Raw genomic sequence first — 72,089 nt, forward strand, 5'->3', positions numbered from 1 at the left:
TTCAATTAAAATATTTTGCTACGTGTATAATGCATGCAACCTGCTACTCAAATGAACGTTTTAGTGCATTCCAAACGTATATACTACCGCTTCAATATGAACTAAATTTGAATTCATTTCTCTATTTGAATAAGATCTACAATAATGATTGTTGTGAAGTCAAACCATTTGAATTCGTTTCTCTATTTTAATAAGATCTACATCATCATTATTGTCAAGTTAAACCATCATTCGTGTATTATCTTCACAGCACACGACATGATTACTCGAGTTAGATATGAACTATGTGTACTATATGAACTCGAACTCGATTTTTTGAATCCACTTTATGTTGTTTTCAAATCACAGTACATTTCAAGCTCTAGCTAGATCTTCATAATCTAAATCATGTCTCATATGTATAATGTGTTTATCACATAATGTATGGTGGCCCGCCCCCTACGCCTACAAGTATTTAGATGTGAGTTGCAAACACCACACATTACCACAAATTCAAATAAAATGTGAGATTGTTCGATATATAGTATTGTTTAGATTGTTCGATATTTAGTTGTAAGCTGCAAACGCCACACATTATCACAAATTCAAATAAAATGTGAGATTGTTCAATGTATAGTATGGTTTAGATTGTTCGACATTTAGCTATGAGTTGCAAACGCCATGCATTATCACATTATGGTATAACATGTGCAAAACCACAGCACGCGTATCACCGCTATATTCATGCATGCATATGTTTATAACACTATGATCTCCTATTCAAATATATGAATCCACTTTCATATCAAATTATGATCTTTGTTAGTCTCTTACACCCACACAATCCTCTAACCTTTGTAGCTAGCACTAACTTTCTCTTGTGCAGGCACACGCCCTCCTCGCCCTCCCCCTCCCTCAGCATTCCATCCATCGCGCACATTCATTTTTTTTCTTTAGGTCGTTCTCCCACAGTCTCCACAGCTCCTTTCCGACACACACGGATCGATAAACATCTCCAGCGATGTCTACCTACAACATACACACGCACCTTCCATCTCCTCCTTTCTGTGTCCATGCCTCGTGTCTCTCATACGGTCCCACACACGTGTAAACTCTCGCCCCTCTTTTTATTGATCTCACAACCACACACTCCCCCCCTATCTAGCTAGTAGCTCGGCCTCTCGCACCACCTCCTAGCTCCATTCTCTCTGTCTATCCATCTCGTTGGGCCTTATTTGCCTCTAACAAATGGATGTACACCGACCGATCTCCCGCTATACATATAGCTAGCTAGGTCCTTATAACTCGTTTTCCCCCACGCGTCGACCGATCTACCTCATTAGTTATGTCTCTCCCTTCCTCCGACAAACAACAATTGATCTACCGATCTAGTTAGGTTTGCTTACCAAACACACGGTTCCCCTTCATCATCCATGCATGCGTCCCGACAGATCTATCACGCACATGCACACAGAGAAACACATCGCCACTCTTATTGATAATATTGCAGTTCTACCCTCTGTTTGTCTAGTAGGCATCTCCCACCATATTCGAGAAGCAACTCCATTACCCATCCAGCACTCTACCCCTCTCCCTCTCTCTCTCTCTCTCTGTCCCAACCTATTTCCCGTCCTTCAGTTATGTATGGATGTCGACCGCTCTCCCTCAAGACATAGCTGGGTCTCTCCTTCTCAACACATATACGAGTCGTTCTATCTCTCTAGTTAGGCCTCTGCCTCCCCCCCCCCCACACACACCGATACATCGAGTGCTCCAGTCATGTCTCCCTGCCACACACAAACTTGCCCTGTGCCCTCTGACGTTCCAATAGGCCAGTCGCCCTATATCTTTGACTTGCACACACACAATTTTGATGGCTCTCTTCATCGATCTCGGACCCACCCACTTGATCCTCTCTTCGACTCTATCGATATCTATGACCCCTCCCTCTCTTCTCGTGGATCGCCCCTCTATATATGTTATGGATAGGCCTCTATTTCACACACATTGCATGCAAAATTTTGTTTGAGATGTCATCGACACATATTCCCACAGATACATTCACGATATCACCCCCCCCCCAAACAAAAAAGACTCACGAACGCACACGCCATCTGTCTAGGTTTGTATCTCTCTCACACACACCCACGTAGGTGGGGGCATGCACGAAGAGAAGAGGTGCACGCACGACGCACGTACTCCCGTCTCTTTCCCAACCACACCCGTGCGGGTACATGGTGGAGCTCATTTCTGTACGAAAAGGCAGCCCACGTGGTAATTTGTCACGTGTACTGGTTGTCCACTTGATGGAGGATCGTCTACCACAGGTGGACAAACAAATTGCGACTTGACGCGTTATGTTAAAAAAAGAGGCAAACCATGTGGGGCCTACCTTAGAGGCAAGGTTCTATACACTCGAGATGCTCTGTACGTATTACTTTTGATGTGTCCCGTCAACTCACAGAACGAGGAGAAGCTTGCTTACTACGCCGTCTCCCCCGCCCACGGGCGCGATGGCTCGCAGGACGAGGTGAAGCTTGCTTACTACTACTCGTTGTATATTGGTTTATTGGTCCCCATTGTATATTGTGTCAAATTTTGATTATAGATTGAACTAACAAAACGTTCGTGCATGTTACCAAAAATTATATCATTGAAAACTATGTTGAAATACGAATCCAATGATATAATTTTTGTTGACATGCATTAACATTTTGTTAGCTAAATATTTGGTAGAAAATTGGCACGAACTACAAAGGTGACCTATAAACTAGGACGGAGGTAGTAGTACTACGCCTTACGCCCGCTCCCTCGCCCACGCGCGCGGTGGCTCGCGGGATGAGGAGAAAATTTTACTACTCCCTCCGTTTACTCCTCGTCCCTACCTTGGTTAGAGAGATTATCATATTGTTTGGAATATATGTCCTTTAGTACATTTCAATATGAACTACTAGTACATACTCCAAACACTGATGTATATAGACGTATTTTAGAGTGTAGATTCACTCATTTTGCTCCGTATGTAGTCCATATTAAAACGGACGTAATAGTACGCACTCTCCCTCGCCCCTCGACCCTCGCCCACATGGTGGACGTGCAGTAATTCATTCGGTCTCATATAGCCAGAACGATATATACTGCAGTACTATTATTGCTCGACTTCCCGAAGAGGCGAAGAGCCAATCGCAAGGTTAATATTTTGGAGATGCCAAGCGCAAGGTTTATAGGAGAACGAGTAGTAGGTGTCGCGTCATTTATAAATAAAGTTTTTTTCTTAAGTGGCACGTACGCAATATAAATAGGTTTATATGGAGAGAAAAGGAAACCGCTCCACTGTATACATAGGTAGGACGAGCCTACACGGTTGCTTGCTGGGGTTGCTCTCTTCACACTCTCTCGCACAAAACCACTGTGGCCACATCTCTAACATCCCGGCGGATCACGTCCGCCGGGGGAAGGGGTGGATGCATAGTGTAGATGCGGTCGCCGTCGCCGACGGCGAAAACCCACTCTCGGCACATCCTGATCAGGGTCCCCGCCGTTCTCTCTCACAAAGCCGGTGAGGTTGCCTTTGTCCCTTGCTCACTGCCGCGACGTGGGCAGTTGCCGCCTCCCGCCGCCCTCGTCTAGGTTGAGCTACGTCCCGACATCCCTCAGGTACAACTCCCTTTACAGTCGGCTTGCACCACTGCTCCAGCTGCCCACATCACTCCATGTGGATATTTCTCTACTTCTTTGCCCCGCACATACCTCTACTGGCTTCTACGTATTGTATTTGTGATGAGTTTATGTCTCATCAACTAGTCCCAGTAATCTTATTCTAATCACGCTTCTTCAATTTCTTTGCCACAGGGATGCTCATCTCGATTTTGGTGAAACTGCACAAAATGATCTGATGGTCAAAGGGTTGCAAACTTCATTCCTTCGGAAGCTCCAACGTTGCCAGCAAATTGCCTGGTTAGGGTTTACGGTTCAAGGGCTAGGGACTGCATGGATCGTTTTTTTCTTTAGTTGTCTCTGTTCCAAAATAAGTGTCAACTTTAGTAGTAGTACAACTTTGTACTAAAGTTTGCATAAAGTTGAGACACTTATTTTGGAACGGAGGGAGTACATATTGGCTATGATCTGTCAATCATTGAGATGCAATAGCATGCATGTTAGTCTCCTTTGTATTTGATGAAATGTTGCAACGGGCAACGTTGGACGCAATATACATGAAACAAAAGCTGGAAGCTTCATAGCATTGTACAAATTTATCTCGCTGATAAATTACAGTACGTACTATACTAGTGGTACTATGTAAAGAGTTAGGTGTCGCACGGTGTCCAGGGAATATGGTGATAATGTGAGGTGGGCCATGTAACCACTGAGCCTGCGTGTTTTCACTGCTCTCGCACTCCTCCGCTGAAGAATGGAGAAAATTGTAATCTAGTAGTACCTCCTTTCGCCGAAAGCGTGGGACATCCAGCAGTCCTACCACCTCAGTAATAATGACCAATGAGCCATCAAATCACATAGACCCAGTAGTAAGTTGGACAAATGAAGCAACCATCACTCTTGAATCCGCTCTCTTCAACGCAGGCGCCAGTGAGAGGTCGCGTCCGCTCTACCGGGGAATGAATGCAGCACCGATTCTTTGGAACGGCGCTGACTGTTTCGGGCGGGAAGCACGCGCGGGCGATGGAGGGGCTTTGGGTGGGCTAGGCTGGTCAGGAGTGGGTGTGGCAGCGGTCCGCGTGTCCCAACCGGACGCCCGGAAGAGGATGCACCGACCCTCGCGGCTAAATCGTACACTGCACACCATCTCTCTGTAGGAGTAGGTCGATGTGTCGCTCTCTCTAACACACACATGCTGTTAAACACACACACACACACACGCACACGCACACGCACACACAGGTTCATAGAATAGGAATATCGTGCGAGTTACTAGGGAGCGTTTGGATCCTTAGCAAGAACAGTTTATAGCCTAGTCGGGCAAGGTTAGGCGTTTGGAGCTGTTAAAATATGTTAGCTTTTGTGGGCCAGCTAGCTTGGGTGGGCTAGAAAAACCTTGCTAGCTCAGGAGAGCCAGATCGGCTCGCTTCCGACGGCAAACTTCGCGTACTACCTCCGTCCTGGTTTATTGGTCACCATTGTATTTTGTGTCAAATTTTGACCATAGATTGAACTAACAAAATGTTCATGCATGTCACAAAAAATTATATCATTGAAAACTATGTTCAAATACGAATCCAACGATATATTTTTTGTTGGCATGCATTAACATTTTGTTAGTTAAATCTTTGGTCAAAATTTGGCACAAACTACAAAGGGGACCTATAAACCAGGACGAAGGTACTAGTAGTAACATAGACTAGTAACATATGCATGTTACTAGTCCAAGTCACTCGCCACTATGACTAGCCTAAGCAATGTAACCAAACGCTCCTTACTCTACCTTGTTATCTCCCTCGGAAACCCAATGCATGGAGCGCAACTACGCGTTGATCAGTCAAGAAATCAAAGTCGGCTTGCATGCGAGTTAATACGTGGCCCTGCATGGTAGCTAAAACGGCATCTCTTAGTTGTTGGGATTAATTGTTGCGTTTAGAGACAGAAATCAGGGCTTTGATTGGAGGAAGGACCGGTCAAGTTTCTCCTTCTCCTCCAATCTGCTTGCACCTTGGTCCCGCTGCACCTTCTAACGTGACTTATTACACCTAGACAGAGGGAGTAGTACGAGATACGGTGGCACACTGACTTAGGTCGAATACAAGTGCCCAAAATTGTGTGCATGTTATAATAAAGATTCACTTAAAATGGTACGTGAGCGAACAGAGGGATCAATTGGACAGTGTTCACGAGCAGTAGCGAGATGTGTGAGGTAAGATACACCGCTGGCGCTTTGAATTTTTCTTATTAATTTGTTTGTTTCACCCTCTGGCTGGTGGGACCCAACGTACTATGTCGAGAGAAGTAAGGTGACTAAGGCTGCATTATTTCTATACTACCAACACTGCTTTAAATCCCGAAAGACCTTACCACCAAAGCCACATGACACGATTATGATTTAAATCCCAATGACTCGCCCGCAAAAAAAACACGGCATGCTTGTCACACGAATGCAGGAATGTATAAAAGGTTATTTTCCTCTCGTTGAACATAACGGGAGGGTGGTGTAGCTGGTTAGCCTATTCGCTCATCAAACTTGAGGTCTCGGGTTGGATAACTACACTTGAGCATAATTTTGTTTTTGTTCGACTTCTTTCTTCCACCCAATGACAGGTAGGCCCCGCATGACAGAGAGAGAGAGAGTGATCTGGGGCGGTGCCAGGAGGATTCTTTGACTGGTCAACATGGATAGATACGGAGCTATACGATCTCGTAGTGACCGTATAATCACCTCATCACGTATACACTGCAGCCTCGGCGCTTGTTTTCTAGGGTTTGCACTCTTCACACTCTCTCTCCAGTATATATATACACGCTGGAGCCTCAGCGCTTGTAGTTGCTCTCTTAACACTCTCTCACCCTCTCCAGATCTAAACAAGACTTCGTTGGCCTCTCTCTCCCCCCTCACTGCTGGTCAAAGAGCCGGCAGGATCCATCCGCCGGGAAGGGAAGGAGGCTTAACTTTGTCGCCGTCGGCGAGGGAGGGAATCCACCACCGGCGCAGCTGTCCTCTTTCACCCAGCGGCGGCGCGGGAGGGCCTCCGACCCCTTCTTCCTCGCCGCCGTACGTAGTGTGGGCCGAACGGCCTCCGGCCGCCCACCGAACCACACCCCAAGAACCTTAAGGTATAATTTACTTATTCCACATGCATTGCTCTAGCTGCATGTGGGCTTTTTCCGCTTCTGCACTCGAATCTAGGTGTTGGATCAAACAGGAAAGTAGTGGGGAAAGGTGTATAGCATGAATCTAAGACGTGGTTCAAAGAGGAAAGGAATGGGGGAAAGTAGTGGGGAAAGTTGTATAGCATGAATCTAGGACGTGGTTCAAAAAGGAAAGGAAGGGGGAAAGTTGTATAGCATGAATCTAAGACGTGGTTCAAAGAGGAAAGGAATGGGGGAACGTAGTGGGGAAAGTTGTATAGCATGAATCTAGGACGTGGTTCAAAGCGGAAAGGAAGGGGGGAAAGTACTAGTACAGACTGGCTATCCAGCACCTACGTTGGTCAAAAAGGAAAAACAATGACAAATGCAGTACGCACATCTGTAACGAACTGATCTGTTTGTTTTGGGGGACAAGGCTGTAGAGTTTGAGCATGAATAGATTTGTTGCCCTCGCATAGGGAAAGGTGTCTAAAGATAACAAAACCGGGACCAACACAAATATGCTCCTTGGTTGTTTGTTCTTTGTTGCAACAGACTGTGCATCACCCCTTCATACATCGGTAGATGCACATGGTGCTGGTGCGTCCACTGTCCCGTGCAACTCTTTAGCTTTTGTTAATCTAAGGCCCTGTTTGGTTAAAAAGTCCCTAGTCCCTACCTGCTTGGTTCCAGGGACTAAACATGGACTAGAGGTTATTAAATAACATGCTAAAAGACCATGTTACCCTAGTAATGAACTAATAGAGACAAGGTGCGACGCGGGGCAGGGGCAACTGTTGGGAAATGTCCAAAAAGACTCTCCCTCAGGGTCTTCTTTCTTTAGTCCCAAATGCCCACTTTTAGTCCCTAAAAGTCCCTCCTGTTTGGTTTAGATGGGACTAACATGGACTTTTTTTAGTCCCTGCACCAAAAAGTCCCTGTAAACAAACACCCTCTAATAATGCCGCTAGAAAATTGATGCAATGCCACAGTTAAAAGCAAATTACATGTTTAACGAATTTTATTGTTAATATAATCTCTCTGTTAATATTAATCAATGCCACCGTTTGAGAAATGCTAGTGTTTTGCTTTCCTTCTCATTTAGATAAGTTAGATGCTTCTTTTTGTTGGATTCTGTGTCATCCACCGTTATTGACCACTAGTTGTTTCCTTTGCACCTCTGTGTAAACAGGGTTATCTACTTCACCTCGTTGCTATTGTGACCTTTTGTTGCACTGCACAAAACACTTTTGTTTTAAGAGTGTTTTGTGCAGTTCAACCAAAATGTCACACCGACAACGTTGCTTCATTGCTTGATCTTAGAGGAACTGCACAAGAGGAGATCTTACTTCCTATCCGTGTTGGCAAATTTGGTTCAGATCTTCTTCTTGTGAGTTGTTTGAATTCCGCGTCATGAGAGGTCAGTACTAGCTTTCTTTCACATGATTGTGCAGTGTGTTTTCATATGTTGTGCTACTTGTACGGTAATGTTGCTTGATTTTAGTGAACTGTACAAATGGAGACAAGACTTCCAATCTGTATGTGCACCGTAATATCCCATTGAGGTAAGATAAGGATATTTCACAGCTGTTGGCATGTATTTTGCCACCGGACGGGCCACCGTATTTCGCGAAAAGAAACATTTCCCCCCTGACTGCTGGGACCCATCAGCTACATCTTCGCACGCAAGGAAGTGCCTGACAGTCGGGACCCACCTGGCCGAAGCGTACGTAGCGTTGTCATTCTGGTCGCGAACGTGTACGTACATACTGGTCGATGTAGAGGCGCGCACGTGTCGTAGTAGAGGCGCGCACATAGCATGTACACGTACGTACAGCGGCCAGGGTGCAAGAAAGTAAATACGGCCACGTACGTACATACGGGCGGGGTCTCGAATGCCTACTCGCGCATACGTACGGCCAGGGCTCGTGTACATGGCTGGGTCGGAACGGAGAAGCTGCGTCGTCGTCGTGTTCATGGGGAGCCAACCGGCTGGGTCGGAACGGAATGCGTCGTCGTGTTCATCGAGAGCCAACCGGCTTGGACGGAACATCCGATGGAAACGAGGCCTGACGTACCACAGAACGGAGGAAACGGCCTTGTGTTCGACCGGCCACGGTGGAAACGGGATCCTGTTCATCGGGAGGGGTCTGGCGTACCGCAAAATGGAGAAAATGGACCTCCTACGATGGAAACGGGGTCCTGTTGATCGGGAGGGGCGTGGCGTACCGCTAAACAGAGGAAACGGACTTGTGTTGGAGCGCTACGGTCGAAACGGGGGTCCTGTTCATCGGGAGGGGTCTGGCGTACCGCAAAACGGGACTCCACAGGATACTGTTCATCTCCACCGTCGACTGCCTCCACGGGCTACTGTCCATCCACCGTCGACTGCCTCCACGGGCTCATGTTCATCCACCGTCGACCTCCTCCAGCCTCCACCTGCGACTGTTCATTCACGGGCTCCTGTTCATCCAGCCTCCACCGCGCGCTCCTCCACCGGCTACTGTTCAACCAGCCCTCTCCACGGGGTCCTGTTCAACCACCCCTCCATGGGCTACTATTCATCCAGCCCTCCACCGGCTACTGTTCAATCAGCCCTCCATGGGGTCATGTTCATCCCAGTCCTCCACGGGGTCCTGTTCATCCACCGGCTCGATCGTTCGGGGTACTGTTCATCCAGCGGCAACGGCCTCTACTACCACGGGGTCCTGTTCATCCACCCCCCCCCCCCCAACAACGCTCACTGTTCATCTAGAGGCAGCATCGACCGGCTTCAATTAGCAGCAGTAGCGAAGGAATCACTCGGCTTCAGTTAACAGCAAGTGATCGATCGATCGCTCGGGTTCAGTAACGCGTGCGTAGCCTGCAGTGCAATCGCTCGGGTTCAGTTAGAGCCCAACGCCTCGCTCGGGTTCAGTTAGAGCGCAACGCCTCGCACACACGCGCGTACGTACGAGAGAAACGCGCATCGCTCGGCCCCCGACCACCCATCGTAACCGGGAACTCTCCCGATATTTTCCTCGCCCTCGCTTCTACCACGGTTTCTCCGTCATGGACGGCCCAAAGAATGTCATGCAGCTGCGTCTCCGGCCCGCCCAGGACGAAAAGCCCATTTTCTGTCATGATTTTTTGTCATAGAAGTAGGACCCCACCACATCTATGATGATACCGGGTTTTGTCACAATTATCGTCATAGAAGTGTCATAAGCATGACAGAAAAAATTTCGTTCGGCCCAAAATGTCACAGATGTGTCTTTTTTTGTAGTGTTTGATTCGCAGAGTCTGTTCAACATCCAAATTTTTCTTTGCACTAGGCAATTTTGACTCGGCGGTGGTCAAAGCTTCCTACAAAATAAGGAGTTAGTTCATTTACAAGCTGTTCCAAGCCGATAGCAATGTACAACTCGGCACTAGCTTAGGGGCTATGACAGGCAAATCAACTTTATTGAAGTCCTAAGCAGTTGCAAGCAACGTACTTAGCACTTGGGGGCTAATGCCTGTCATTTTTTCTTCAAAGATAACACAAGCAGACCCGACTCAGTTCATCAAAATGAGTCGACCCTTGGGGGCTACAGGTTACTTTTTCAAAGTTCATCTAATTCGAAGGCCCGACTCAATTCATAAAAATGAGTTGGCCCTTGGGGGCTACTGGCTACCTTTTCAAAGTTTACTTAATTAGAAGACCTGACTCATCTCATGGAGATAAGCCGGCCCTTTGGGGCTACATTTCAAGACTTCAAGATTCTACGCATAAGTCTTCTACATACTCAAGTCTTCCTATGTTTAAGACTTGGGGGCTACATAAGGATATATCATACTGGAGAAAATTGAAACTCTTCATACCTCATACTTTCTCTTCATCATGTTCACCATGCTGGCTTCCATGTCCCAACTTGTAGAAAGGCGGCTCAAGTAGCCTGCATGCAATTCATCTGTGCTAAAATCATCAAAGTTGGGAAGTTCAAGTTTTGACTGTCCCTTCTCAGACAAATGCGCCTCATCTTTGGTGACAAGCTTGGCCAGCACGTTTGATGCTTCTGGAATTTTATGTGCTTCACCAGTAATAAGGACATCATCATTCTTCTGAGAAGGAATATCTTCAGTCATCTTCGCTGGACTGGATGCAGGAGCCGGACTTGGCGGGTCAAGATCACCCCCTGTGTTATGAGGGTTGGATGGGACATCCATTGCCTCGGTGGCTACGGGTTCATTCTGTTGGGCCGGCTCAACTTGCTCGTCAAGACGGACTTCTAGTATCTCATTGTGGGCTTCAGGAATCACTAAAAGTATCTCATTGTGGGCTTCAGGAATCACTAAATTGGGGTCCTCTGATTCAGGAACTGTGGACGACTCACCAACCTTTCTTTTCTTAGCTTTAGCTTAAATATGTACAATAATGATCATGGTAAGACGCCAGCAGTTGACAAAATTATTTACCCTGCATTTATAATCAAGGGTGCCAGCTGAGTGGCAGAGGAATCTCCAGACGACGGTGGTGACTCCTGATAATTAGAATCAGAAGGGTTAAGAGGTTGCCTGGTAAGGCCGGCTCAGGGAAGAGAAGAGGTTGGGATGTGAGGCACCTCATTACGTCGCTTGCGGGTGGTTGTTTTGTCAGGTAAGCCGGCCGCAAGTTCCCCGAGCCGCTTCGAGTCTGGCGCCTTGATTCATGTTGTGTTTTCTTCAAATGAAAGTTTGGATCAAAATAAGCGTCGGGATGAGAAAAATCTTACTTTCCAGATGACCCGTCTTATTTACATTGGAGACAAGGGTTCTGAGCCGGAGGAGATGGAAATTACCTCAAGATCATCAGCCCGGCTTGTTTCAGCATCGCCCTGGGAAGAATGAGCATCAGCAAGTTGCATAAAAAGAAGGCCAAGGGATTCAAGGTCTACCTCCGACTCATTCTCCTCGGGCGGGTCTTCATTGTTAGCTGGCTCATTTATCCGAACAGTTGGAGCACAAGCACACTTGCGTGCTTGGGTTTTCTTCTTTTTCTTATTCTAGAATGAAGAATTGGCCTGCACAATTTTTACAAGTTTAACAACTGAAGTTCAGACTAAGTACGGATTGATGAGCCGAACATATATATATATATACTTACTGGAGGAGCTGGGTTAAGGGCATAGAACGGACTCAGCCCCGTCTTATTGCAGGATTCTTGAGACTCTCCAAGCAGTTTCTTCACAATCTTATTTATCTTATCAGCGGTCAGGTCAAGATGACTGTACCGTTGTGCGTCATTTGAGTTGCCAGAATAATTGCACATTAAGCCATCCCGATGACTTAATGGCAGGATCCTCCAGGTAATCCAACACCGGGTTAAATCAACCCCAGCTAAACCATTGGCTAAGAGAGCCCTCGGTTTTGGATATAGTGAGCACGCTCTTCAGGAGTAGCCCATCCAGGGAGTTCAATAGTGCTATCAAGACGTTCAGATCTATAACCCGGCAAAGGGTTCTCATTAGCAGGAGTTGTGTTCTTACAGTAGAACCAGGTCTTGACCCATCCTTTAGGGTGACTCGGCAGAGTAGCTGGAGGGAAGGAAACATCTCTTCGCCTCTGAATCGAGACCCCGCCAAGTTTTAAGCTGGAGCCGTCAGCACATTCAGTTTGACGGTTAGTGTAAAAGAATTCTCTGAAGAGAGGAACGGTAGCTTCCATTTGCAGATACGCCTCACAAAGTACTCGAAATTGGCATAGATTGGATACGGGGTTTGGGGCAAGGTCTTGAGGATGAAGGTTGTTAAAGCTTAAGACGTCCCGGAAAATTTTGATCCGGGGGGAGAGAAGCCCCTAAGCAGATGGTTTGTAAACACCACGACTTCTCCTTCATCGGGTTGAGGAGCGTTTTCTCCTTGAGGAGCTCGCCAGCCAATCACCTCTTGAGCAGGTAGAAACACTTGCTCTTTATAATCATTGAGCACAAGTTGGGAAACCTGGGAGCTCACCCAGTTGCAAATTATGGTTTTTGCCATGATGAGCCACCTAAATAAGGCTGAGAACTGCAGAAGTATGAATGACGGGTCATATATGAAACGACAACTCGCCCGGTGAATTATGAGATAAGAAGGCAGTGCACTAGCAGCTATGGTTAAAGATAAGACGGCATGATTGTTAATAATGGGTGAGTCGCCTAAGAGGTAAGCCAGGTTAACAACAAAGTAATTTTTTTAACTGGTGAACTACAATTACAATGATAAGCCAGCAAAACTTGAAGGCGTCTTATTTCAAATTGGGGATTGCTAGTTTTCTACTAAGTGTTGAATACACAAGTTTCTATCGGAGCGCCTACAATTATGGATCTACAAAAGGTTCAAAAAAGAAAGGTAATCGCTAAACCTAAGGCGAGCACTGGAAATAACCGCTAGTCTGATCGTGAGTTCTAAAGAAGACTTAAGGTTCCCAGATGCAAAAGTGGTGTTATAGCTAGCACCGCTACAATTTGGTGAAAGGCCTAGGGGAAATACTAGATCTAAATAAGCAATAATAGAGGAACACGGACGAACTCCGACGAACACCAATGAACTGCAAAGAAGTAATGTAGATCTGGAGGTGGGGGTTCGAGTACCTGGATGAAGCAACGGACGCAGAGATGTTTGACCAAGCTCTGGCAAAGACTGGATGGCGACGCGGTCCTGGACGAGCTGGCCTGCGGCGGACGAGTTGGGACGGCGGCGGTCCAAAGCGGGAGAGTTTGGGCTTGAAGAAGAAGAAGCAAGGGGGACGAGGTAAAAGTGAAAAGAAGGGCCCCTCATGTATATTTATAAGACAAAGAGATAAGAATAAATGGCAGGCGCCAAAATCGAGGGGGCACAATAATTGTTGGAGCAAGGGACGCCTCGGTCTTCGGGATAGATGGATATGCATAAAGATTCATTGTGATGTCATCATGGATTTCCCAGGTTTTGGAAAATGATATCATCAATGAGAAGATGTGAAAAATAACAAGTCTGGAAGTATCATAAGCCGGAATTTTTATGACACGGAGAAGATGCGGGTATAACCAGAAGATAAGCCGCCAGATGATAAGATTGAATATTGACCTGAATGGATTCAAGTCAATCTGGGGGCTAATGTTGGGGATATAACCCCACGTATGACCCGCCTTATTGGGCCGGGTCATCCAGGTGGCGGCTGATGAACGAGACTTAAGATGGGTCGTGGCGTTCAGGTGCAAGACTAGCAAGGCGGCTCACAAAGTGGGCCGACTCGGGGTCCAGTATCCGAAGATGGCGGTTCATGGTCTAGAAGCACAAGTCGCCTGATGTTTCCTTGCTTACGGGACAAGACAAGTCAAAGACATATTGGGTCACGGATCATAGTAGGATCCGGACTCTTGTAAGCCCAAGGCCTCAACCTGTATATAAAGGCGAGTCCATGAGGCAGATAGGACTAAGCTACAATTGATCGATAGCTAAGTCAAGCGAATCCGCTCCCTTGTAATCGATCCTCAAGCAATAAGCAACAAGCAGGAAGTAGGCTATTACCTCGATCGTAAGGGGCCGAACCTGATCAACCTCGACAAACTAACCGCCCCGTTGCGATGACCCCATGACTAAGTCCTCACACTAGAACATCTGCCGTGACAAAACCACGGCAGTTATCAAATAGATTAGTCAAGGGTGGCTACTGATGCAGCATGCTACCCACATCGCATGGAGCTTCGCCATGACGCTAATGCTAGTACATATCTTGCCATGTTTATCGCATGGACTCCTGGCAGGAATGATCAACCCCACCATTGGTCCGTCGGTCAATGCCACAACCGTTGTTAACGAGGACGCCTTCGTCAAATCTCCTATAATAGTTTATATTTACAGCGCAAATAGTTTATATTTACGGCGCAAAAAAAATCTCCTATAATAGTTTATATTTACGGCGCAAATATCTGGGAAACATCAGCTCGGGGAGGGCGAACGAGTCATCACCCAGGATGGGTAGTATTGAGCGAACAAATTCGTTCACTAACAAAGAAGAGATCTTCTCCCCTGCCTCAAGGGCTAGACAGAGTAGCCAGCACCCGCGCGCCACCCCTTTGTCTGGTTGACCGGTCCACGTTGACCATTGACTTTTCAAGAAAAAAAGCTTAAAAAAGGAATTGAAAAAAGTACACAAAAAACAAAGAAGTTCATCCAATTCAAAGAAAGATTGCAATTTTGAAAACAAAAGGAATTTTTTTTGAAGTAAAAAAATTCAAAGATTTAAAAAAAGTTCATTGATTTTGGGAAAACAAATGTTCACGAATTTGAAAAATATTAATGGATTATTAAAACAAGTAGGTGGGTTTGGAAAAAGTTCACCAATGTTTGAAATTTTTTTGACAAATTTGGGAAAAGATCATGGATTCGATAAAAGTTTGTGGTTTCTGAAAACAAAATCACAAATTTTCACAAAGTTCACCATTTAAAAAAATCATGTATTCGATTAAAAGTTCACAAGTTTGAAAAAAAATGTGTTTTGATAGAAAGGTTGGTGAATTCGAAAAAAGCACATGAATTTGAAAAAGCCCGCGCATATAGAAAATAAAAGAAAATTGAAAAACGAAAGAAAAAAGGAATACAAAAAAGAAATAAAAACAAAAAAACCAGCCCAGAAAACCATGAAAAACCTGGTTTGGAAGCTTCCAAAAACCTAGGAACATTCTGGAAGCTTCAGAAAACCGGGGGAAGAAACTTCCCTCTCTTGTCTCTTGCGCTAGAGCGCTTCGATGGGCCGGCCCATTAAGAATCATTGTGTGTGCTCATTTGCACGCTAGCCTATATCGGGCGCTTAAAGCGCCAAATAGGTGCCAGCCTAATAAAACTCTTCCAGAATCCTTGCTAAGACCCACCACGTCATCCTAGCAAGCCCAAAATGAAACATGAGTGTGCTAATGGAACGAACAAAAATAATGGGCCACAAAAACAAGCCCAACTCGAGGCTGGACGTTCCTGTGGACACTATCAGGCCTGAAAATCCCCTAAAATTCACAGAACAAAAATGTGGACGTCATGGGGAAAAAACTCATAAACACCATGTAAATTTTTTAACGGATAAACACCATGTAAATTTGTCAAAAACAACACAGAACCACCATATCAAACAAATAGAAAATCGCCATTATCATGTGAGGTGCATATAAAAAAGCGTTAAAACTACGTGCAAGCATGAAAGTTGTGATACAAAATAAAGTTGATATGATACATACAAAATAAAAATTGCCATGATCTATACAAAATAAAACTGTAATGAAACGTAAAACCCAAGAATTTTCGTATATGTAAATGTATATACATATATAAAAATGTATCACACAAAATTAAAGTTACCATGAGGTGCACAGTAGAAAAGCCATCACCTATACAACGGAACTGCCCTAAAAAAAGTAAACCCCAGGAAATTCAAAAAATATCACCCAATTAAACATGTCATGATATGTACGCTAAAATTTTCCATGGCATATACAATGAAACTTCCATAGAAAGTAAAAACACAAGAAATTTGTAGATACAACACAAACATTAATGTTGCCATAAAATAAGCATTTAAACTGTCATGATCTATACAACAAAACTACGGTGATTTTTTTTCTTCTAAATTTGCCATGTGATTTGTACAAAGAAATAAAAGAAATCCATATTGTACAAAACACATTTTCTTCTCTACAAGATGTGCCATGTGATCAGTGCAAGCATCTTAAACAACTTGGCATGTTGAACAGAACAAAAAAAACTCATAATCTGCCATGCGACTAATACAATTCTCTAATTTTTTTGAAAAGATGTGTGAAAACAAAACTTATAAATTGCCTTATTGCATAGAACACACTTTTCCCCTGAGAATTTCCATTTGACCGGTCCAAACATTTTCATGATAAAGAATTTACCATGTATGTTAAACAGATTTGCCATGGTACAAAAAAAGACAAGTCAGTCGTGAAAACAAAAAGAAATTTCCATGGTCTGAATTAATGAAAATGCCATGAGCTAAGTAATAAAGTTGCCATGGTACCTACAATAAAAACTACCATCGTCTAAGTAATAAATTTGCCATGCTTTAATTAATAAAGTTGTCTCGCTCTACATTTTTCCCCATTTTTATGTGATTATTTTTCTCTAAGAATTGATACGTTATAATTTGTTTTCTAGATTGTCCATATGCATTTTAGAAAATGTAAAGTTGCCGCTGTGTGTAAAACAAAAGAAAGTTTGTCAACCTAAAAATAGCCATGGGACCAGGTACATAATTCCCCAAAACAAAAATGCCATGCTTTGTAGGAAATCATGGAAACATGGGAAAAATTGAAATTTTTGTTCTACATTTCATGGCAACTTTGGGAAAAACGTCGTTGCCATGCTACCTACAATAAAGCTACCATTGCCGAAATAATATATTTTCCATGCTCTAAGAAATAAAGTTGTTGTGTTCTAAAAATTTAAAATTCCATGGTACCTACAATAAGACTGAACTAATTTGCAATGATAAAAAATGCCATCGTCACTCCACAATTTTTTTTTGCCATATGTGCAATACAGACTTTTCCTAAAAGTGTTCAAGACTAATAATAACCATACCTTAAAACATTTTAGTTGGTGTAAAAAAACTACAATTTTTCATGCTTATAGATTAGTGAAACTAGACATCTAGGTAGACATGGCTCATAGTTTCCACATGCTTTACATTTAGCTAGCTATATTTGCCATGTGCCTTGCTAGTAACCATAGTGTTTCTACATTCGAGTTGATTAAACCGAATTGCCATGTGTTCAATTTTTTTTGCCATGCTAAATAAGAGAATTTTTTTTTGTATTTGTTCAACAAATTTTGCAATTACAATTTACATATAGTAATCTAGTTGTGAACAAAACTTTCCAATATTTCTACTGACAAAGGCAAAATTGGGAAACGTGATTTGTAAAAATGATGGCAAAAATTGTGAAAAATTGTCATGGTCTAAATAAGAAAAAAATCCATGGTCTAAAAATAAGAAAATTGCGATCACTTAAATAATAAAAATGTCATCCTCCAAATAATAAAATTGCGATGCTACCTACACTAAAACTACCAGGTCTAATTAACATAATTGCCAACGTTTTACATAAAAAAATGCCATAGTCCAATATAATAAAATGCCATGCTGCCAACACCTAACCTACCATGGCCTAATTGATAAAAAATGTCATGGTCTAATGAATAAAATTGCCATGCTAGCTTCATGTGAACATGGCAGGAAATAGGAATTTTCTTGTTTTCGTAAGAATGGTAAATATAGAGAAAACATAACAACTCGGTTTAAGAAGACTTTTGCAAGTGGCATTATACAAGGGACAAATGTTGTTTTGCACAGAAAAAGCAACTAAAAATATCCAATGGCAAAATTTGCAAGGGGAAAAATATTTGCTATGCATGGCAGAATGTATATAATGGCAAATTTTACAGGGACAAAACTTTGTTGTGCTACGAAATGAAGGACAATAACCTTCATTGTCATAATATAAAAATTAAACGAGAAAATTTTCCAAGATCCAAATAATAAAATTTCTGGAAACTACCTACACACCTAATCAGAATTTCTAATGTGAATTGCCATTCATGTACCATAATGTGAAAATATTGCCAACCATGTACACCTAAACAAGTTATGTTTGCTCATGTTTGAATGGAAATTGAGAGATACTCCTAATGAGAATTTGCCATGTCCAAGCTTCTGCAGAAACTACTTCCACACCTATTCTGAACATTGCCATGAGCCTATGCAAATTGTCTACAAAAATCTAACACCAAGCACACCACTATGTTCTCCAATGAGTACTGCTAGACCACCACCTTCTTCACAAACATCCACCAACAATTGCAGTACATAGAGTGGGTGTTCATACCAACCTCAGAAGGGGATTATAAGAAGAATGGTGTTGAAGTATGTATATACATGTTTCATGGTCAAGCGGGCATGGAACATAGCAGGCACAGGATTGCCAACTCATTGTCGGAGGCCGCCTCCATCGCCTGTTCATCGTTCGAGACCTCCGGGGAGCTGACCGGCAGGCCAGCCTCTATCCACCTCGCATGGCGGCCTTGCCAGTCGGCCGGAAGTGTGGTCAACTCGTGCTTCTACTCCGTCAAGAGGCTTCTACAACGCGCTAGAGCTCGCGGTCATGGTGGAGGTGGTGCACGGAGGAGGATGTGAAGTGGAACGGTGATGTGGTGCGGTTGTGCCGGGCATGGCCTTGTTTAAATAGCGGATACCGGCCAGGCCAAGCGGCGAGGTGTGTCAATGCCCACGCCGGAGTGAGTTTCTCGGCCAGGGTGCATGTTTAATGCCGGTAGGCGGACGGATGGGCCGCCTGTTTGAATGCGATAGATATTCGTCCGGTCCCGTCCCGTCCACTCATGTCGCTCTTTCATTGAACAGGCGTGGAGACCGGGCCGCGGTGTGGGCGGCGCTCTCGGCTGACGCGCCGCTTCAATGTCGGCACCAGTGTGAGGTCGCGTCCACTCTGGGCCGGCATGAATGCAGCACTGGCGCTCTTGTGCGGCATGAATGTGCGGCAACCGCTTCATGACTGAAGAGTTTTTTCGGGGTGGGTCCGGGGTGTTGAACGCGTGCGTGATACTGAATGGCTTGATGTGTCCGGACCGCTCGGTCCAGACGAATGTGAACGTTTTGAGATGCCCTTACTTCCCGCCTTGAACCTCTTCACCACTCCGCAACTACCGGAGCTCATATGTGATGGGACCAATAACTGAAATGCAAAACTCCCAAACCATCATGCGCGCGAAAGTATCACCGTGGTCATCGTCCACGTCCATATGTGCAATAGTAGTATTTGCTAGCAAATCTCAAGGGAAAAAATAGCGCGCTACAGCAAAATAGCACCGACCTCAAAATATGCTATTAGCGTGCTATATCGTGCTATTAGCGAGACGTTGTACACCGATATATTTAGCGAGACAATTCTCAATACGCTATAGCATGCTATTAGTGACGCTATAGCGTGCTATTTTTTTCAGTGGCAAATCGTAACCAAAACTAGAGCGCGAACCAGATTTTAGCACCGAAATGGCCGTTTCTTCCACTCAGCAAACAACTGCAACCACATAACACGGTCGAAAGCTGAGTTGCAGATCACACACACTACACACGCGCATGCATACATGCGTACTATCGGGCACTAGGACAAGTAGGCTACGTTACTCAGTCGTGGCCGTCGACACGGCCGCGGCCGGCGGCCGGGGTCAGCGACGCCCGCGTCGGCGGACACTCGATGCCTAGCGCCGGGGGCGGGCCGCAGACGCCGTGGATCGCGGAGTCGCACGTCCACTCGCGGACGCAGGCGAGCAGCTCGCAGCAGTAGTGGCTGACGAGGGAGCCCTTGCCGCCGGGGAAGAGCGCCTGGATGAGCTCCCCCGCGCACCACCTCGGCACACCGGTCACCGTCTTGTAGCAGTTCTCGGTGGCGAGGACGGCGGCGGCTCGCGGCGGAGGGCTCGGGACGCCGCCGGCGAGAGCCACGGCCAGGAGGAGGCACACGCACAGGCCGCGCACGCAGATCTGCCGGAGCGCCATTGCCGCAAAGGTGCTTGGTCTATTCGATTTGCAGCGTCGGGGGCGTTTTGGCATCGGTATATAGGAGGAGGGTGTAATGAACCTATTAAATTGGCGGCTTGTATTTCTGGAACCCTGTTTATGAGTTGCTTAATTTTCTTTTTGCGGGGAATGAGTTGCTTAATTTGACAAGCATCAATATCAATTGTTTTTGACAAGCATTGCCTAGATATTTAGTTTCATTATATATATATATATATATATATATATATATATATATATATATATATATATATATGTAGTTTCATTATCATATGGATATATATCATTTAATCTCACCATTTAATATGCCTTAGTTACATTATCATGCTTCTGTTTTTGAGATGCCGAAAGTTGAGATGCCTTATTTACATTTCTCACCTTGACTAAGAGCCGACCTTTACACCTCTCCGACTCTCTTCCACGTCGGCACCCTGACATCCCCACGTCGAATTTCATGTATTGTCGCCTTATAGACTCCCATCCATCCCACTGTCGCCACCCCCGTAAAATATATTCCTCGCCGCTATGACCCTGTCACCATCCAGATTGCCCTCCATGCCATTGCATGCCTATATCTTCTTATCATCATCACTACCTACTCCCCCCCCCCCCCAACCCACACACATTTTATTAAAGGGCAATTCCATTAATTTTGTGGTTTATGAGTTCACTCTTACTATGCAAATTGGCAGACGCTGCGCCGGCTGGTGGAGTGTGCCCCAGATCGTCCGCCTCCTTGGCTGTCGAATCGCACTTAAATCCAAGACCCGGGTCAATCGTCTCAACGTGGGACCCTCTCACTGTATTTTCTCCTACGTATCTAACATCATTGTTCCATTTTCCTCTCGTGATATCCTAAGCATTTCACACACACACACATGCGACAACAGAAATTAAATATTTGTACTATGTATCATGTATGCAACAAAGTATTCCTCCCGCCCGGAAATAACTGGCGCTCAGTCTCCTTGAGGTGGTGAGGCTAGAGTTTCTAGTCATGTGGCGAGATTTGGTATCAGATGCTTCAGATGTATGCGAGGGTTCAACGGCGATGACCGCGGCTCCAGGGCGCTGGTCCTTAGGGGCACGTGCACGAAGACTTCCCCGCTGTCATCGACAAGGCCAAGCCGACTCTGGCAGAGGAGTGGCGACAACAACGCGTTGGCGACTCGTTTTGGCGGCTGTAGTGGTCTTAGAATCTGAATGTAGTTTTTATTATATTTATGATGCTTTATACTTTCGGTGAACTTTTATAATAGATATGATTCTCTTCAAAAAAAATGCAGGTCATACAAAATTTTACCTAGTAATCTCGCATTCTTTTCACCGAGTAAAAGCATCACACATATGTGGATCTTTTTTTTGAGAAATACACATATGCAGAATGGAAACCAATGTTTGGAGAGAGAAAAAAAACATTACTCGTTTTTTTTTTGTTGAGGGGTAAAAAAACATTACTCATGTCAAACGTGTCGCAAACCGACCTACACGGCTGTACCCGAGCTGAAGGCCCAGCCCATCTATACGCGAGGCCAGCCAGATTCTACCCGACCCAGCCCCCGCCGTCACAGCGCCTCGCCGGCTCCCCCACCGCCCCACCCGAGCCCGCTTCCCCCCGCCTCGCCGCTTTCCCGGCGCGCCCCGACGCTCCCATCCCCCAGCCCGCCGCCGCCGCCGCCGTCACCCACCCTCGTCGGCGGTTCCCCACGCTGTTCCGCCCCCCATCCCGCCCCGCATCGCCCGCCCCCCCATAGGTCGCCCCTCCACTTCCAAGTCGCCCGCTCGCCCCCTCCTCCTCCTCCACCTCCCATGAAACCCTAGTTCCCCTCCAAAACCCTGCCCCCAGCAGCCGCGCCCGCTCGCCATGTCGCCGCCGCTCCAAGCGCCGGACTACAGGTATGTCACCGAGGAGTGCCTCCGCGAATGGAAGGGCCAGTCGGCCGCCGCCTTCCGCCTCCCCGATCCGGTCCCCATGGCCCGCTTCCTCTACGAGCTCTGCTGGGCGATGGTAAGCTCCCCCTTTCCCCATCACGCACGGCTGCGCGAATTAGGTTTTGCTCGGCTAGCTGCGTTGGTTGGCTTTTGATTTTGGGGCTGATTGCGTTGGTCGGGCTGTGCAGGTGCGAGGGGACCTGCCGCCCCAGAAGTGCCGGGCGGCGCTGGATTCGGTGGTCTTTGTGGAGGAGGCGCGGCAGGAGGAGTCCGCCTCCGTGCTCGCCGACATCATCGCACACCTAGGGCAGGATGTGAGTATTCTGAGTCCTTTTTTTTGCTGCTGTGTGGTGCTTAGTTTGTTACGATTGGCTCGATGAAGTGTGTCCGATTAGTCAATTCGCCATTGAGCATAGCACTGTATTGCAATACTTAGTTGCATTTGGCCAGTTTGTTGTCTGTGTTACTTGTTGTGCCAGCTGAAGTGACAACCTGGTTGAATTGTAAGATGTTTCCGTGATGCATAGATATCTCACTGGTAGTGATAGCATGTGGTAGCTCTGAACAAGTTCTAAAGGCTATGTTTGGAAAAAGTATCCTGCTGAAGTTGTAGCAGGAAAAGGGTTAAATTATGCCCTTTCTGATGAACATGAAACTACCAGCTCTTGGAATACCACTAGCAAACCTTATAATGGCTGAGAGCGCAAACTTATTCATTATTATTTTAATTATTATAGAGCCGGGGCGTTTAGCTTTCCATCTAGGAGTTTTGGATCCATAGCAGAAAACAGTTGCCAAGATCGTTGTCATCTAGGAGTCCCCAATAGTCGGCTGGTACCTGATTGGGTGGAGGCAGGTGACGGGGAGTGTCACTCAGAGATTTGTGGTTTAGTGAACGAATCTATCCTAAATCCAAGATGCATTTATTTCAGAATCATGTAATCTGGATTTACCATTCCGTTCCTTGTGTTGCTATTTCCTTGTAATCATTGAGTGCTGCATTCCTAGTTGATGATCTGACCTGTAGTAATCTGCAGATTACCATTTCTGGTGAATATCGCAGCCGTCTTGTCAAAATGGTAACAATTTCTTTTAATACTTCTACACCTATTCATATCTTTACCAATGCAAATGGCTATCTATCTTCTTGGTGCCCTACTTTGTTTGGGTGGAGGATTTAGTGCTCACTAATTTCCTTATAAATACTCTTGGCTGCAGACTAAGTCGCTCGTGGAGTCTTCATTGATTGTGCCTAGGCTTCTTCAAGAGCGATGTGAAGTGAGTATTTGTTTTTCGTCATACTAGGGTACCATACCTTTCTCCAAACCACCTTTTCATGATTCAATGCAGCTGACACCCGCTGTCTCTGTTTCCTGTATGTGCACATTTGAAGGAAGAGTTCCTATGGGAGGTTGAACTGAGTAAGTCAAAAGGCCAGGATTTGAAAGCCAAGGAGGTATGTGTCACATACTAATACTATGCATATTGTTATCACGTGCGATCATTGCTTCCTGATGTTTTTGTTTGTGCTCACATGTATTACAATATACCATGTCACATTATTGCCGATATCTATTAAACATGGTTCCTGGGCACCATTCTTCTTATTTTGCACAGTTCCATTCTTTACCTGTTTACTGCATCATTTTTTAATTGTCGCTTGACATAAATGGCAACAGGTCAGAGTCAACACACGACTTCTTTATCAGCAAACTAAATTCAACCTTGTAAGAGAGGAAAGTGAGGGCTACGCCAAGTTGGTATGTATATCTGCCTGTGAAACTTCTACCTCTTGTTCTTGTAATGGTGTGCATTGGTTCCTTCCATATTTTTTTTGGAACTTCGGTAACCATTGTTATTTCTTCATGCTGTATTATGAAATTGAAATGAGTAACATAACGTAGAAATTTGTCCTTAGTGTGCTCTAGTTTTTTCACTGATGCTTTGGTGAGTGATACTGCCCTCAATTACTGAAGAATATTTGATCTGAGTTACTGACTGGACGCATTTACAGTTCAAGGGGAGTGTAAAACAATCAACTAATTCCAGACTTTGATTTATTATTTGATCCTAAATTACAGAGTAGGACACCTGGAATGCAAAATAGGGGAAGGCTGGAACGCCAAAACCTGTATTTCTGAAAGTATTTATTGGAAAAATTGCTATAGAACACTGCACTTGATTAGCATATGCCCAGACACCACAAAATGATGTTATTGCCCAACCACATTATGAAGTTGTAGTCATTTACTGGACACTTTTTATTGCCTAAAACCACTAGCATAATCATGCTTGTTTGTTATTAGACACTTCGGTGTCTACTAGCAAATTCACACAACTTTATGACGTGTCTCAGTGTCTGGGCTGTGATAGAATTGGCAATGTCAACCAAGTGCAGTTTTCCGCAGTCAAATTTTCCTTTGTTTTCTAACACGTGTTCTACCAAATCTAGAGGGTAAACTCTATAATCTAGATACTTCTATAAACGATTGTAAGTGTGATTACATTGATTAGAGATGTAAATATCCACAATTCCACACATGTGTTCTAACTTCTTATACTTCCAATTTGAAATTATTTGAGACTAAATCGCTACCATGTGGGATTTATGGTAGTTCCATTCTTTGCTTAGTTTGTAAATGATGTGCCTAAAAGGTTTACTGGAGCATGGTGTATTTTTTGACCTAGCTGCCTTTGTTTGTGTGGAATTCAGGTAACCCTACTTTGTCAAGTAGGTTCAGATTTGGCTTGCCAAAATGCTTCTTCAGCAACTATCAGCATTGTAAAGGTTCGGTGTTGGTTACTTGGAATCTTCTTTCTTCCTCGCATGTTATGATCTCAGCATGTAAACAATTATAACATAATGTTCTTGTGACAGTCATTAATTGGACATTTTGACCTGGACCCGAATCGTGTATTTGACATTGTGAGTTCTCATTATTTTATCCCGGTATTGCTATCTGATATTGTAAAAGTATGTCACTGCTATAATCTGATTATGTTCTTTCTTATTTGCCTGCTAGGTGTTGGAATGTTTTGAACTCTATCCAGACAACAGTATCTTTTATCAGCTTATACCTCTTTTTCCAAAGGTATTTTGTTAGTCAACCTGTAAAGATTGTTACCATACTTCATGCAGTATTTTCAGCCCATCTTACGGCTACTCATTTTTACAGTCCCATGCTGCTCAAATTTTGGGGTTTAAATTTCAATATTATCAACAATTGGATGTAAACAGCCCTGTTCCATCTGGTCTTTTCCGAATAGCAGCGCTGTTGGTCAAATCTGGCCTTATTGACCTTGATAATCTGTAAGTTTTCTAGTTGTTATTGTGTTTGTCTACACTTCTTGACCGCAAACTGCTATTTCAGACATCTTCCTTAAATAGTATTTTTAAAAATATTTTATTATAAATATCTGCAGTAAGAGAAGATCATATTTTTGTAAGGTTTAAATACATGTATTTTTTATTTATTTTTAACATTACATTCCTTTTGCGGTTCCCTCTTCAACTTCTGCTCTTATTTTGATGGCCATTTCTTATAACTATGTGATGACTTACACGAGCAGTACTAGACTTTTTAAGGTTATTTTCCTTAGATAGTTAGTACTACAATACCGAGAAAAACAATCATATGTAGTATCAATGGTATTAGTTATTTTAGTAACTGACTGACCATATCCGTAGTCTCAAGTTCTTGTTTGCTTTTATTTTCCTAGCCATTTTATGCTGTATCAATATGAGTTAGTGTTGCTGCTGGATCTGTTTGTGTTGCTATATCCTTTTCAACTGCACCTCAGATATTTCATAAATCAAGACACGTTCATGGCTTCTGTTTCAGCTATGCTCATTTACTTCCGAATGATGATGAGGCGTTTGAGCATTTTGGCTCCTTTGTTTCAAGGAAAATTGATGAGGTTAGGATAATTTTCTTGTTGAATTCATTCTGTTCTAAAAAGGATTTGCTGTGTTCCTCAGGGTTATAAATGAGAATTATATGAATGTCACTACAATGTAGTCCCAATGATTTTTATGCTTAAAATTTTAAATTTTAAAAACGACTTCCATTTGAAAAAGGAAAGCAGTACGTGTGAAGTATCTTTAAGCAAACGCCATGATACTTCGAGAACAGTACCGTGTAAAGTCTGTTTATGCAAATACCATGATAGTTCTTGTAGGAATCACTACATGTGAGGACTAATAACAAGTTGCCACATTGAAATTGGAACTCGAGTGGCAAACATATAAGAGTTGTTCTTTTGATTGTGATCTTGTAGTTTCGGCTTTGAGGAAGTGTCATATTTGCAGTTACCTCAAGTAGAGACACTGATTAAGCTGTTCCACTGGTTGCAGTAACCATGTTTTTAGTGACTGGACATATCTCAAGCTATGCATGCAGATTTGGTCTTACTTTATGAAATGCCTGCATTGATCTTCAATACGCTTTATAATAATTATGGACACATCAGGGATTCAACTTATGGAGTTTATTCATCTCTTTCTTGATCCCAGGCTACTAAAATAGGCAAAATAAATCTTGCTGCTACTGGAAAGGACCTTATGGATGAAGAGAAGCAAGAAATAACGATCGATCTATACACAGCACTGGAGATGGAAAATGATATAATTGATGAACGAGCCCCTGAGATAGAAAAGAACCAGAAGCTTGGACTTCTTCTTGGTTTCCTCTCAGTCCATGATTGGTATTATCTCTAGTGCCATTGATTTAAGATGTATTATAATATTGCAAAGTTTCTTATAATAACATTTCATTGTTATGCTCAGTTGGTATATTTCAAATCTGCAGTAAAACACATCTGTCTTCTTTGACATGGTATAAATGTCACTGATTGACTTCTGCTGTTATTTGCCAGGGACCATGCACAGCTACTATTTGAACGTCTTGCGCAGCTAAATCCTGTCGAGCATGTTGAAATTTGTGATGCTTTATTTAGGTTTGTCAACTTCCTCTGCATATTCTATTAGCAGCTTTAGCAGTTGTATACTATTGCCTCTACTTCCGTGAAATATGGCCTATGATGGCCCGAATGTTTATTGTAATGCAATGGTTGAGTTCCCCAATTTATGTTGTTCAATCCTACTTCCATTTGTGCAGAATTGTTGAGAAGACTATTTCGTCAGCCTACAGTACATATTGTCAAACACATCATAAAATCACCCGTAACATGGACACTCATATGATGGATGCATCATCTGTCTCTTCACCAAGTTATTTGGTTGATCTGCCAAAGGAGTTTTTCCAAATGCTTGTCGCATGTGGACCATACCTTCACCGTGACACACAATTATTCCAGAAGGTATCCTTAGATCTTTTTTGCTGCATTCTTCTTGTATTAGTACCTGCTCAATATCGTGCTGCCTTATTGGATATGCTTGAGATTTTCTTCGTTGCGTTTAGTCATAGATTATTAGTTCGTTATATGCATCTTTACAAACTACAAAAATACCATATGTCCATATCACGAGTTCATTTCATCAGTGGTTGTTATGACCAGGATTTTGCTTCCTCACTTGTATTGCGGTAATAAATTAAAAAGTCAAAAATGGCCATCCCTGATGCAGAGCAGAGTTTTTGAGCTGGTGCCTACATCCACCGTCTATCTGCTGCATCCAGCAGGCATAGCGATATGGGTACCGGTCAGCTGTCGTATTTAAATGCTCTAAGAGCATCTTCAGCAGCTCCCCTTATCTCACTCCCTAGATCTCCATATGGGGCCTCTCCCAAAAGATACCCTCCCTATGTTTTGTTTCCTCTCACAACAACAGACTATCCATATTGCACTCCCTAGATTTTGTTAATACCTTGTAACTAACAACATTTTCATAACACAATTAAGTGCACATTTAGCATCGATTCCCTGAATTCAGCATGCTAATGGTACTGACCCACACCCAAAATGCCAATTAACATGATTATTAGTAATTCCAAGTAACAGAAGAGCTGATAAGAAATGATTAGCACCAACCACCAAATTTGCACGGATTAGCACACAAAGCCATTAGCACCAGTTATCACTGACTATTATACAATCATAGCACACAAACACCCCCAATCCCATCCTCAAGACTAGGAAAGGTCATATGACTATGAACACCTTTACTTGCAATTATGCACTTCCGCCTGGAGCAATCTAGTGGCAATTTTTTTTGGATATTGTTATTTAATGGCACATTGGATGTGTTCATTTTCAGGTTTGCAGAGTGTTAAAGGTGTATCATGCCTCGTCAAAAGAATCAGCCCGTACAGCAGGTGTAATGTCTCCAGAATCTCAGGTTGAAGAAGCACTTGGGTCATGCTTGCTTCCTTCATTGCAGCTTATACCTGCCAATCCTGCTGTTGATATGGAGATATGGGGAGTTCTTTCCCTTCTTCCTTATGAGGTCTGTCATGCTCCCTGGTCGTTACTTGTTGTACTGCACTACCTTTTTAATCAATCTGGCACTGTTCATGTTTAGGTGCGCTATCGTTTGTATGGTGAGTGGGAGAAGGACACTGAACAAAACCCAATTGTCCTTGCTGCAAGGCAAACAGCAAAGGTTGCCTACTTATTCCATGCCTGGGTTTTCTTTCTTGCGCCTACCATTTTATCTTGAGTTTTAAATTCACCAGCATCCTTATTTTCTCAATTAGCTGGACACCAGACGGCTCTTAAAACGGCTGGCCAAGGAAAATCTGAAGCAGCTTGGCCGCATGGTGGCTAAACTTGCTCATGCAAATCCAATGACTGTGCTTCGGACAATTGTCCAACAGGTATTTTGAACCAACAATGCACATGCAATATTCAAAGCAATAATAAATACTGCAGTCATATGTGAAACATGCAATATTAATTCTCTGATGTTGGAGATGGCCAACCGTTAGATCTGCTGGCAGCTCCATTTGGACTGTATTTGCCTCTTTATGTTTTTAGCCTAGATGCTGAACTCACAGAGTGCATACTGTAGTTTTAACCCTGGCCACATCAGCTCTCCGTGCACTACATCTGCTGGTATAAGCTTGCAGATCTGCAGCAGGCCCTCAAATGCTGGTCTGCTGTCACTACGCACCCCTGTGCCATCCCTTTAAGGACTCAGTTGTGGCTAATGTACATTGGGGGGGGGGGGGGGTCTTTGCAAGTGATTAATGTCAATGGAGCGTGGTTTTTTATTTACATTTTGGACCAGAAAGCATAAGAGCCTCCTACTGCTACATATTGGTAATAGAATGGTATATGTAGTTATGTACATGTGCAGGGGGAACATGCCCCTTATTGCTACACATCACTTATTGAAGCAACCGATTTGTAGAAGTAGTCTGGCCAAATGATTTATGAATATATTATCTTTAATTTGTTAATTATGACAATTCAATGATTCTGGAAGCTCACCTTTATAATTGCAATCCTTCCTTGACTTGTGTAATTATGCTTTATCTTCAGTTCTTTCATCTTTTTACCTCTACAATACATTGTCACAACTTTCAGGTTGAAGCATACAGGGACATGATAAATCCAGTTGTGGATGCTTTTAAATACTTGACTCAGGTATTGGCTGCGTATGTGATGCATGTTTTATACAGATGCTCATGCCCTTTTTAGAGTTGATTGTAATTATTCTGCATGTGTCTTTGAATTGTTTCTATAAGTCAAGTTTACACCTTTGTCTAAATGTGCTTCTTTTACAGCTGGAATATGATATCTTGCAATATATTGTAATCGAACGGTTGGCTCAAGGTGGTCGTGAGAAAGTAAAGGATGACGGCCTTAACCTGTCAGATTGGCTTCAGTGTCTGGCATCATTCTGGGGACACCTGTATGTAGTTTTGACTCCTGCCTGTGATCATATTATATTTACACAAAACATGATATTTAGAGGTTTACCTTCTGTTTTACCACTAAGGACCCCTGCCATTATCTTGTGCATAATCTTGAGTTCCCCTCTCATTTGTTTGCTCATTCTGACATCACGTCTACAGAAGTGTACAATAAAATATCACCATTTGCCAAGACTCCAGATCCTTGTTATTATTTGTTAATCACATTTAATCTTAATGCTATGAAAATGCAAGCAGTAGTTCTATAATCACTGGGGTGCTCGTGTGTCCCTTCCCAATATTATTATTGTCTTTAATTTTATCTTTATGCTTCTATTCTGAACCAATTAACTTTAACAGCTGCAAGAAGCATCTTTCCATGGAGCTTAAATGCCTCTTCCAATACATAGTTAATCAACTGAAGAAAGGATTGGGTACTGAGCTTGTTGTACTTGAGGTTTGTTGGCTATGTCGAAACTTTCTTGCTGCCTTGGTATTGTATGAATCTGAAGTTTAAATTGATGTACCATGCAGGAACTCATTCAGCAAATGGCAAATGTACAGTACACTGAGAACATGACTGATGAACAGGTTGATGCTATGGCAGGAAGTGAAACATTGCGGCTTCAATCTTCGCTGTTTGGATCAACACGGAACTATAAGGTTTTGCGAGGAATCAATGCCTTTTCTGTATTTCATGATAAGGTCAATAAACAGCTCACCAAATCGTTTTTTTTTGTAGGTCCTGAATAAGTCTACTAACAAATTGCGGGATTCTTTGCTTCCAAAAGATGAACCTAAACTTGCAATTCCTCTACTACTGCTCATTGCCCAACACAGATCCAAGTAAGATTTTGTCTCAACTTGCTAAATCCTTTGTGCCCTTCCCCCCCTCCTTATTTTGTTCTGCTCTCTCGACCAAGTGGACTTCATTTAATATAGGTGACAGACTGATGGTTATTATAGATGCATCCTAATTGAATGCAATTCTTTACTGAATTTCTGTAATCATGCAATTATTTTTTAGGAAATATATGTCGAAGAAAATATTCAGAAAGCAACAATTATGTAAAGCTTTATTATCTGCATTCTGGGGTTCATGTTTTAGCCTAAAAGCTTGTCATATTAAGTTCTTACTCTTTGCATTGCTCTTTTAAACTTGATAATGTTGTTATTGTTTTCAGGATTATAATAAATGCAGATGCCACATATATCAAAATGGTTAGCGAGCAGTTTGATAGATGCCATGGAATACTGCTTCAGTATGCCGAGTTTCTTTCAAGTGCTGTAGCTCCATCAACCTATGTTCAACTAATACCTCCGCTGGAAGATCTAGTTTATAAATATCATATCGAGCCAGACGTAATACACTCATATCTTGTGACTTTTTTTTCAATGTGCGAGCTGATTTCATAATTTTATCATGCCTCCACTGGAGTAATCATCTTAGCAATTTTCTTCATTCTAGGTTGCTTTTCTTATATACCGGCCTGTAATGAGGCTTTTCAAAAGCGCTAACGGTGGCGAGGCCTGTTGGCCTCTGGATGACAATGAAGAAGGGGAGTCTGTATCATATGATGAAATGATCTTGCATGGCGATTCATCTCAGAAGTCAATCATGTAAGCTTTTATGAACATCTGTGGAGAGTCTTTTAATCATCTATTCAATGGTATGGGTCATCACAGACAACGCCTGGCTCACCTACACATGTCTAACGAAGTCCATTGCAAAATATTGTCAAAAACCCTCACATGGAAATATTGCAATACTCTGTGCACTTAGTTGCTGTACTTGTTTAGTCCATTGTCCATTTATTTATTGTGCAGACCACAAATGAACACATTGTAGTGTGATTTCTTTTCAGTTTTTGTTGAAACTTCCAAATACACTGTTTGATTTTTCTTCTTCCAAACAAAGGGTACAAGTGTTTCTGGGAGCATGAAAATAGCACATCTTAGTTATTCCATTTTCATTTTTGGGTTTATGTTGAAAATAAATTGAGAAGTAGATTACAAAGGATGGTAAGTTCAGATAAAATATGCACCCTTTAGAACATCGGAGTACAATTATGAGAATTGATCCTCTCCTGTTTACCGCTAAAAGATAAGTGAAGATCTTGTGTCCTTGGAAGCTGGTAGGGAACTACTTCCTCCGTCCCATAATATAAGAGCGTTTTTGAAACTAGTGTAGTGTCAAAAACGCTCTTATATTATGGGACGGAGGGAGTAACTACTATGGGTATGTTTGGTTTGAGCCAACTTGGCCCTACCATACAATTGGCTAGGCAAATTTTTATTAAAGCTTTTGGTTGCCCATGAGTTGTCCAATATTGGCTAGAAAATGAACCTACCTTATGCCTTAAGAATGATTGCTCTTAGAAACTTATACTTTAACTGTTTAAGCCTCGTTGAAGTTAACTTTGGTTCAATTTTTCTGTTTCTAAATGAACTTGGTTGAACATCATTGATAGTATTTTAGGTTTGATTCATATGTAGTTTGCTGTATTCTGTTTTCTTACAGGTGGTCAGATCTTCTCAACACAATCCGAACAATTTTGCCAGCAAAAGCCTGGAACGGTCTTTCACCTGAATTGTATGCTACTTTCTGGGGTTTGACACTGTATGATCTTAATTTTCCAAAAGATCGTTATGATGCGGAAATTAAGAAGCTGCATGAAAATCTCAAACAACTTGAAGATAACTCAGATAACTCTAGCATTGCAATATCACGGCGTAAGAAGGACAAGGAGAGAATCCAAGATTTGCTGGACAAATTGAACAATGAATCTGACAAGCATCAACAGCACGTTATATCAGTGCTCCAAAGGCTAACCCGTGAAAAGGATAAATGGCTGAGTTCCAGTCCGGATGCACTGAAGATCAACATGGAATTTCTCCAGCGGTGCATATATCCACGCTGTGTTCTTAGCATGCAGGATGCTGTGTATTGTGCTACATTCGTCCAGATGATGCATTCACTTGGGACTCCATTTTTCAACACGGTGAATCATATTGATGTTTTCATCTGCAAGACACTACAGCCAATGATCTGTTGTTGTACCGAATATGAGGCTGGCAGGCTTGGAAGGTTTCTTCATGAGACCCTGAAGATGGCTTACCATTGGAAGGTAGCTTATTGATTCAAGTGTGCTATACACTCTTCGCCATAGCTTTCCTGATGGTTATTACGTTGTTTTAGTGCTTCTGAGTTTGCATAATACAACTTTTTGCAGAGTGACGAATCAGTATATGAGCGTGAATGTGGAAATAAGCCGGGATTCGCTGTATACTTCAGATTTCCAAATAGTCAACGTGTATCTTATCCTCAGTTCGTTAAAGTATGCTTTACACACTCCTTGAAGTTATGTGTGTCGCATAATTAAGCTCTGTACACATAATTAAGCTCTGTATGTTTGTCATTTCCTTGGTACAGCTTAGTCCTAAATATTGTAGAACTGGTGATCGAAACATAGAAAGCCTGTTCTGTGCTTTGATCACCATTACTAAAATTTTAGGACTAAATTTTACTCAAGTTGCATGATACGGTTGTATGTTCGTAAGAGTTCCTAGAGGCGATTTGTAGTATAAAAGCACAATCTGGTGCACAAGTAAGCTTCTTGTTAGGCATGTAATCAACATAGAAATTATATCTATTATGTTGCTTCATAGATGACCATATAAAAATAAATTTCGTTCTGTCTTAGCTCAGGAGTTAATTCTGTGAGGAATATACTAATACACAAAACCATGTTTAGGTGCCAACTCCTACTCTAGTGTGAACTGTTCCACACTAGATTTTGATGGGCTATTTAATGGATTCACAATTTTGCAAATGAACTCCTTCACAAATTCACAAACTGTCTTCTCATTCAATCTAAATTTGGTGTCTCCAGTGCTCATGAAATGGCACGTTGTGTGAGACTGAGCATGCTAGTTCCTAGATATGGATGCTTCCTCAGGAATAAAATATTTCTACTCATAGTTTGTCAGCTCGTTACATTTGCAAAAATCTGGCAAGATAGCTTGCTCTTAGTAACCAGGCCCAGTGTTCTTTTTCTTTCAAACGTGTTGGCGCTCAGTTCATGAATTGTGGTGCTGCCCTATCGTGCAGCCTTTTTATTTGAAGAGAATTTCAGTTGTGGCAGTTGTTGCTGCATGTGCTAGGCGTGTTGGCTTTATTGAGCTGTACATTTGGTCAAATGTGAGCTGTGCAACAGTAGTGTAGTGGCTACCTCTTTAATAAAATGTTAATACCTGCAAGTTTCAGTGATGTGTATATGTATTTGTACATGTACAAAACGATCCACTGCGTATACTTATTATTTGTGAGCATCTGTACATTTTTCTTGGTGAAATTTCTGTTTCTTGAATCCAGGTATAAATTCAGCATGCTTTCATGGATCCTAGTATCTATTATTGCCATGTGCTGCTTTGCTCTCTACATTTTATTCACGTCACCTGAATTGAATTAAAAAAATAAATAATCACAAGTGAATCTCTAATATCCAAAATTTTATGCTGTTGTCCTGCTACATTCTTTGCATATGTTTTTGAACATCTTTTTTCTGTGCTTTTGAAAGGTTCATTGGAAATGGAGTGGAAGAATTACCAAGGTGCTTAATCAATGTATGGAATCAAAAGAATACATGGAAATCAGAAACGCCCTTATTGTGCTCACAAAGATAACTAGTATTTTTCCTGTCATGCGAAAAAGCGGTATCAACATCGAGAAAAGGGTAAATACATCATTAGTCACCATTTATGATATGCTGCTGGGCTGTTGCTCACAAATATGTTTACCAGGTTGCGAAGCTAAAGGGGGATGAGAGGGAAGATCTGAAAGTACTGGCCACTGGTGTAGCTGCTGCTCTGGCAGCTCGCAAGGTAAGTGTTACCACTTCTTTGCTGGTGCCTTTTTTCCGTATCAGGGGACCTTTGTGCATGATTATGAGATGCATGTGTGGATTTCCTGACTATTATGCAGAGTTCATGGGTATCTGAAGAAGAGTTTGGCATGGGTCACCTTGATCTGAAGCCAGTACCTGCAAAACCTATTGCTGGTAAGTAGAAGACACAGTTTTTTTCCACAACCACTATGATTAACTGGAGCATAACTATTCCTTGGATGTCCTACAGGAAATCAGTATGCAGATCCCTCGACAGCAAAAGATCATAGCGTCCGTGCAAAATCTGTAGAGGGTAGGCATGAAAGGTCAGAAAATGCAATGAAGCCTGATGCTCATAAGAAGAATGCCTCGACTACAAACGGATCTGATATTCAAATGCCATCTTCCTCTGCACAAGGAAAAGGTTCAGGGCTTGTACGTGGTGTAGATGAACCTCCAAAACTTTTGTCCGATGATGGAGTTAAAGTCTTGAAGCCTACTGCAGAACCTGAGGTACCTCTCAGTTCATAATGTGGATGGTAACAATTGGGTAATTTATAGGAAAAGCTCATGTGAGCTTGACTCCAAAAAGGGTTTTGGATCGTAAAAACTTTCTAAAATGTGCATATCGCAATAGTATGTGTATTTGTACATTTTAGTGCAAAATTAGCATTTTATGGACTGCCCATGCGCTATAAATGGTGCAAAAATAATTTCTATTTTAGCCCTTCATTCTTCTCTGTTTTCCGCGGATGGATGTACCTTTTTCAGAAATTTTTGCAAGTCGCTAAGTGTATTTCTACGTGTAAAATTTTAGGAATTTTACGGAACTTCAAAACACGCACTTTTTTTTTGGAAATTTTCAAAACAACAGCTTGAGGTGTTTTTGGTAGCACGAAATCCGCTTGTTCCATTTATGGTCCTTTAGTATGTCATGGAACATAGCAGTTATTAGTCAGCCTTTTAGTATTGGACATTTGGTTTGCATTGTTCTAATCATTTTTATTAACAGACAAGAGCGCCACAAAAGCGTGCTGTACAAAATGCTGCAAAGGTATCTAAGCACGATGTGGTGAAGGAAGATGGAAAACCTGGGAGATCTACTAGCAGGGGTCTTAATCAACAAGCCTGTGCTATTCCTGTTGACAGAGAAGTATTGTCTCAGGCAGCTGATGGTGTGCTGGATACTAATCCCACTAGTCCGTTGGTTGGCACAAATGGTAATGTACATCCGGCACCACGAAAGGTATCTGCATCCTCCCAAAGATCAACAGTATTGGCTGCACATAGCGGTGGAACAGCTAATCCCACCGGTGAAGGTGAATCTGCTGACTTGATTGATTCTACCGTGAAACAGCAAAAAAGATCTGTTCCCGTTGAAGAACAAGAGAGGACAGGTAAACGAAGGAAAGGAGAGATTGAAGGCAGGGATGGTGACTTGACAGAGCACCATACGGACAAAGAAAAAAAATTGGACCCGCGATCAGTAGATAAATTTCGTTCTGTGGATCATGAGAGAGGTGCTAGTGAGGAACAAAACCTAATTCGGACAGAGAAATTAAAAGAAAAGTTTGATGATAAATATGACAGAGATCATAGAGAAAAAGCAGATCGGTCTGAGAGGCGCCGTGGAGAAGACGTGGTTGAACGACCAACAGACAGATCATTGGAAAGGAGAGAGCGTTCTATTGAAAAGATGCAAGACAGAGTTCCTGAAAAAGGAAGAGAAGACAGGAATAAGGAGGAGAGGAACAAAGTTAAGCATGAACCCATAGATCGAGCACATACTATTAAGAATGAACCCATAGATCGAGCATATACTATTAAGCATGAACCCATAGATCGAGCACATACTTCTGATGAACGCTTCCGAGGGCAAAGCTTGCCACCACCTCCACCTCTTCCAACTAGTTTTGTACCCCAATCAGTCGCTGCTAACCGAAGAGATGAAGACAGTGACCGAAGGGGCGGCAGCACCAGGCATACCCAACGGTCGTCTCCCAGGCGTGATGAGAAAGAAAGGTGGCACTTGGAGGAGAATGCTCCGCTCTCGCAGGATGATGGGAAGCACAGAAGAGAGGAAGATCTTCGGGATAGAAAGCGTGAAGATAGGGATGTTTCATCAAGCAAGGTAAACTTTTCTTTACCCCCCAATACTCTTCTGTGATCATTTATTTGCTCACTAGTTCAGTTATATCTACTCCCTCCGTCCCAAAATAAGTGACTCACCTTTGTACTAACTTTGTACTAAAGCTAGTACAAAGTTGAGTCACTTAATTTGGGACGGAAGGAGTATAAAAGTTGATCCGTGTCTTGTGCTCTGTACTTATTCATCTACTGAACAGTTCTATGGCTTTTATGATGTGACTTGGCATGCAATCACTCTTGGGATCGTAATGGACATTCTTGCTTGACCTCTAATACTTTGTTATTTTTACAGGTAGACGACAGGGATAGGGACAAAGGTAATACTGTGAAAGAAGATAGTGATCCTAATAGTGCATCCAAACGGCGGAAGATCAAAAGAGAACAGTCTGCTTTGGAAGCTGGGGAATATGCGCCTTCTGCTCCACAGCCTCCGAGCGTTGGACCTGGTAACTCACAGTTTGAAATACGAGAGAGAGAAAGAAAGGGTGCTATTTCACAGCATCGGCCATCACATGCTGATGACCTTCCTAGGATGCATGCCAAGGATTCAACAAGCAAGACAAGTCGTAGAGAGGCTGACCAGTAAGTTTAGGAAACAATGAAGTTTCCACTTTGCAATGTGTTCTTTATACCTTATTAGCTGTCATGTGAAACACACAATCTGTTTGGGAAGCATCAGTTTCGTATCGACTGAACGAAGTTGCAAAATCGTCGCTTTCACAAAAACCCCTTAAATTTCAGATGCTCTGCACATGCAAGATCGTTAACTGCAATATCTTGTGCAAATTGTGACGCATTTTTTCTTTAACCTCTTCTAGTATGCTGCTGGCCTGCCTGTTTCTAAATTGAAGAAAAATATTTAGTCAAATAAAATAATGATTGCATTCCCAGGTTACAAGTCGTTATGCAGGTAAAGTATGTAGGAAATTCACCATTGTACCTTCATAAATTTTAATAGATAACATGGTGTCATGCACTTAGCTAGGTACGGTACGGCTGGTAACTAACCACTTGTGTTCCCAAGCTGCAGTATTTAGAAAGCTACCTCGAAGGTGCTTTAACAACTGAAAAGCATAAATACTCGGTGTGCAATAATGATGTAGAGAAACACATAACTAAATAGTTGTCATTTTGTTAGCACACCAATAGCTGCGTGACGCAGACAGTTCAATGGAGTAATGCCTTACCAAGAATTGCTAGCATCCAAAGTATTTGTTTCCATTGATAGAGAACTATGAGATTTATGACCAATTTTAGCCGTATGGGCGTCACCGTTAAATCCTAGCTCTACCAAAACCAAGGTCAATGTTTGGTGTATGCAGAATTGGTACCCCCTACGGTCGGGTTTATACATGGTTTTCGAGTCGATGAGTCGACGAGTCGTTCAGGGGTAGCGACTTGTCGACGAGTTGTGACTAGTCTCGACTAGTCGTGGGGTTTGAGTCAACCATGGCAGTGCGACTCGTCGACTAGTTGCGACAAGTCGCGTGACTCAGAAAACCATGGGTTTATAACGTCGGTGTGGGATTTTAGGTTCTCAATTTGACTGATGAAACATTTGTTATATCTAAAACTGTATCATCGGATTCGTTTTCGAATAAAGTTTCTAAACATATATATTTTTGGTGGCATATAACATATATTTTATTAGTTACTCCCTCCGTAAACTAATATAACAGTGCTTAAATCATTACTTTAGTGATCTAAACGCTCTTATATTAGTTTACAGAGGGAGTATTAAATTGAGGACCTAGGAAGTTATTAAATTGAGGACCTAGGAACACGCGCACCCCCTATACACCTGACCGGCGGGAGTACTACTTAAAAATAGGGAGTACTCGAAGCTTACTCTTGTTCAATACAATATACTCTTCTCTTGAAGCACATTTTAACAGTGTGATTCTTCGTGTTGTCATATATGTATTTTAAATTTGTGTTGATCTTTCTGTTGGTTTAGTGTAGCTTGAGCTTTTTGCTATAAATTTGTTGTCACATTGATATGAGTAGGCTTAATATCTTTCCTTAAAAATGTAGCAGCAGTAAGGTATATATTAGAAATAAGGCTGCAGAAGATGATTACATAGGTTGATGTTCTTTCTAAATCTGCACAAAAGTAAAAAGTTATGTAATGGCTTCTGCATGAGCCGCAATTTCTGGTATAGATCTATTTTTATGTATATACTCATGGTTCTATAAGTTTTGTTTCCTTAACAATCCTTGGTCAAATTGCAGAACACATGATAGAGAGTGGGAAGAGGAGAAGAGGCCAAGGACTGAAGCAAAAAGGAAGCATCGGAAGTAGGTTCCTGCGGGTGTCTTGATGATTGTCACATAACAAGATTTCACTTGGCGACGCGCAGCTGCGAACAAGCCGTTTTCTTGTAGCAGGAAGATGTATCTGGGCATATTTGAACCATTCGGCGTGTATGCCGTTTGCTGGGGCTTAAGGGGACCAAAAGGATAAACCCTTCAGCAGTGCTTCGTCTATGCTGCCCAGATGCAAATTGTTGCGAACAATGTTGATTGCAAGGAACATATATGGTCGGTTATACAAGTCGTTATAAACATTTTAGCAATGTGGAATGTAAGGAACAATACTATGGGCCATACCATCAACTTAGACGGATTTGCTGTAAACAAGGATGAGCAGTTTGTCGGCCAGCTATTTTTGTAATTCATTTTGTACTAACTGCAGAGTTTTGCTGTGGGAAGCATTTGGGCTTCCTTTTTTGCACCGTCTAGGAGGAATAGCAGGGGGGTTGTGAGTAGGTTGTACATGTACAGTTACAATGGTAGCATGAACCGTCGTGCTCTAGATGTTAAACTGAGATGGTTGCGTGAACCGTCGTGTTCTAGATGTTAACTGAGATGGTTGCGTGAACCGTCGTGTTCTATATGTTAACTGAGATGGTTGCAGTTCATCATGTAGTGTGGTGGTTTTGTTTTGGTCGTTGCTGACTGTTGCCTTCATTGTATCTGTGTGATTTTTATTCTCGAGTCTGTGGAACCTGGAGCTTGTTTGATCCTGGTTTCCTGGCAAGAGCAACTTGTTTGGCTTTGTGCTGCTAGATTTTGGCAAACGTCTTGCTTCCTGGCCTGGTGATTTAGTTCGTTGTTGCAGATTATATGCCTGTGGTGCAGTTGGTGACCATTGGAAAATTACCTTTGTAGTAGCAGTTGTCGACAAGTACGTCTCTGCTTCAGTGTTCAGAATTTGGTTCTAAATAAAAAACAAAACGAGCTCCCTCTCAGAATAGAGTACAAGCGATAAGTTGAGTTAGCAACAGTCAACAATATTTTCTTCTCATGCATCTCCCATCTCCTGTCAATTCATTTTGCATAAGTGGTAGCTGCCGAGTAGGGAGCGGGACAGGAGTGACATCCCCGCAGACTTTTTTGTGGCTTGTGCAAAAAAGACAATTTCTGATGCTTCATTCTAACTATTCATTAGGCATTTCTTTATCTTTTTTACATAAGCCACAAAAAACGTCGTTTTTCACCGAAACCTTGTGAACGGACATAAAATGTCCGGATATACACGCGGGATTTTTGTTCCGAATTTTTCAACTTTTCAAAATGTGTATTTTCGACAATGAGTGCATATGCACCTAGGAGCAAAAAAGCCGCGTCCATTCCCTTTTGCTCCTACGTGCATATGCACCCATTGTCGAAATACACATTTCGAAATGTTGAAAAATTCGGAACAAAAATCCCGCGTGTATATCCGGACATTTTATGTCCGTTCACAAGGTTTCGGTGAAAAACGACGTATTTTGTGGCTTGTGTAAAAAAGATAAAGAAATGCCTCGTGAATAGTTAGAATGAAGCATCAGAAATTGTCTTTTTTGCACAAGCCACAAAAAACGTCGTTTTTCACCGAAACCTTGTGAACGGACATAAAATGTTCGGATATACACGCGGGATTTTTGTTCCGAATTTTTCAACATTTCGAAATATGTATTTCGACAATGGGTGCATATGCACGTAGGAGCAAAAGGAAATATCCGCTCAATCTTGTACTAACTTTAGTACAAAGTTAAACTAAGGTTGAGACACTTATTTAAAACGGAGGGAGTACTATCTCTGTACAATCTCTGTACCAAAATATATGACGTTTTTGCAATTTAATTTAAACTACAAAAACGTCTTATATTTTGGGAGTACTATATTTTGTTGCCTGCTATCTTGCGATGAACCTTCAACAGTCAACACCAGCTCACAAAGCCGAATTCTGTAACCGGAACTATGACCGTTGTAAAAGACCAGGAACCACAAAGTGAGCGCACTGTCCAGTCCCAGAACAAAGGACTGCATATCGATTATTACAGTTCCGCGCACAACCTCCAGGCACGACAAATTACGGTCGAATTGCAGATCACATCACACACACGCACGCTTGTATGTATATATGTATATGGGCTACGTGTATTGGTGCGGCGGGCACGGCAGATACTGCTTCGGGGGCGGGCAGACGCCGCGGAGCACGGAGGCGCACGTTGGCTCGCCGACGCAGGCGAGCTGCACGCAGCAGTACTCCTTGATGGGGTGGTTCTTGACGTCGTCGAAGAGCGCCAGGATGAACTCCCCCGCGCACCAGCTCGGCACGCCCGTCACCGTCTTGTAGCACGGCTGCGGGGGGCTGCGGCCGCCGCAGGCGGACGGGACGGCCTGGAGGAGGAGGAGCACGCACAGGCCGCAGAGGCAGAGCTGCCGGAGCGCCATGGCCGGTTGTGCCTGGTGCTTGGCGGCCGTCTGATCTGGGGCGGTGTAGGTGGTCGATCAGATGGGATCGGTCGAGGCGGAGGCGTTTGGAGGCGGTATATAGGAGGGGGATGTAATTGACGTACTGATTTTGCTTAGTTTTTCTGAGCGCGTTTTTATTAGATGCTTTTTGTGTTTTATGCCTAATTTGTGCCGTAATAATTATCTTCTTCTTTTGGATGAAGTAATTCTATACAAGTTATGAATATGCAGGAGGATATTAAATGTTTGGAAGCCTTAGGCCTCAATCCATTAATTGAGAAGAAAAGAATTGCCCAATTAATTAACAAGAAACCAGACGAAGATAGAGGAAAGTACAATGTGCAATATAGTATGTCTATGCTAAGCCCCCCAATAACGAAAACACACCCACCAGAAAGGTCATTTCCAAAATTTGTTCAATTGCAATTTCTAGGCCCATTCCAAGGCATGATATTAGTTTTTTCATTGTGATGACTGCCTTCCTTTCTCATGATATTAGTTAATGCTTCATGTATTTCTCCAAAGAAATAAAATTAATGCTACTTTAACGCATTGTATCTTAAGCAGATCATACACATTTAGACACAACTTCTCTAAGGATTTGTATCTCATGGTACTGTATCTACAAAATCTCTTATTTAATGTGTTTTGTGATAGAAAAGACCTGGGCTATCTTGAGTTCGACGCTAAGAGCTGTCTCTATATTAAGATATTAAAATATAATATCTCTCTTTCCTCATCCTATATTCTTAAAAAGTTCATAGTACCAATTCTCTCGAAATGCAAAGTGTTCACCTCAATGTCCAAGTAAGCCATGCATTTAAGTCTTCTCTCAACATGCATACAGTCCACCACAACATCCCCATTATGCCATGCAATTAAGTCTGCCACATAAGCGGGTCATGCATTTAAATTATAAATTACAATTACTTTTGCATTAGTCTATGCATGCATGTAATGTTGCCAAATCATACATGCATGCTAGTCATCCTTCACATTTTTGTTAGAAATGACATTTTTAACTATAATTCAAAAGTTTTTTCTATTTTTAGACACTCCATTGTTTTTCTTGATTTTCAAGATTATATTTTCTTTGCATTAAATTTAGTTATTTTTAGCAAGTATTTTTATCATTTATTTTAACAAAGTTACCGCATCAACGGGCGGGGCGTCATCTAGTTAAATAGAGTACCACGTCAATTTTTCTATTAGGTGGTAGGTTTTAGATAAGGTAAACAATGTAATACTGGGACTGCCCTAAAGATGCAAATCAATTGGTCACTTTGCATTTCTTTTTTGGAAAACTCTACATTTAGACACAATATTTTTATTGCGAGGGTTGGACATGATATCTTGGAGATGAGCTTACCAAAATGAAGTGGAAGGATTACATCTTTTGCATGGCGTGAAAGGGAGAGTATATGCCTTGGTTCACAAATTTCTCTACCGGTTTCTTCTTGTACCTCAAATTTTGAAAATGTATGTGTGCCTCTAAAACCGATAACTTTCTCAAGAGTCAACTAGGTCTAAATCCACCAACTTAAGGACGGAGTGCCATCCTTGTAAGAGTAAAAGGGTTGTCGGCCATTTAACTGTGTTTATATATTTGTTTTCGGAAGACCACTGTAAAAATAATACCAACATGTTTTATCATCCATGGAAATGTTAACTATTGTCAAATAAATTGTTTATGTGTGGTCAATAACATAGTTAGGTGTATAAAAACTATTCTCACAACAATAGTGAAACCAATAAGTTTGTTGAGTGCATAATCCTTTGCCATGTGTTTTTATGACCGTCAACAAAGGCCCTCCTAAACCGAGTGCAGGCAAAACACTTGACACTCAGAAAATCCTTGCCTGTGCTGAGTGCTGATGAAAAAAACACTTGGCAAATAAGAAACTCGTGGCAAACTAATGTAGTTATTTGCCACTAAGGAGATGCTAATGTTTCTATTATGCTTGAGATACTTTTTACTTCTAGTGAACCTTTATAATAATAGATCTGATCCATTTCGCAAAAAAGGACTATGTGACACAAAATAAAGTTTTTAAAGTCTACCCCTAAATACAATTAAGTTGATTAACCATTATTGTCGGGCTCTCTGACTAGGAGCCATGTCGGCACTATCCTGAAGAGCCAACTGGTGGCCAACTCCTGTCCTGGTAGGCCCCACCACTCAATAATACACATAATATCTATCTAATTACAGCTAAGCAACTGAAAATTGATAAAACTATTTTCTCCCGTGTATTAACATGCTTGCCGCCAAAATCTACTTTTTGATCACATCCTTTCTCCTACCTACCTACTCCGGTGGAAATCGTAGCCTCGTGGATCACATGAACATAGATCACCATCGATAGAATTTGCCCACTCATGGACCAGCATCAACGTTCTTGTTCAACTTGAAGGAACTCCTGCTACTTCCTTCTCCATAGGTATATTAATGCACACCAAATCCATAAATTATAAGTACTCTATATCATACGGAGGAGAAAATATTGAAAAAGAACAAGTGAAGATTGTAATCTACGCTGGACATTTTTATTTTGTAACGGTTAGTCTTAGCAAGTAGCAACATTAGTAATTAGTGTATGTTAATTTCTATGTCGTAGATCATGAGACCACTGACACGTTTCCAACGTATCTATAATTTTTAATTGCTTCATGCTATATTATATTCTGTTTTGGATGATTAATGGGCTTTGCTATACACTTTTATATTATTTTTTGGGACTAACCTATTAACCGGAGGCCCAGCCCAAATTGCTGTTTTTTTTGCCTATTTCAGAGTTTCGCAAAAAAAGAATATCAAACAGAGTCCAAACGGAATGAAACCTTCGGGAACGTGATTTTTGGAACAAACGTGATCCAGAGGACTTGGAGTCCACGTCAAGACATCAACCAGGAGGGCACGAGGTAGGGGGGCGCGCCTACCCCCCCCCAGGCGCGCCCTCCACCCTCATGGGGCCCATGTTGCTTCACCGACGTACTTCTTCCTCCTATATAGACCTACGTACCCCCAAACCAACAGAAGTATCCACGAAAACCTAATTCCACCGCCGTAACCTTCTGTACCCATGAGATCCCATCTTGGGGCCTTTTCCGGCGACCTGCCGGAGGGGGCATTGATCACGGAGGGCTTCTACATCAACACCATAGCCTCTCCGATGATGTGTGAGTAGTTTACCTCAGACCTTCGGGTCCATAGTTATTAGCTAGATGGCTTCTTCTCTCTTTTTGGATCTCAATACAAAGTTCTCCACGATTCTCGTGGAGATCTATTCGATGTAATCTTCTTTTGCGGTGTGTTTGTTGAGACCGATGAATTGTGGGTTTATGATCAAGTTTATCTATGAACAACATTTGAATCTCCTCTGAATTCTTTTATGTATGATTGGTTATCTTTGCAAGTCTCTTCGAATTATCAGTTTGGTTTGGCCTACTAGATTGATCTTTCTTGCAATGGGAGAAGTGCTTAGCTTTGGGTTCAATCTTGCGGTGTCCTTTCCCAGTGACAGTAGGGGCAGCAAGGCACATATTGTATTGTTGCCATCGAGGATAACAAGATGGGGTTTATATCATATTGCATGAGTTTATCCCTCTACATCATGTCATCTTACTTAAAGCGTTACTCTGTTCTTTTGAACTTAATACTCTAGATGCATGCTGGATAGCGGTCGATGTGTGGAGTAATAGTAGTAGATGCAGGCAGGAGTCGGTCTACTTGTCGCGGACGTGATGCCTATATACATGAGCATACCTAGATATTCTCATAACTATGCTCAATTCTATCAATTGCTCAACAGTAATTTGTTCACCCACCGTAATACTTATGCTCTTGAGAGAAGCCACTAGTGAAACCTATGGACCCCGGGTCTATTTTCTATCATATTAATCTCCCGTCAACAAACTATTTCTAGCACCGGTTATTCTGCTTTCTTTACTTTTAGTTCTTATTATAAAAATACCAAAAATATTATCTTATCATATCTATCAGATCTCACTTTCGTAAGTGACCGTGAAGGGATTGACAACCCCTTTATTGCGTTGGTTGCGAGGTTTTTATTTGTTTGTGTAGGTGCGAGGGACTTGAGCGTGGCCTCCTACTGGATTGATACCTTGGTTCTCAAAAACTGAGGGAAATACTTACGCTACTTTACTGCATCACCCTTTCCTCTTCAAGGGAAAACCAACGCAGTGCTCAAGAGGTAGCAACCAAAAATATGAAAGAGACAGGTGGAAGCAAAGATGATTATTGTAGAAAAAGAAAGCTAAAACCAGATATAGGAATGGAACTAAGAATGAAGAAATTTGTATCCTCAAAGTTAGGTTACAAGGACAAGAGTAATACTTCTGAACAATGCCATCAGAAGTGAGCTGATACAAGACTTTGCTGTCTCACTGAGATGACCATCAAAATAAGTGCTACCAAAAAATATGTTGTAAGAAGCTTTGAGGATGTGATACGTCTCAAACATTTCAACTTTTTTGAACATCTTTTATTAACTCCCGAACTCAAAACTTGCTCCATTGAATTAAACTAATCAAGACCAACATTGTTTCAATAAAATTTCTATGGCGATATCTTTTTGTGTGCAGGAAAGTGTTAGATAGAATAAAAACAAAGTATGAGGGAAAGTTTTGCAACATATAAGGGACCTAGGGCGTAGACTGGGGCCAGTGGGAGGCCTAGGGTGCCTATAGGGCGCCTAGGGTACGGGTGCCCACCTGACTAGCTCTCGGTGCCCCCTTGGCACACGTGGTAAGCAATCCAAACTTGATGCAAAAGTGATCACTATAGCATTGAGATCCAAATCAGAATATTACTGAGTACTTGTCAATTTGCTTTGAAGCCATTTTAGAGGAATTTGGAAGCATTAATTTGATGCCTAACAAACTCATCTTTGTAGGTGTTTCCCATGATAACTATAGGCTTCCAATCCAAATTCATGTTTGAAGTTCGAAGCAAGCGTTTCCTCTCAATAAACAAATTCATGTGTACAAGTTTGTGCCCCCTGTCGGCGGCACCGCCGATCTACCTCGTCTCCTTTGGCCCTGGGGCCATGGGGTGCATGGATCCCTGCCCTTACCGGCGGCAGGGCTCTGGTTTTTAGATGTTTCTTTGTGTTTGATTAGGGTTTGTGTCCTGCTCAGAATGACGAGATAGTGGCGGCTTCCCAAAGACGGAATAAGGTTCTCCCCGCCTAGCCCCCGTCCTGGTGATGCATCTAGCATTGCCGGAGGGCGTGTGGATATGCGTCCTCGGCGGATCTCGCGGGATTCAGTCGGTGGTTGTCTTTGGTGGTTCTGCTCAGATCCTATCTTTGTTTGTCTGTGTTCATGTCTCTATAGGTTGGATTCTTCCGATCTGTACTTCATTTCATCGATGGTGATGCGATGATGTCAGTGTGCCTTCGGCTTGCTTTAGTTCTTACATTCGTCGCTAGATGTCCTCATTTAATTTTTTATTATTTCTGGTGTTCGTTGTACTACCTGAATAGATTGGAATTAAAAAAACTAATTTATTCACATTAAACAAAAGACACTTATTTATCCACGTAAAAGCAGTGTCGTACGTACAAGAGGGTTCTGCACTTTTGCTACACATACGATATCCTCGTACTCTTCTGCGTTCACTGTCGAAATGGATAGGGTTGAAGCTGCTACGATGATTTTCAATCTCTTGGTCGACAGATCACGGTACACTGCCCTTGTTCAGGAGATCTCTGCCATAATGAGAGGGGACATACAGATTAAGGTTAAGGTGATAAAGAGGAAATGCAATCGTGTTATCCATGAACTAGGTAAGATTGGGAGGGTTGAGGTTAAGATGGCCGTCTGGTTACGGTCGGGTCTTGAGAGGGTTGTAAAACTGTGTGCACTGGATCATATTGATCCGGGTTAATTAATACAAAACCCTTTTACATTGCAAAAAAAAAAAAAGACTTGTGAGAGCAAGGCCATTCAATTCTGAAACGAAGCCGCTCCCCATGACCATAAAGCTAAGTATTGCGGCCGTATGCATGCCCAGTGAACTCCCAGCACCCTTTCGGTTCTCGTGCTCCAATGGCCGATGACGCATGCGTCGCATCGCAATGCCGCCGCTCCGCCTGCACACTTACTCCCTAGTACTTATTAACCCTTTCATCGATCTATCCATCATCTTTCCCCCACTAGCAGGAAGAAACAAGAAAAACCCGTCGCCTCCCACTCCCAAACCTCTCCATGTCGGCCATGGCGAACTGGTCGTCGCTTCCGTCAGAGCTCGTCCGCCGTATCGCCGATTGCCTCCTGGACACCAACGACCTCGACTGCTACGTGGACTTCCGCGCCGTCTGCCCCAACTGGCGCTCCGCCACCGACGACCCCAAGAATTCCTCTGAGCTCCGCTTCCGTCCATGCCGGTGGATCATCGTGGACGAGGTCTTCCAGAGCGACTCACGCCTCCTGGTGAACATTGCCACTGGCCGTGCCGTCCGCAAGGACCTGCCTGTGCTTCGCAACTACCATGTCGTTGCTACTACCCACGGTGGCTTCTTCGTCCTCGCCGACAAGGAGACATATGACGCGGTGGTTCTCAACCCTTTCACTGGCCACATGATCCGCTTCAAGGTGTTTGTGCCCTCCCACACCGATATTTCAGCTGCCGCTCTCTCCGGTCTTTTCACAGGAAAGCTACTTACGCGCTCTGTTGTTCCTGAGCTCCGTTCTTCGCCCACCCTCATCTTGCTCTCTGACAGCTGTTACGAGCAGTACATGGCTGTTCCCGATAGTGATCGTCTCACTACGGACGACGAAGATTTGAAGTTATTCGTTCTGTTGCGGCTGGCCATCTCCGGCGGCGTCTGCGCTGCCGACGGCTGGCAGAGCACCCGGGCGCTTCTTCCAGTTTCTTCGGTTAACCAGATCTTCGGTTTGATGAAGCAGTTCCACATTGATCACTACATGATTTTCTGTGACAGACCTGTAACTGGAGGGTTTGCCGATCTTCCCGCCACGGGACAAATGAACCACCTTTTCCTGGTGCAATCTGCCGGAGAAATGTTGGCTTTCATCAAGCTGAAGCAACGATTGAAAGTTTTTAGGCTGGACACTGTCACCCACAGCGACGAGCTTGAGCCTGTGAAGAGCATCGGCGACCGTGCCATCTTCGCCGGTTACCGTATGTGCATCTCTATCCCAGCCAACAAGTTCCCCTCAGTACTCGCCAACTGCATCTATTACGTCAAGTCCACAGATTCATCTCTTGACATCTACCAGTATGACCTTAAGGCTGAGAAAGAAGAGAGGGTCTCTCAAGCCATAGGCTCTCTGAATCCCCACACGCGGTCTTTTGCCGACCCTCCATTTACCATCGTTCAGCTCCTCTCCAGCTACACCACCAACGTCCGGGAATCTCAACTTCATACCACCGAAATGCTTAGACGGCTGCAGCAGCCAGCCAGTCCTATTTCGTACCTGGGCTACTGTTCTGATTCAGATCTGGACATTGATCTTAAAGAGTTGTATTACTGAACCATTGGCCGGTCAAACGCCAATCAGTGTTTTTTTTTCCACAGATGATCTGCCACTCGAGAAATTGCATCTACTTTTACCTGCCTGTGGGAAGTGCAAACTAGTGTTGCGGTGTTAATTAATCTCCTAGTTGTGTATCGTCATATTATTTTGTAAGAGCAAGTACAATAATATATATAGCTTGCTTACATGACATTTTTGCCTATGTGGAGGAGAGAGACATAGAAAAATGGCAAGAGCCTAGATATGAGCTCCTTTACGGTGATTGGGGCAGCACTGGGAGTACTTTCGAGTACTTACCCCTCCGATTTTTATTAGCCGTCCGATCTGGTGGGGGATTAAGAATGAATTAAGTTAATTAGTTTAATCAGAGAAGGGCATAATGGTCCAGGGTAATTTTTTTTTCAACCGATCACGTCCACGACCAGAACCACGTCTAGATCTAGTAGCTCGGTCAAGTTCTCCTTCTCGTCCTCTTCCTTCTGTCCGACGAGCCCGGCGAGAGGAACCAATTCACCGTCGTCGGCGTCGTTCTCGTCCTCCTCCTGGCCCCCTTCACTATAAAAGACGTGGTCGGCGGCAGGAAGAAGAATAAGGCGTGACATCTGCGGCGGCAGTGTCGACGGCGACGGCGGCGGCGGTATAGGAGAAAGCCCCCCGCTGATCCCATCGCTTCCGGACTTGCATCTTAAGGTATGAATCGCCCGAATCTCAACTTACTTTGATTCGTAGCCTGCACTTCCTACTTAGATTTGTTTAGTCATCATCGATTTAGGTTTCCCTAGTGCATGCAATTCAATTTAGAATTTTTCATTATCCATGGTCACTTCACTAGTTTACGGGGGACCCAGTTTATGGACGTTTATGATCGCTTGCCATAACATGTACAAGGAGCAAAGTTTAAAATTCCACGCAAGATTTCGTACTGGGTTTTGCATGCATTTATGTTTGTCCTTTCAGATTTTTATTCGTCTGAATTGTGATGCAGGAAGACATGGCGGACGTAAGTCACGAGTCAATGATGGAGCACTATCATATTGCCAACAAGATGTTTAATAGTGAGGATGAAGGTTATACATTCTATAACAAATATGGTCTTGAGAAAGGTTTTAGTGTCCGGAAAAGCTATGTCGAGTGGGATGGATCCAACTGCCATATAATTTTAAGGAAATTTGTGTGTAGTCGTGAAGGGGTTTGTGAAGAGAAGCACATGAAGAGGAAGATGGAAGATAGAAAGAGGAGGCCACGGAGTATAACTTGTGTAGGGTGTAAAGCTAAATTGGTGATTGCAAGACAGGAGGAAACAAGTCAGTGGTTTGTCAAGGATTTCATCGATGAACACAACCATCCTCTAGCCCCACGGGATCTGTCGTGTCTTTTGCATTCACACAGAAGAATTAGCGATGAGCAGAAAGCGGACATTGCAGACATGGAAAAAATCTGGGATCAGAAAACACCATATTATGGATATTATGTGCATGCAATACGGTGGATATGATGAGGTTGGATGCATTATGAGGGACATTTACAATTTCTGCCATGCTAACAAGCAGGAAACAATTTCTTCCGGGGATGCTCAAACGATGATCAATCACATGGTGGCGAGGCAAGAGCAAGATTCAGATTTTTTCTTCAGGTACTTGGTTGATGAAGCTGGCCATCTGAAGGGACTGTTCTGGTGTGATAGTCAATCCCGACTTGACTACGAGGCTTTCAGAGACGTTATTGTTTTTGATAGCACATACAGAACCAATAAGTACAATCTGCCATTTGTGCCGTTTGTCGGGTTGAATCACCACCGCAGCACCGTTATTTTTGCATGTGGTATCATTTCACATGAAACAAGCCAGGCATACGAGTGGATGTTACGGACCTTTTCTGATGCTATGGGACAGAAGCATCCTATATCTGTGATCACGGATGGGGACCTTGCAATGCAGAGAGCAATCAGGGTGGTGTGGCCGGACTCAAACCATAGGCTCTGTATATGGCACATTCAGCAGAACATTGTACGCCATCTGCATGATGACGCGGTAAAGGAGGAGTTCCGATCTTTCATATATGATACATCTTCCATTGAAGAGCATGAGAGAAAATGGTTACACTTCTTACAACGGAATAAAGTAACAAGTGAGGACTCCTGGCTGCATCAGATGTATAAGATGAGAAAACTGTGGTGTGCTCCATATCTTGAGGGTCGTTGTTTCCTAGGATTGAGCAGCAATCAGCGGAGTGAGAGTTTAAACTCGGTGCTACATACGCATCTTGAGGCTAAGATGGCGTTGTTTCAAATGCTAGAGCACTATGAGCGTTGCCTTGCGTCGCGACGCTTGAACGAGGCTCTCCAAGACGTCGAGGCCTTACAGTCCGTTCCGTTCACAGAGGAAAATGCTTCAGTTCTTGAGAAACATGCCGTGAAAGTTTTCACTCCTGCTGTGTTTAAGTTGGTCTTATGGAGCATAGATGCTGTCATAAAATGTGAGATCAGAGAGGTACTTGATGCAGCAGAGGTTACCACATACGTTGTGTCTAAGAAGGAAAGAATGGATAAAAAGATCGAAGTGCGCACGGAGACGAAGGAAGGTATGCTTCGCAGTATGAGTTGTTCTTGCCGCAAATTGGAATGCGCAGGCACACCATGTTCCCACATATTTTACATATTGGGAATTTTACAAGAAGAAACACTGCCCAGGTGTTGTGTTACCACTAGGTGGACAATGAGTGCAAAATGTGCATTCGCACCGACCAGAAAGAGCGAGATGTATGCATACTCTGCAGCCCTACAAAGGTACCGTAAGCTAAGGAATTTTATTCACGCAGCATGTTTCAAGGCATGACACTCTGATGAGGTGTTTCAGCATCTAAAAAGGGTTTTGGAAGGACAAGATGTTTGCAAGGGATCAACAAGTGAACAAGCTGATAGCAAGGGATCAACTAATGCTCAGGGTAACAACATTAGGTTTGGCCCGTTGATGCCACAATCGGCTAACCTTGATGGTGAAGGTTTCGAAAAGGTTCTGGATCCCGTGCATGTGCTAGGCCGAGGTGCTCTGAAGAAAAGGCTACAGGCAAAGATGAAGAAAACCAGAACAAAGGGTAGATGTAGCTATTGTCATGAGGCAGATGGTCACAATCGACGTACATGCGCCAAATTGATAGAGGTACCTAATATGCCATAATTTAATGTTTTAATGTGTCCAAATATATTCCATGGCATTAATAATATCCTTATGTGCAGGATCTCAAAGAAGAACTATGATAGCTACAACATTGTGCGCACGGTCGGACAACAAGTACGTCGACGATCAACCTGATGTTGGCGTATGCATTGTCTTCTATGTCTAGTATCGTGTGACCTTTTCTCTAAAATACTTCATTCTGTCAGTTACTGACTTCCTCATAATGTATGACTCAGCTATTTGGTTGTCCACTCCCTTGTAACAGTATTAGTTTGGGATATTTTTTTTGCATTTTATATGTGAGTTTTTCAAGTGCAACCTCAAGAATCATGGTTTCTTCGTGGCCAGCGTGTAGCTTCTTTATGTTGCACGATAAAATTTGGAAATATATGTAATGGAGGAATTATATTTCGCTCCTGAAAACAAAATAAAAGCCTGATAAATCCGAAAAATACATTAGTCATCCATGCTCTCCAATTGAAGAATATACATGATGAATACAGATGATGAATCATACTCATCCTACATATCCTCCACGTAGAGTGCAAGGAAAACTGCTTGCAACTTCTTATCATAGTGTGTTTGTATCTGCATGTACAACTCACCATGCTACAGGGGAGCCAGGCGAACAAAACAGTGAAAACGGCGAAGAAACCGGTGAAGAAATCGTTCCGGGCGAGTTATATCACGTGTGCTGCGGCGTGGGGAACATATCCTCCTCGGGATTTCCGTCGCAGAGGCCCAGGCAATCGTCTCCGGGATCAGCGCCAGGTGACAGCTGTGGATCCACGGCAGATCGACCAGACGCGCCAGCTGCGGTCGGCTGGACGCGCGCTTCCGACCCGCCGCTCGACACGCGTCCACCTCGGACCGGGCGAGGCGCGCCCTCCGGCCCGCACCAATCACCGGCGGCCACGCGGCAACCAGATAATGGTCAGGGACGCACGCGCTTTGCGGTCCAGCCCGTGTGCTACTAGCGGCGCCCCGCCGTTCGCCAGCCGGACATGGAGACAACCCGTGACTCCAGTGGGCCTACAGCATCATGGGCTCATGATGAGTCTGCGAGCCGCCCTGGATCTTCTGCGGCTTCACTCTCACCAGCGCCTCGGCCCGCTGCCACAGAAGATCAGGACCGCCCGGAACCGGCTGCTGCAGGCTAATCTGCCTCGGATTCCGTCGCTGTCCTGTCTCCAGAAAGGGCTACGGGATCTTCTGCGGCCACGAACTCTCCTGCACATCAATGGTCCCTCCGGAATGCGGTGATTTTTTCGACCACCACCAAATCACCTCAATTTGGAGGTGGTGGAAAATCACCTCCGGAAAAAATCACCTCCAGAAAAAATCACCTCCGGAATGCGCTGATTTTTTCGACCACCTCCAAATCACCTCAATTTTGGCACACATGATCTCTTGCACAAACAAAGCTAGGTTTCCAAGGTTTTATATTTTTTTGTTTTTTTTGAATTTATACTGCCCTCTAGACTGACTGATCAAAACATCGGTCTATACCTCAAGGGGGCATTGTAAAATATTTTTTTGGCCAAATTTTCTTTCATGGACATGTTTGGCACATGTGGGTCACCGTGTCATAGAGAAATTGGGTGATTGGAGGTGGTGGAAAAAATACCGTTGTTCAAAAAAGGGCTTAAGTTTAGACCAAATGGTCCCTCCGGAATGTGGTGATTTTTTCGACCACCTCCAAATTACCTCAATTTTGGCACACATGATCTCTTGCACAAACAAAGCTAGGTTTCCAAGGTTTTATATTGTTTTGAATTTATACTGCCCTCTAGACTGACTGATCAAAACATCGATCTATACCTCAAGGGGGCATTGTAAAATATATTTTTTCCAAATTTTCTTTCATGGACATGTTTGGCACATGTGGGTCACCGTGTCATAGAGAAATTGGGTGATTGGAGGTGGTGGAAAAAATCACCTTTGTTCAAAAAATGGCTTAAGTTTAGACCAAATGGTCCCTCCGGAATGCAGTGATTTTTTCGACCACCTCCAAATCACCCAAATTTTGGCACACATGATCTCTTGCACAAACAAAGCTAGGTTTCCAAGGTTTTATATTTTTTTTTGATTTTTTTTTGAATTTATACTGCCCTCTAGACTAACTGATCAAAACATCGGTCTATACCTCAAGGGGGCATTGTAAAATATATTTTTTCCAAATTTTCTTTCATGGACATGTTTGGCACATGTGGGTCACCGTGTCATAGAGAAATTGGGTGATTTGGAGGTGGTGGAAAAAATCACCTTTGTTCAAAAAATGGCTTAAGTTAGACCAAATGGTCCCTCCGGAATGCGGTGATTTTTTCGACCACCTCCAAATCACCCAAATTTTGGCACACATGATCTCTTGCACAAACAAAGCTAGGTTTCCAAGGTTTTATATATTTTTGAATTTATACTGCCCACTAGACTGACTGATCAAAACATCGGTCTATACCTCAAGGGGGCATTGTAAAATATATATTTTCCAAATTTTCTTTCATAGACATGTTTGGCACATGTGGGTCACCGTGTCATAGAGAAATTGGGTGATTGGAGGTGGTGGAAAAAATCACCGTTGTTCAAAAAAGGGCTTAAGTTTAGACCAAATGGTCCCTCCGGAATGTGGTGATTTTTTCGACCACCTCCAAATTACCTCAATTTTGGCACACATGATCTCTTGCACAAACAAAGCTAGGTTTCCAAGGTTTTATATTGTTTTGAATTTATACTGCCCTCTAGACTGACTGATCAAAACATCGGTCTATACCTCAAGGGGGCATTGTAAAATATATTTTTTCCAAATTTTCTTTCATGGACATGTTTGGCACATGTGGGTCACCGTGTCATAGAGAAATTGGGTGATTTGGAGGTGGTGGAAAAAATCACCTTTGTTCAAAAAATGGCTTAAGTTAGACCAAATGGTCCCTCCGGACTGCGGTGATTTTTTCGACAACCTCCAAATCACCTCAATTTTGGCACACATGATCTCTTGCACAAACAAAGCTAGGTTTCCAAGGTTTTATATTTGTTTGATTTTTTTTGAATTAATACTGCCCTCTAGACTGACTGATCAAAACATCGGTCTATACCTCAAGGGGGCATTGTAAAATATATTTTTTCCAAATTTTCTTTCATGGACATGTTTGGCACATGTGGGTCACCGTGTCATAGAGAAATTGGGTGATGTGGAGGTGGTGGAAAAAACCACCTTTGTTCAAAAAATGGTTTAAGTTTAGACCAAATGGTCCCTCCGGAATGCGGTGATTTTTTCGACCACCTCCAAATCACCCAAATTTTGGCACACATGATCTCTTGCACAAACAAAGCTAGGTTTCCAAGGTTTTATATTTTTTTAATTTTTTTTGAATTTATACTGCCCTCTAGACTGACTGATCATAACATCGGTCTATACCTCAAGGGGGCATTGTAAAATATATTTTTTCCAAATTTTCTTTCATAGACATGTTTGGCACATGTGGGTCACCGTGTCATAGAAAATTTGGGTGATTTAGAGGTGGTGGAAAAAATCACCTTTGTTCAAAAAATGGCTTAAGTTAGACCAAATGGTCCCTCCGGAATTTGGTGATTTTTTCGACCACCTCCAAATCACCCAAATTTTGGCACACATGATCTCTTGCACAAACAAAGCTAGGTAAGTAAGTGAGCATGTGTTAAATTTTGTTGACTAATTTCAATATGAATGCAAAAAAAATGCACACCTACCATACCAGAGGCAGCAGTTTTCATACACCACGGCCTGTATACGACTAGGAACCCAACAGTTTATGGGCCAGGATACAGGCCTGGGGTGCAGATTACTCTTCTGCTGGTGGGGCCAACTGGGCAAAGAGCATGAAACATTAGGCAAAGTACTGCCTGCATATGAGAGGAGCTTGAGTGGGGAGGCACAGCCGGGTATATAAGCTGGTGCGTCTCCCTCTCGCTCGGCGAGGTGGGACTAAACTCCCACCACCGTCTGCTTTGCCCTGGTGCGCCCACGCGATGGGCCAGATTAGATGGGCTTTCACAGGCCAGCCTATCCCGCGTGCTGGACCACACGTGGGTCTAGATGTCTAGGCTGGTCCATGCTTTTCCTTTTGTTTATTTTTTTCTTTTTCCTTTTGTTTACATAAAAATTACCTGACCACTTAAAAAATAATATCTTACATCTTATTTCAAATTCTCTTTTTTGTGATATTTGGTTTGCATTTTCTATAAATCCTAAAAAATACATCAGTCATCCTTGCTCTCCAATTGAAGAATATATAGGATGAATACAGATGATTAATCATACTCATCCTACATATCCTCCACGTAGAGTGCAAGGAAGACCAACGCTTGTGATAATCAAATTGATGAAGGTATTTAAGCCGGTGCAACACTTGCTCGGGGGGCGAGGTGGGACTAAAAATATTAAGACGTGATCCTGGCTCGAGATTGGCGCGACGTGGGCCAGCCCGCCCTGAATTGCTTGAATGGGTCGGGCTTTGGGGGAGGAGGCGTGGCGGACGTGGGAAACCTACATGCATGCATGGAACTGCACAACAGGCGGATCACGCGGGATTATCGAACTGGGCCCGATAGGCGTACATGTGCGGGGCCCGCATATATTAATTCGGTCGGCCTGTCTCCGGGTGACGACGCGCGGGCGTGCGACGGCCCTTTCTCGTGCGCTTTGGCGGGGATCCGCCTGCGCTTCGATGCGCCCTGACACCGCACCAATCCCGGAGCAGATCTCCTCAGGTCTGACTCCGCGGATCCCGAGGATGATTCGCCAGCAATTTTGTCACTTTGTGCCACATAAAATGTCCGTTTGGTTTATTTCTTGCATCATTTTGCAGCAAATTTTTTTCATTCGCAGTTGTACATGATCCTGCAGCACCTGCTCATTAACAACTACTCCCTCCGTTCGTAAATATAAGTCTTTTTTGAGATTTCAGTATGAAATACATACGGAGCAAAATGAGTTAATCTACACTCTAAAATACGTCTATATACATACGTATGTAGTTCATACTGAAATATCTTAAAAAACATATAGTATTTAGGAACGGACGGAGTGTACAGTTGGGTATAAACACATGCATGTCGCGTCGGAAATGGAAATCACATTCTAGCAAAAATGTTGTTACAAGACCTCCATCGTGAATGAATTGTTCCATAACAGCAAACATTCGTAAAAAACCAAAAAATGTTGTCTCCAGCTTAAAACATTTAAAATAACATTAGCCCTCCTACGGAAGCTCGTCTCCGGTGCCAAAATCCAGTGACTTCTTCGTATTGGTCGTTGGAGTTTGCGCCAGGATTTGCGACGACCCACCTTCTCCAATATTTTTACACGGTACATCAATGTAACCTAAGGAGTTAAGTTGTTCCTTTGCCTCAAGCTCTCTAGCCAGAGCCTCCTCATGCTGCAAGTCTTGGATGCGCAGTTCGTGTAAAATCATACTAACGTATTAGGACAAACTTAAGGATGATGAAGCCGTAAAATTGATGTAACATGAAGAATAGGAACCTCTGAATCCATGTCCGACCACCACTCATAATCATCTTTCGGTGGACGATTATACACCAAATACAAATGACATGTCTTGCTGCCGTTCAGGCGGGAAATCATCTTTGCAAAATCACCTGGTCCTGAAATCAGGAACATTCCTTCCGGTAGGTTGCACGCATGCTCAGGTAAGAAGTGGTACAAATCTGAATCCTTTTTATAACCATATCCAGCCACTTCTTTCATGAGAAAATCATAGTCCAATACGCCGGGTTCAAACAATCTCATCTCAATGGGTCTTTCGTCAAAGTATCCTGTCGGGACATGAGAAAGCTCACAATCCCTATGAATGTAAAATTCCATTACCAGCACCTACATACGAGTATCTCACGTCAAATTTAATACATTGCAATCACCAAAGTTCCATAAATAATTTTTTATGTGCGTAGCAACATCGCGACAAAGTTACCTTATTATTATATGGGATGTAAACTTCATCTGCGAGGATTCGGGATTGTTCCGTCACTGGATGCTTAGCCTACGTATGAATCGCCGACATAGAGTTACACACGAATTAAATATGGTCATAAAAAATGTTGGACGTGAATGTTTACCATGGGTGCGAGGTACTTACAGGTGGAGACTTGAAGACATGTTCTTCGAGTGGAGAACTGTGGCATTCATGGGTGATACCGACATCACTAGGCCTTTAGTGTTTGGAGATTGTGCCGCGTAACGCTTCTTGGACTGCATATGAATAGCTTACACAAAGTTACTCACAAAAAAAACTATTAATACACAATATCGGTCGTGATCGTGACTGAATAGCATCGTTGCAAGGTACTCACAGGGGAGTACTGAAGACATGCTCTTGCGGTTGACTGCTGTGGCATTGAACGTGGGATTGAAACATCGCACGGTCTTCCAGCATCTTTCCTTCCATCATGACCTGCTCCACCATAGCCTTGTAGTCCATGTCCTTGCGCTCCTGTTGCAGCCTAATGTCCATATTGGCACGTGCCTGCAACACATTCGCGTCCATGTTGACACGCTCTGTCTGTATAAGGCCGTTGACAACCTTCCGGTCCTTTTGCAATTTAAGCTGCATCTCCTTGTACGCCAGCTAGAATTTCTTTTCCATGGCCTCGCGGTCCTGATTTAACTTTTTTTCCATCTCTTCACGCATCTGCTTAATCTTCTGAGACATATCAGCACGCTCATCCTTAAGCATCCTATCGACATACGCACGTTATTGTTTGAGTGCCCTGTCCATCTCATCACGTTCGTGTTGGACCTTCGCGTCGATCTCCCGGCGGGCTTCACGCAACAACCTGTCGTACTCCGCACGCTTATTGCCATGCACATGTGAATCCATGGTGCCTACAACACCAGATAGTAGAATGCGATTAATGAGATCCAGATTGTCAAAATATAGCGATTCTCACTAAAACACAGGACTATTTAAATACCTTGTAATATAGAATAGCATGGTATGTGTGAGACAAACTGAGTCATGAATTTCCAGCAAACGCTCTAATCTCCTAAAATTCGTATTCCTAATTTGGTATGAACAACCTCATCCAAATCAGTCCTAAATAATCCAGCAACTCCTTCAACAGCACCTCCTTTACTGTAGTATTGAGAACAAGTCTTTGTTCGCCACATCTAAGTGGCTAAATCAAACATCATCCAAATCATTCCTACTAATGGAACATAGCCTAAAGGTCTTGTAAAGAAAATCCAACGACAAAAAAATATATCCATAACTAGACCGTATGATCAGGATCCCCTAACAACCAATCGCAAAGCTCTTGCATAAAATTCTTCACTCCAACCTTATGCAAATCATTCATAGTAATCCAGTATAGCAGAAAGGGCTAGAAAATTAGCTCCACGAACATAATATTTTCGTAACCAGATCGTATTATGAACTACTGTGAACTTGCAATCACATCTAATCTCATAACGGCCTTTACTCCAAGTAAAGACAAGCACACACAATCTTGCACCAAAATAGCACCTTCGACGAAAAACTAATCCGCCAGGAACAAATACCAAAGATCTTGCACACAAATATGGCATCTCTAATCTCATCACAACCTCCTTTTCGGTCCAATCGACGGAAAAAGTATGAACGTTTCAAGAGATGGGAGGAGATGTGGAGGATGATACCTTTTTCTTTTTACTCGGCCGTCGGCGTGGGCTTCCGCAGAGCGATGGCGATTATCCCGGCGACGGCTACCTCTGGACACCAAAACTTTCTGGGCGGTTAAGGAAGGAGCGATATGCGGAAAGAAAAGATGGGAGGGATATGCGGTACGATGGAAGGGTACATATCTCCCGTGATATCTGACGATATATTTACAAGTAATGCGATGGATGGTCCGTCCGTGATTTTAGGGTGGGTTAGTCGGTTGGAAGATTTGTTAGTTAGCCTATTTAGAGGGAGCACGATGCTCTGGTTCTGGTGTTAGGGTTTGTTAGCCCAGCGGAGGAGTCCTTAGTTCTTCTCTTACCCAAAGGATTACGACCACCGTCTGTCATTGCCGCAGTCGCCTGACACCAAATCAACCATGTCGCCGTCGAGCTTGATTAGGTGCGCGCTGAGGGGCCGATCAGTTGATGTGCCCCTGATCCCTTGCCCTGACTATGGCGAAATGGTTAGATTCTATCTCTCCAGTACCGAAGAGCATGATGGTTGGGTGTTCTACAAGTGCAAGCACCACGATGTACAATCCCTTTACATGACATTTACTGCATGAGTATTTTTTTCTACTGTTTCGTTAGTGCTGGTTTGATTTGAGTTCACTTGATTCATAGAATCCATGTGATTTTTGGCACGGGGAACTAGAGTACGTGGATCATCTTGTTGGTACAAGTGTCCTTGTTGGTGCTTATGCCCTTGATGCAATGGCTGTGGCACAGGATAGAAGGGAACAGCTACAACGCGCAAAAAAACAGTGTGAAAAGAATGCATGTGCCAAGAGTGGCAACATTGGCGGCAGGACAAATTACAGTCAGAGCAATGTGGCAACCATTACGAAGCACCAAGCTTATACGATGTTAGGACTAGGGAGACAAATTGTTTTCATGCTGAAGCTGTTGACGGCTAGTGTAATGGTGTTGTGTGTGATGTTGATTGTGAAGAAATAATATATTTGTGATCGTATCAAGGCGATTATCATGGTCACATGTAATAACAGCTTAATAAGAAGAGGTGTTCTAACATGATACCTCTTACACCCCCGGCCCCACCCTTCTTTTAACATGACAGGTAAGAGTAAGAAATAAATCTTACACGATGATTGCATGAAATAGTTGTTTTGATTATTTCTTACCTTCTTGACTATTATGAGAAAATAAGGGGCAAGACGGAGCATGTTAAAATTGCTAAAAAATAATGAATAAACCGAGTTGCAATGAAGGCAATCGAATGGAAAAACGTAAACGACCATTTAAATTCTTGCCCACTATGTTGTGCACGAACACAAGAGTACCATGATATAAAAATAAAGTACGCCATTACAGCAATGACTTAAAAATCCCTTAATTTATTTTATCACACTACGTTTTGCCAAAACTACTCTAGAGGCACATCAGGAACATGGGAAACAAACAGATAGATCCCATGATCTCCCAGGTACAGCAACATCAGCACCTTCTGTCCTAACAGCAAGATTTTTTCCTTCTTCATGAACTCGTTCCATTTGTTAACGCAGACACGACCGTCAATATCAGAAATGGTGTATGTACTTGACATAGTACTGTGTGGATGACAAACAATGGTTATGGCACCATATTCCTCCATTTCTTCGAGGACAACACGATTAGGCAGTTTCTGTTTGAAAACAATATTTGTTACATCAACACGTGGCAACTTATTGTTATGTAGTAAAGGAAGAACAATTAATTTGGAACAAAGCTAAAAACATACTGAAATGACACAAAGTAAATGAAGAACAGAAAGATGGTTACCGAGAAGTTCTTGTTGCAATCTGACCATGTCAACGTATGGAGGAATGCATATGCTCTTCCTTGATCATAGTTTCCAGCATCATGACGCTCCACTAACTTGTCAAGGTCCATCACTTGGCGTATGACATACTCCATCATTCTCTAGTTCAAGCTTGTCCCCTCAGTTACAGCGACATTGTCAATAATATATCTTTTCTCATTGGACAATTGGTAGTATGCTACAATATTACAACACATACAATTTAATTTATTATATATGGTATATGATAAATTTAGAGTAATAAAACTTGCAGGAGCAAAAAAGTATCTTACTCGGATGTATGATAGGCAAATTCCCAGTTGTCACAATGCTACTTGGTACTTCTGAATTGTCAGTACTGAACGTAATCTCCTGACCCACATGTAGCGTATAAACTCTAGCAAATTCCTTCCAAGACTCCCCTGAAATGTATGTCAACTCATTGTCATTGGTAATCTCACATGGGAATTCAAACCCCTCATTGGTACTGAAACTTGCTTCAAAGTTCCCATATTTTCCCAAGGGCACTCCAAATTTCTGCGTGAAACTGTATTTGTCGTAGCAGGGGATTACCTGAGTAGCATATGTACGATTGTTAATATATATGAACTGCCTGTTAATCTAAAGAATTTGTCCAATCATAGATGACTAGCATAGTATAGTTCACTACTTCTTAGCAGTATTATCATATAACCCCATAGAAGATTTAAATTTACATGCACGTACACAAAACCATTTTATCATCTAAGAAATCAACATGCAATATAACTCTTTTTGCAGTAAACATTACGAACAACTGACTGAGTACAAAGGGTCCGAGTACAATATTCGTTCAATATTAGTGCCTCCGTCCAAAAATTTGTGGACAAATTTTTGTACATACGGATGTATCTATGCAGAAAACATGACTAGATACATGCGTATCTACATGAATCTAACACATTAATTTTGGATTGGACGGAGTACTAAATTTCTCATGATATTTGCTACGGGTCATGTCAGACTGGATCTTACTGTCTTGTTTGCAAATCCCGTGCGCAGGGTGACGGTACAAAACTCCCTCATACGATGCTCACCGGGGCACAAACCCTTGGTGTCCAAACAAATGCCACACTGCGAATCGAGATCAATCTCATTACTAGTACGTACAGTCTTAAAGATTAGTGCTAGCAGTTGAATTCAGATCTGACAGATTCTATAGTGCAAATACGTACCGCACTGATCTCCTTAACCATTTTCGCTCGAGAGAGGGACGTGAGGAGGAGGGGGCGAAAAGAGCAGTCACTTCCGACCCCTAAGCTGACGATGGCGGCGGCGGCGGCGTCCGGAGATTTCGAAAAGCGCGTACGCCCGGCGTTTCCGATCTTATATTGGAGCGGTCGTGGCGGTGGTAGGAGGCCCCGATGCCACGGGTGGTTAGGAGGAAGGCGGTGCAATCACGGGATTTCGGGAGAGGTGGCGTGCGTGAGTTATGGGATCTTTTAACATATATCATCAAGATAAAAAAAGAACATTATGTTGTGCTAAAAAATACATTTCATAAGGGTGAACTAGGTTTTTGGTTCGAAAGAAGTTTGAACGATATATAATTCCAAAATTGGCCTTGTCCAGTTTCCAAATAAGTTTCACAACTATACATGCCATGACCAATGCAAGCAAGCATGCAAAATGGTTTTTAGTTTAGCGAAGTTTTTCATTTTCGGACGAAAATGCCCGAATGTGGCCGCACGTGACAACACTTGCAATCATTGTCGAAAATGGTTCAAACTAGGCATGGAGGCGTACAATGGCCATGAATTGTCACCGCAAAAAAGTTTGGTTGACTTAAGATATGTGAACAAACCATCGGGCATTTTCGGAGGGTGCCAGGCTAGCCCGGAAGGGCGAGTCCGGGAGCACCTCCATGTTAACACCACATACAAATGATTCCAACTTTTTTTCATGCCCTCCCATGAGAAAATCAAGCAAACATGCAAATATGGTTCTCAGTTTCGACAACTTCTCCATGTATTGGGATTTATTTATATCGAAAATGCCCGAAAACTGGCCCCACGTGACATTAGTTGCAAACTTTACTAAGAATACTTCAAACTTGGCATGGAGGACTAACATGACCATGAGTTGTTACCCCAAAATTTTTGTGTTGATTCAAGAAAGGTCAACAAACCAACATGTGTCTTCTCAGAGGATGCCATGTTAGCCCAAAGGAAGGGCGCGTATTGGAGCAACTCCGTGTTTACAATATCCACAAATGATGCCAACTTTATTTCATGATCTCCCATGAGAAAATCAATAATGCATTCACAATGGTTTTTAATTTGTCCAACATTTATAATCCTTCTGCAATTTCGAAGCGAAAAAGAAACATCGCCTGCATGGTCTACCCCCCTAGCCACACATCGAAAGGAGGGGGCACATGATGCATTACACTTTGTTTGTCTTATGGTGGACCTAGTTGACACACCAAGCCTAGTTGGATCATTGGCCTACACCGGATTCCATGTCGTATGAAAGCTCGGGCACATCAACTGCTCCCGTCTAGAACCTTCGAACTGCACTGTCCACTTTGTGAAGCAAGTACAACATGAAATTTGTATTCTCCCAAGCTTTTAAAGTACATCTCATGACAAAATCAAGCAAGCATGCAAAAATGCTATTCAGTTTACACAAAATTTTGCATGTACGGTAATTTTTTCGGCCGAAAATACTCAAAAACTGGCCACACGTGAATCATATTGCAAACTTTACAAAAAAAAATGGTTCAAACATGGCCTTCAATAGTCACCCCAAAAAGTTGGGTCGATTTCATACAGGTCAGGATAGTACTATAGCATCTGCTATCAAAGGGCGCCAGGCTCGGCCGGAAGGGCTTGTGTCGGGGAACCTCCATGTTCACACCATCTTTATATTTTGTCAAATATATTTCATGGCCTCCCATGACCAAATGAAGCATGCATGCACAATGGTTGTAAGTTTCTACTAGATTTTCCATTTTATTCCATTTTTCGGTCATAAATGCTCGAAAAGTGGCCGCAATTGCCAAAACTTGCAAATTTTGCTGAAACTCATTTTGATGTTGTCCTGGAAGCCTGTAATGTAGCATTTTCCATTGCATGTCATAACTTGGGTTCATTCCACATGAAGCATGATCTACTTGGTTTGTACATTCGACAGTGTAGCACGAAGGTTCTCGACGGAGGCAGTGCGTGTACTGCATTGACTCCATGGATGGAATCTAGTTTGAACCAATGTTCGCACTTGGTATGGTGTCAATTAGGTCTAACCTTAGGCAATAAAGCTTGAAGGTATCATGTGCTACCACTTTCGATGGTTGTCTACGGGTAGACCGTCTGGGAGGTGAAAAAAATCATGAAAATCATGTGTAACCTTGAACGCACTGTGCATGCATGCTTGATTTGGTTCATGGGATGGTATCAAAATAACTTGGAATCCTATGTACATGGTGTATTGAAGGAGGTGGCCCGAGACGGGCCCTTCTGGGCTATACTTGTACCCTCCGAAAGCACATGTTGGTTTATTGACCTATATTAAATGACCGCCAAGTTTGTATCGTTACAATCCATGGCCATGTTAGGGATACATATGCCAAGTTTGAACCATTTTCATCTAAGTTTGAAAGTTTTTTCATGTGTAAATCTTAGTCCAAACTTAGAAGCATTTCGCATGGCAGCTTGTTTTGGTCATGGGATTCCATGGGAATTAGTACACATCATTTTGTATTGTAGATGATCTAATAAACATGGGGGTGCCCCCAAACACGCCCTTGCGGCCTTGACTGGCACCTCCGAAATCACATGCTGGTTTGTTGACCTACCTGAAATCAACCCAACTTTGCAGGGTTGCAAGCCATGGTAATTATTGGGGTACTTTCAAATTTCAACCATTTTCAGCGAAGTTGCAAGTTTAGTCATGTACGACCAATTTCCGGGCATTTTCAGAACAAACAACATATTTTACCACTTCAAAAATGCATTCCTTTCTTGACGGCACATTTGTTTTTTCTTCGGAACATTACATTTGTTTTGGCCAATTACATGCTAATGTTTCAACCTCCCATAACTCACGCCGCCCAGATCTCCCGAAATCCCACGATTACAACTCCTCCCTCGTAACCACCCGCAGCATCGAGGTCCCCTACCACCTCCCACGACTGCTGCAAGATCAGATTGTAGCCGCCGCTCGCCGCCCGCCGCCCACCGCCCACCGCCAACGTCGCCTGAGGGGTCGGACGGGAGTGGTGTTGTCGCCGCCTACTACGCGCGTCAACGCGCCGCTGCTCCTGTTGCTGCCATCGAGTGCCACACATCGACATCTAGTGTGGGACGCACTATCCGCGTGGAGCATTGGGCCGCCACCGCCGACGACAGAAGGTTACATGATCATAGCTCTTTTTAATCTTTCTCAGACACGCACATCTACTAGTAAAGCCCTAATAGGTTTCCCACAAGTTATTCCAGTCGTCAAGATTACCTGATCATAGCTCTCATTAATAACTATCTTGTAATCAATCTTGGCACACTACACGAACGTCCAAAGAGGTAATACCACAACAAGGGTATCTCTTTCATGAAATAACACGTCGTATGTTTATGCAATCCCAAAACCCTAGTTGAGCTGTCCCAATGTTATGCATGACCAAAATCTGTAGTGTGCTTAAAGTTACATGTAGTTCATATTATTTAATAAACTCATCCGTGCCTGCGTATAAGTTTTTATTTTTGTTACACATTTCTCAACGTGAAGGTCAAATAACTTGAACCGGTTTTGCTTCTGTTCCATAGGCGCCAGTAAAATGGAAACTACTGTTAAAAGTCCTGCTAATGGAGAAAAACACGTCTCCGAAATGACCGATGAGGTACGTAGTTGACATTTCGTTTGAAAACTGTACTTGCAGACCCTTCTTTCATACCCGATAAAATCTATTGCCACTTTTGCAGGAAATCTTGAGGAAACACGGCCATATGAAGTTAGTGTGCTCACCGTCAAGGCTCGCCAAGGTCATGAAATTGTTGTCATCAATACACATAGAGAAAATCATAAGCGATACCGGTCTTGGGTGTCTAAACATGATTCGTGAATTTAAACTCTGGCGCATTATGTTGATAAGACTAGCAAAGAGCTTCGATAGTGAGACATCGTCGATTACCATAGGTAAAACACCCATTCCTATCACCGCAGAAGACGTGCACCATATATTTGGCCTTGCGATAGAAGGGGAGGATATCAATAAAAAGCTGGAAAGCGCACCGGATCCAAATTTGTTTAACACATTTCAAAAAAATGGGAGCATTGATTTGGCTGACCTTGAGAGAGAGATCTTAAGTTCCAAAACACCGAACAATGATTTCCTGGCGCGGTTCGTTCTATTCGCTATTGGCACAGTTTTAGCACCAACAACACAATCTTATGTCGATGCGAAATACCTTAAACTTGTTGCGGATATTAAAAGCCTTCCGAGATTGAACTGGGGATGTTTCACAATGAAACACTTGTTCATGTCCATACACAAATTTAACTCTCTTGATCAAGTATCTCTACAGGGAAATCTACCTCTGCTTCAGGTTAGTGCAACATCACTAGTTAACATTGTACAATTGTTTTTCTTTTCTATATCTCTCTATATTGATGAAGTAATTTATTGTGAAGATTTGGTACTGGGAGCACCCGCGTTCCGGCAAATTGATGTATACTCCTATACCCCCACCATTGGTCGCACGATGGGACGAATGCACGTGCGTAATAAGAGCAGAAGCTTACACCTCAGGAGGTCTTCATAAAGGACTGGTGTGTTTCTAGATTTGACCCATGTATATATCCGGTTATTTATTTTCTACTACTGATTCATTGTACCTGATTCAAAGGTTGTGATGGAAATTTGTGCTCGACAACCAGAGGCCAACAATAGAAAGGATCCAGGAAGCCAAAAATTTGTACGTGTGCATGAAGGTGATTCATCTCGAGCACAATCACAAGGTCAAAATATGAGTAGCCACCAAGTAAGCCCAACAAAGACAATTTTCATTTTCCAAGATCAGTAAAAGGTCACATCGAAACTCATTCATTTTGATTTCTTGTGAACGGGGTGTTATTTAGTTTGCACAGGTGGAAATGATAGTTGCAACCCTGAATGCACGTTGTGCTGAGCAAGAAAAGAATATAGGCAGACAGTTAATGGAATTTCAGCATAGATTTGACGCGAAATTCCTCACCCTGGGCGAAGAGTTAATCGACATTAAGAGTAAATCTGGCAGTAATCCTAGGCTCTCGCTGCTCGAGGACGAAATTAAGGACTTAAGGAGGGAACTAAAGGTATGTCATGCTGTGCATTTTTTATTGTTACGAATATGTTCCTCCATATTCATTATTGTTATAATTGTTACAGGAATTAAAAAACAAAAGTAAAGTCAGCCGACAATCCGAGTCACAGAAAGCAGGCGTCGAGGTAATAATTATGGCCCACCACATAAGTAGTATTACCAAACTAATTATAATTGACCATTTTTTGTTGTTGTAGGGACAAGTCAATGTGTGCAGTGATCCCTTCATGGCGACTCCTAAGTTTGACGCATCCACGCCACGTACTTCGACTCCAACACCAAGTGCGAGACACGTCTTGCCAAACAAGGACGATCCTCGAATCACACCGATGAAGCCTCTGTTTGATAATGATTATGTGCTCACCGCTGAGGACAAAGAGGCAACCATTTTCATCCGGGGAACACACGGCCCTGTTGAAGTCGTTCAAATCGGAGACATTCCCCTAAGAGCGGAACAACTGAAGCCAATTTACGATAAAAAATACATCTGTGGTGATGTAAGCCCCTTGTACTCCATTGTACATCAATTATTTGAACTGTTGGCACATCATTATATGATTACAAATTTGGCAGGTTATAATGGCGTATGCTCACATCAGCGGAGTTGAGACTGATACTACCTCAGCCATATCCCCCAATGAAACCAGAAAGCTTTTACAAACAAAAGGGGTTATTCCAAAGGGCCATGGAAGCTCGTGGGTTCAGCGTATTGCAAATAAATTTGTAGGACGCCGGAAGGTAACCGTTTTCCTCACTTTCATATATCGTAATAGATAGTGTAGATGAAATATTTCAGGGGTCCCCCGAACCATAATTGTTACCTTATATACATTATTTCGTGGAATGAGTCCTCTTTGACTTTACGGCAGTTCCACATCCCGTTGAATGTGAATGATAACCACTGGATGGCAATGGTGTTCAATTTCGACAAAGAAGAGATTCAAATCCTAAACTCCTTGAAAAATCAATTTGACGAGTCCAAGGAAACTGCTCTTGTAAGCTTTATCTTGCTGCCTCTTTACTGTCGCATGGCACATGAACTCCCAAATCACCGTAACCCTTCGTAATACTCGTATTATGCTAGGTGGAGGCGATTCAGGCCTGCATGGACGAAGCGGTGAAGGATGGCTTGGTAACACCAGCTAAGCCCATCAAATTTACCGACTGGGATGTAGTACGCTATGACGACATACCGCAACAGAATGACGGTACGTATGACCTCCTAAATTATTCCTTGCTGACACGTCCAAGTTTACTAAAACCTAAACTAAACACTGCAGGCATTCATGTGCGTTTTTCACACTGAAGTACATGTTGACATGGAAGGGTGAAGTATTTACCAACAAAGTGGAGCAGGTGAGCCAAACACTATATTTTCTTGTAGAATATCTTATGACTGAATGCTGTGCTGACATATGTGTCGCTTATCAAATGTAGTCACAGATAGATATATTTAGCTGGAAAATAGTTTCAAGCTTGCCGCGTTCAGATTGCAACAATCTTCGCATGGAAACATACAAGTACCCCATAACGGTTAGCGAAAAAGCGCGAATATTTTATTTTATTCATATGTGTCATGATGCTACCGAATGCACTCATGTCTGCTTTACAGGCGGAGACGTATGAAACCCACGTTGCATCGCAACCTATGGGTTCAGAAGACGATGTCCAAGAAATTATCGGTACTGTTGAGTGCAAGATGTCAGACAAGTCGAGCTCCCCAAAGGATCCCGACACCCCGAGCTCCCCAAAAAAGCGGAGAGGACGTGGACGCCCGAGGAAGCTTGTCGATGAAGTGCAAGCTAAAAAAACAAAAACTATGGAAGAGCTCAGAGTGAAATTTGATAGCAAGACCATTGCTAAACAAGTGGCTTCTTCGATGTCAAGACGATCACGCAAGCCATCACAAGCTATATCGAGCCCATTCAAGTTAACCAAATGGTAGTTTAGGTACGTACTGGGTAGCACTTTAGTTAGCACTAGTTATGATACATTTGTCATTTACGATTTTTTGATTGAACTTTATCAAACTTGCATCGACGAGCGGTGAAAGATGGCTTGCTAACACCAGCTAAGACCGTAAAAAGTAGGGTATGATAACATACCACAATATAGCAATCTCTGCTGTCGCAGTACATACTTTTGGCAATCACGAACATTATGTAATTTTGGCAATTAGGGATGCATGCTCAGTTCTTTTGGTTGAACTGCTAATAGGTCATTCTGCCAATCATTTGCATGATGTACTTTTGGCAATATCTTATAGTACAACCTAAGTGCATGTCAAAAAGTGGCAATAGGTACTTTTGGCAATCATGTGCATGCTACATTTCTGGCAATTACTAATGCATGCTCATTTGTTTTGCTTCAAATGGTAGTATGTACTCCTGGCAAACATTTGTGTGCTCTACTTTTGGCAGCTATTAATACAAGCTCATTTATAATGGTTTAACTGTCCATAGAAATAACTTGAATGTCATTATTTCTAAGCATACCAAATTCAGTGCAAGATATAGCATTAGCATCTTCAGTTAGAGTCATAACATATATGTACCATATATCACCATAGTGGAGGTATTAGGCAAGGTTGACCGCAATGCACTTAGGGTAGGTGCTAACAAGATAAACAATAGTTTAATGAAGCAACGACGCTTATTAGAACAGGGTAGACGCTTAATTAGGCGCCAATCATGTACAAATTGGCACTGCTGCTTCAGAAAACCATGTTTATTATTGTTAGCATGTACCTAAGCACGTATCATTGGAAGTTGGCCATTACCAGAAATGAGCAATGTACTACCAAGCACTTAAACATAGCATGTTAAACAGTCAGAACCCAAAAGATAAACCGGCGCATAAGTTCAAGCAGTACGATGGGGCAGAAGTATCACACGACAACCATAACATAAAAACAGTCTTAACTAGGGTGGGCCAGCAGTAACAACCAAGCAGCGCATCAGATCCTCGGCATCTTGGCCGGACGAGGAGGCCTCGGGAGGTAGAATGGCAGATGCCCCTTCGCGTACTTCCTGAGGAAGGCACCAAAAGCGGCATGTTTAGCCCGGACGTGGGGCTTGCGGTTCCTCCCATTACCACGGTCGATATAGGTGCCATGCATGATCAGGCTGTCATAGTCGCTCTTGATAATCGCGCAGCAGAAGGGGCAGGCTATGTTGCCGTAGAGCCTGTTGTATCCGCTGCGGTATGGGATTTCCCCATTCCGCAACCTCCTGAGGACGTAGCGGCTCTTGCTGTCCCTGCTCTCCTTACTATCATCCACGTCTTCGTCATCTTCCTGTGTGTTAGTTGATCGACAGCTATGTCAGATTAGGAATACAGAAATGTAGCATTTCATAAGAGTATTAAGTACATCCCTAAAGTAGGAATACAAAAATATGATCAATCAGATGATTCACACAACATGTACCTCATGTATTGCAATATATGTTTATGTATTATTTGTTATCTTTCTTGTTCTTTTTTCTTTGCTTTGCATGCGTAGCTGTTCTCCCCTCTAAAGCACTCCTATTTGTACAATCTAAGTTGACAATTAACTAAAGTGTTCAGGTTTTACGGTATGAACAAATCACTTTACTGCATTCAAGCACATATTTTAGTTCATACTGAAAATAGATAATTCCAAAAACAGGATCATTTCTTGCCATTTCTTGCAACAATATGTTGTATGATCTGG

At 42.8% G+C, this 72,089-nt stretch overlaps 4 protein-coding genes across 7 annotated transcripts; 3 read left to right on the plus strand and 1 right to left on the minus strand.

Annotated features, from left to right (window-relative positions):
- The first annotated feature begins 21,892 nt into the window (after positions 1 to 21,892).
- LOC109762678 (THO complex subunit 2) lies at positions 21,893 to 40,044 on the plus strand. 4 transcript variants are annotated; one of them, XM_020321553.4, is made up of 34 exons: positions 21,893 to 22,351; positions 22,464 to 22,589; positions 23,313 to 23,354; positions 23,494 to 23,553; positions 23,669 to 23,731; positions 23,955 to 24,035; positions 24,989 to 25,063; positions 25,154 to 25,201; positions 25,299 to 25,367; positions 25,452 to 25,585; positions 26,118 to 26,193; positions 26,789 to 26,979; positions 27,151 to 27,231; positions 27,393 to 27,594; positions 28,490 to 28,678; positions 28,754 to 28,834; positions 28,929 to 29,048; positions 29,761 to 29,820; positions 29,961 to 30,088; positions 30,450 to 30,546; positions 30,624 to 30,752; positions 30,832 to 30,935; positions 31,274 to 31,451; positions 31,558 to 31,709; positions 32,611 to 33,217; positions 33,323 to 33,427; positions 34,670 to 34,825; positions 34,893 to 34,973; positions 35,074 to 35,149; positions 35,226 to 35,488; positions 35,988 to 36,221; positions 36,333 to 37,106; positions 37,416 to 37,705; positions 39,356 to 40,044. In XM_020321553.4, the coding sequence occupies exons 1-34, from the start codon at positions 22,208 to 22,210 to the stop codon at positions 39,423 to 39,425; spliced, it is 5,286 nt and encodes a 1,761-aa protein (XP_020177142.1). In that variant the 5' UTR covers positions 21,893 to 22,207; the 3' UTR covers positions 39,426 to 40,044. The 4 variants fall into 4 exon arrangements, with proteins under 4 accessions (XP_020177142.1, XP_020177140.1, XP_073367382.1 ...); XM_020321551.4 differs by having other exon boundaries at positions 35,988 to 37,106; XM_073511281.1 differs by lacking the exon at positions 33,323 to 33,427.
- A 1,308-nt stretch (positions 40,045 to 41,352) lies between these two features.
- Positions 41,353 to 42,267, minus strand: LOC123497758 (uncharacterized). Its single transcript, XM_045234475.2, has one exon. The coding sequence runs from the start codon at positions 41,843 to 41,845 to the stop codon at positions 41,543 to 41,545; it is 303 nt and encodes a 100-aa protein (XP_045090410.1). The 5' UTR covers positions 41,846 to 42,267; the 3' UTR covers positions 41,353 to 41,542.
- Positions 42,268 to 48,106: 5,839 nt separating this feature from the next.
- On the plus strand, positions 48,107 to 49,387 carry LOC141020819 (uncharacterized). The gene has a single exon (XM_073495764.1). The coding sequence runs from the start codon at positions 48,107 to 48,109 to the stop codon at positions 49,385 to 49,387; it is 1,281 nt and encodes a 426-aa protein (XP_073351865.1).
- Positions 49,388 to 49,999: 612 nt separating this feature from the next.
- Positions 50,000 to 52,242, plus strand: LOC141021093 (protein FAR1-RELATED SEQUENCE 5-like). Its single transcript, XM_073496021.1, has 2 exons — positions 50,000 to 50,080; positions 50,376 to 52,242. Exon 2 carries the CDS (start codon positions 50,791 to 50,793, stop codon positions 52,222 to 52,224), a length of 1,434 nt encoding a protein of 477 aa, XP_073352122.1. The 5' UTR covers positions 50,000 to 50,080; positions 50,376 to 50,790; the 3' UTR covers positions 52,225 to 52,242.
- The last annotated feature ends 19,847 nt before the right edge of the window (positions 52,243 to 72,089 follow it).

This window comes from Aegilops tauschii, chromosome 3, assembly GCF_002575655.3.
Source record: "Aegilops tauschii subsp. strangulata cultivar AL8/78 chromosome 3, Aet v6.0, whole genome shotgun sequence".
Lineage (NCBI taxonomy): Eukaryota > Viridiplantae > Streptophyta > Magnoliopsida > Poales > Poaceae > Aegilops > Aegilops tauschii.

What these genes read in the sequence shown, in the direction of transcription:
- LOC109762678 (XM_020321551.4), top strand. Translation starts at nt 22,208, where the DNA reads ATGTCGCCGCCGCTCCAAGCGCCGGACTACAGGTATGTCACCGAGGAG. An exon ending in GCAGCCGTCTTGTCAAAATG is followed by an intron (nt 23,355 to 23,493) that starts GTAACAATTTCT and finishes TCTTGGCTGCAG; the next exon opens with ACTAAGTCGCTCGTGGAGTC. An exon ending in GTGAGGGCTACGCCAAGTTG is followed by an intron (nt 24,036 to 24,988) that starts GTATGTATATCT and finishes TGTGGAATTCAG; the next exon opens with GTAACCCTACTTTGTCAAGT.
- LOC123497758 (XM_045234475.2), bottom strand. Translation starts at nt 41,845, where the DNA reads ATGGCGCTCCGGCAGCTCTGCCTCTGCGGCCTGTGCGTGCTCCTCCTC.
- LOC141020819 (XM_073495764.1), top strand. Translation starts at nt 48,107, where the DNA reads ATGGCGAACTGGTCGTCGCTTCCGTCAGAGCTCGTCCGCCGTATCGCC.
- LOC141021093 (XM_073496021.1), top strand. Translation starts at nt 50,791, where the DNA reads ATGAGCAGAAAGCGGACATTGCAGACATGGAAAAAATCTGGGATCAGA.